Source organism: Alosa pseudoharengus, unplaced genomic scaffold (genome assembly GCF_046254945.1).
Source record: "Alosa pseudoharengus isolate Yale_2024_CS ecotype anadromous, Long Island Sound unplaced genomic scaffold, YU_APseudo_1.1 YU_APseudo_1.1_scf_1, whole genome shotgun sequence".
Lineage (NCBI taxonomy): Eukaryota > Metazoa > Chordata > Actinopteri > Clupeiformes > Clupeidae > Alosa > Alosa pseudoharengus.
Window position 1 is genome coordinate 21,444,796 of NW_027468564.1, and position 65,301 is coordinate 21,510,096.

The window sequence follows — 65,301 nt, forward strand, 5'->3', positions numbered from 1 at the left end:
ATGCGCCCTCCAATAGCAGCAGATGTAGAATAATCTGAAAAAGTAGTCTACAGGATAAGATGAGTTAACTAAAAGCTTTCCTGTACAGGTAGGTTTTCAGATCTTTTTTAAAAATATTTACTGAACTCGCCTGCTTGATGTACAGAGGCAGGGTGTTCCATAGTTTTGGGGCATAATGGATAAAAGCAGCTTCTCCACTTTGTTTGTGGAGCACTTTGGGTACGATTATGGGTATGTTTTCAGATCTTTTTAAAAAATATTTACTGAACTCGAATGAACATGAACATGCTTGATGTACAGAGGCAGGGTGTTCCATAGTTTGGGGGCATAATGGATAAAAGCAGCTTCTCCACTTTGCTTGTGGAGCACGGGAAATTAAAATATTAGAATTGGATGATCTAAGTTTCCTTTGTGGTTGATAAGATATTAAAAGCTCAGAGATATATGAAGGTGCTATGCCATTCAGAGTTCAGCCAACACAGGGGTGATGTGTTCTCTCTTCTTGGTCTTAGTTAAAAGTCTAGCCGCAGAGTTCTGTATGAGTGCCAATTTCTTTAGATGTTTTTTGGGAAGACCAGTGAAAAGTGCATTGCAATAGTCTAACCTGCTAGTGATAAAGGCATGAATTAGTTTTTCTGCATCTTGTTGAGTTAAAAAGGGCCGCACTTTGGCAATGTTTCTCAGGTGGAAATAGGCTGTCTGAGTAACTTTACTGATATGGGGCTTAAAACTTAACTCTGCATCTAAGATGACACCGAGGCTAGTTACTTTTGGTTTGACCTGGTGCGCCAAGTTCCCCAGATTACTAAGAACAATGTCTCGCTTTAGTTTTGGTCCAACTAAAAGTACCTCTGTTTTGTCATCATTTAGTTTCAAAAATGTTTTGCTCATCCACTGATTAATGGAGGTTAGGCATGCAGTGAGGGAGCAAAGGCCATCTGGGTTAGTTGGCTCCACAGAAATATACAATTGGGTATCATTTGCGTAGCTATGGAAGTTAACATTATGCTGACTTATGACGTTTCCCAACGGAAGCATATATAGGGAAAATAGCAGGGGACCAAGGCAGCTCCCCTGGGCCACACCAAAAGGCAAGTCATGTTTTTCAGACACATGATCTCCTAGACTGATATAAAAATCTCTACCAGTAATGTAGGTTTGAAACCAGTTTAGAGCATTATCAGAGAGACCCACCCACTTCGCAAGGCGGTGAATTAGGATGCTATGATCAATGGTGTCAAATGCCGCACTCAAATCCAGAAGAATAAGGATTGAGACTTTGTTTGAGTCAGTAGCCAGTCTAAGATCATTGACTATTTTTACTAGAGCTGTTTCTGTGCTGTGATTTGATCTAAAACCTGATTGGAATTGTTCAAGGATACTGTTTTCGTTGAGGAAGGTATTTAACTGATTACAAACTACTTTTTCAAGTACTTTGCTCAGGAAAGGTAGATTTGATATAGGCCTGTATTTACTCAGATTGGTATGGTCAAGATTCGACTTTTTAAGTAAAGGTTTCACAACAGCGGTTTTAAAAGCAGTTGGAAATATACCTGTTTCTAATGAGGTATTTATTACCTTGAGAATAAAGGGAGCTAAGCTATCATATACATTTTTGAGGAATCTAGTAGGGATTCGATCCAAAACACATGTTGAGGAGCCGGTTTGAGTTATAATTTTACCAAGCTCAGATTGAGTAATAGTGCTAAAGAACCTTAACTTTGGGGGGCTATTTTTGGGTGTACTATCAAACATATTACTTGTGTTACCAATAGCCTCCCTTATAGAAATGACTTTGTTTTTGAAGTCTGCAAATTCTTCGCATCTTAGAGAGGATGCCTGACTGAGTGTATCAAAAGGTGTTTGATGCAATAGCCTATCAATGGTGGAGAGCAACCAATTACCTTAGAGAAGTGGTTCCTCTCTGTTATAGCTCTGTTATAATTTGCTATTTTTTCTTTTAGAATGGCACGGTGAACCTGTAACTTAGTTTTTCTCCATGTTCTCTCAGCTTTTCTACATGATCTTTTTAGATCATGGATATTTTCGTTCATCCAAAGTTTGCTACAGGGCCTTTTTTTAGTCTTTAAGGGTGCTACTCTGTCAAGCAGAGTGGCTAATTCATGATTAAGAGCCTCTACCATTTGATCAATGGGATGATGTAAAATATCTAAATTTATGGAGTCTATAAGAGCTATGACCTGCTGTTCTGCTCTAATGTCCAAGAGCCGCAATTTGATTGCAATTTCGGGATGAATTTTTGGAGTATGTAGTACTATATTAAAAGATACACAATAATAATCAGACATATTTATATAATTTACTGATAAGTCTGACTTCTATCCCTCTAGAAATGACTAGATCGAGGGTGTTGCCAAGGTTGTGGGTGGGTCCTGTAACATGCTGCTTTAGCTCTAAACTGTCTAACACATTAAGGAACTTACTGGCTTTAGCATCAGTTGTCTTATTGACATGAATTTTAAAGTCGCCATTTACAATTATCCGATCATAGCTAGTGATGATGAGCGACATAAGTTCAGAAAACTGGTCGAGAAAGCCAGTCCATAGTTTAGGAGGGCGGTATAAGGTTAATAGAAGTACAGCTGGGTCAGCCTTCAGAGTGAGGGCAATATACTCAAAGGAAGCGAATTCGCCAAAGTTGACTCTAGTGCAGCTATATTTGTTTGAGAGAATGGAGGCAATTCCACCACCTCGTTTGCCTTGTCTAATTGAGTGGAAGAAATTATAATTTGGAGGACAGGTTTCAACAAGAACAGCTTCGCTGTCTGAAGTCAGCCAGGTTTCAACAAGAAACAGAAAATCCAATTTTTTTTTTACTAATATAATCATTGATTGCAAAGGTTTTGGTAGTAAGTGCACCTTTATTTAGTAAGCCCTTGTAAGCTGAAAATGCCTCTGGCTTTTGAGGAATATGCTGAGGTATGGAAAGAATATTTGTTAGGTTTCTAGTTTTAAATTTGTCTTTTCTTTTTACTATACGTTGGGTAGAAATCAACGTTGGAATAGAACTATAAGCATAAGTCATGCTATTGCATGAAGCAGCTTGATCTATGGTAGTAGTATTGTATGTTACCCTGCAGAAAACATTCTCAGACCCATTCACATGTATAATGCCATTCGAATCAATACCTGGGGGGCGTGAATCTGTAATATTTTCTACAGAATGTCAAAGCCTCAGTGTGGACGCTATGTTGTCAGAGAGTAGCCTGGCTCCATGTTGGTTTGGGTGGAGACCATCACGCTTCAGCATACTGGGCCTCTCCCAGAACAAGCCCCAGTTGTTGACATAGGGGATGCTTAGGGAAGCGCAGTAGCGTTTGAGCCAGGTGTGGAGATCGAACAGTCTGGACCATCTCTCAGCACCTTTTCTGTAGGTAGGGAGAGGCCCAGAGATGACAAAGCGTTTTTCTGTGCCCATCAGGGTGGTGATGAGAGTTTTGTAGTTTTCCTGCAGTGCTACTGACTGCTTATCTCTGATGTCGTTTGTGCCCACGTGTACAATGATGTTGTTGACCTTGGTGTGGCAGGATGCTTGGGAGTTTCTGCTGGATGTCAAGGACCTTGGCACCAGGGAAGCAGTAGACCTTGGAGGGACCGCTACATGATGGGGGAATGCAGAGGTCTCTAACCATGGAACTGCCGATGACCAGGGTGGAGGTTGATGAGGTCCGGGGAGGTGGGGGTCGGGGGGGTGCCGACTTTGAGGAGGGACCAGGATGGTTGTCTCAGGGCAGGAGGGGCTCCTCATCCTCGGTCAGAATGGTGTAGCGGTTTTCCAGTCGTATAGGTTGGGCTGGGCCTGAGTGCTGTCCGGACCGTCTGCCGTGCTTGTGATGCTTGCTTCTACGCCATGGCTCAGGCTGGTGTGGAGTGGAGCTGGCCAGCAGAGCAGGCTTGGTTCTCAGCAGAGGCCGGGGAGAGGCAACAGGGACAGAAGTTGCATTAGTGCATGGCATGGTTAAAGTATTGGAGGACAGAGTGAAATCAGGGCATCTGGCATTAGTGTGTGTAAGAGAGGTAACGTTACTTACGGAGAGAATGGTGTCGAGGAACTGTTCATCCTTCTCAATCTGATGGAGGGTCGCTATTCTGGCTTCAAGTTCCACTATCTTTTCGCTGAGAAGGACGCATGAGTCGCAGCCTGGTGCACAGCTGAGGGGAGGCATCGTGTCGCGGCGAGGGCTCGTCTGTGTCAGCTTTCTTTTAAACGTTTGTTTGCTAGTTTGCTAGTTGGCTAGCAACAACGATATCGTGCAGTTCCTTGATAACTCGAACACAGGTAGCGGGTGAGTAATCTGAGAAAATCTCACTTTTATATTGAGTCACTAGTTTTTAAAGGAGACGTTAGAAGGAATTTGATGCTTTCTTCTTCCAGATAGCGTTTTCTTGGCCCGGTATTATTTGCAGCCCTTGATGCTGGCTTAACGTTTCACGTGTTAACGTTTGACAGAAAAGTTTGGCGATCAAGGTTATATAGAGTCCGATAATCCAATGCCTCAAGCAACAACAGTTTATGCAACAGTTTGTTTACGAGATATAATCGGTAGCCAGTAAATCCGTAGAAAGTAGATGGTAACAAGGAGATTTAAGATAGATACGTTTGGAAGTTTAGGTAGTTACATACGGAGCATGCCGACCGGAAACCGGAAACGCTTTCTTGCCTTGCCTATGGATGGGTGTTCTATGGTGATAACTACAGCTCCATGGGTGTTCTATGGGGATACCCACAGCTCCATGGGTGTTTTCAACTTCCGTGAATTCGCCTGCCCCCATGGTGTTAATATGTGATAGTGTGTGTGTGTGTTAATAATGTGTGTGTATTAATTCGTGTTAATGTGTGTGTATGTGCGTTTGCAGGCCTGGTGTGTGCGTTAATACGTGTGTGTGTGTGTGTGTGTGTGTGTTAATACATGTTAATGTGTTTGCAGGTCTGGTGTGTGTGTGTTAATACGTGTTGATGTATGTGTGTGTGTGCAGGTCTGGTGTGTGCGTGTGTGTTAATATGTGTGTGTGTGTGTGTGTGTGTGTGTGTGTGTGTGTGTGTGTGTGTGTGTGTGTGTGCAGGTCTGGTGTGTGCTAATATGTGTGTGTGTGTGTGTGTGTGTGTGCAGGTCTGGTGTGTGTGTTAATATGTGTGTGTGTGTGTGTGTGTGTGTGTTAATATGTGTGTGTGTGTGTGTGTGTGTGCAGGTCTGGTGTGTGTGTTAATATGTGTGTGGGTGTGTGTTAATATGTGTGTGTGTGTGTGCAGGTCTGGTGTGTGCTAATATGTTTGTGTGTGTGTGTGTGTGTGTGTGCAGGTCTGGTGTGTGTGTTAATATGTGTGTGTGTGTGTGTGTGTTAATATGTGTGTGTGTTAATATGTGTGTGTGTGTGTGTGTTAATATGTGTGTGTGTGTGTGCAGGTCTGGTGTGTGTGTTAATATGTGTGTGTGTTAATATGTGTGTGTGTGTGTTAATATGTGTGTGTGTGTGTGTGTGTTAATATGTGTGTGTGCGTGTGTGTTAATATGTGTGTGTGTGTTAATATGTGTGTGTGCGTGTGTGTTAATATGTGTGTGTGTGTTAATATGTGTGTGTGCGTGTGTGTTAATATGTGTGTGTGTGTGTGTGTGCAGGTCTGGTGTGTGCGTTCCCCATGTTTGGCTCCTCCTTCTTCTACATCATCAGCAGCAGCAACGTTGCAGTCTCCGCCCCCTGCATCTTGGCTGTCAATCAAAACGGACTTCACTTCCTGCACAAGGACACGCATGTAAGTTACACACACACACACATGCGCACACACATACACACACATACACACACACACACACACACACACGCACGCACACACACACACACACGCAAGCACGCTCACATGCGCTGTTATAACCAGGCCTGGCCACAACATCAAATCACTTGGGCTTGTTTTAGGTTTATTAAATAATAAGGTAAGTTACAAAATAACAAATGGGAGATCCCATTTGAGACTCCAACAGAATAGGCAAACACAGGAAGACCAACAACAGGAACCAAAGTCTCCTCTGAAGTCAAGAGCTGGTGTGCTTTTAAGGGGCCGGCTCCGCCCACCCACAACAGGTCTCACCTGTACATAATTAGGCTCCGCCCACTCACAACAGGTCTCACCTGTACATAATTAGGCTCCGCCCACTCACAACAGGTCTCACCTGTACACAATTAGACTCCGCCCACCCACAACAGGTCTCACCTGTATAGGCCCCGCCCACCCACACCAGGTCTCACCTGTACACAATTAGACTCCGCCCACCCACAACAGGTCTCACCTGTACACAATTAGGCTCCGCCCACTCACAACAGGTCTCACCTGTACACAATTAGAACAAGGTAACAGAAGTAACAACAAAGGAAACAGCACCACCAAAGGTAGTGGAGGGACACAACATGCACACACACACACACACACACACACACACACACACACACACTCGCACGCACACACACACTTTCTCCTGAGACCTTTGAGGAATATTGTTTTTTGGTCTAGTTTAGCTGAATACCTTATTAACGATCGTATTACACGGCTCTTCATAATGTTATGATCATATTCTATGTTTGGTGAGGTTATTTTGACATGTTTTAAGATCTGACATGTTAACGTTTGTAGTGTGTCAATAAAGTATACAGCTAAACTAGACCAAATATTTCAGTGAATGGAGCATTCTATTAAGACAGCTCTCTTCTCTGATACGTTAGCGTTTGTAGCATGTTAGGCTCTCATTCCTTAAATGTTAGTGTTTGTAGTGTGTTAAGACAGCTCTCATTCCTTAAAGGAACACGCCACCGTTTTTATGAAATTGGGTTAAAAGAAGGGCAACTATCTTAACACACTACATATCTTAGAGTTTAAAGAATGGCAACTATCTTAACACACTACATACCTTAGCGTTTAAAGGAGGGCACCTATCTTAACACAGTACATACGTTAGCGTTTAAAGAAGGGCACCTATCTTAACACACTACATACCTTAGCGTTTAAAGGAGGGCACCTATCTTAACACAGTACATACGTTAGCGTTTAAAGAAGGGCACCTATCTTAACACACTATATACGTTAGCGTTTAAAGGAGGGCAACTATCTTAACACACTATATACGTTAGCGTTTAAAAGAAGGGCACCTATCTTAACACACTACATACCTTAGCGTTTAAAGAAGGGCACCTATAAGAAGGGCACCTATCTTAACACACTACATACGTTAGCGTTTAAAGAAGGGCAGCTATCTTAACACACTACATACGTTAGCGTTTAAAGAAGGGCAGCTATCTTAACACAGTACATACGTTAGCGTTTAAAGAAGGGCACCTATCTTAACACACTACATACCTTAGCGTTTAAAGAAGGGCACCTATCTTAACACACTACATACCTTAGCGTTTAAAGAAGGGCAGCTATCTTAAAAGAGAATTCTGTTTTCTCGAGGTCACTGAGTACTGTTGATGCGAAAAGAATCAGAAAAAATCTACTGAGTACAAGTTGCTATCTACTACGTCCCCCTCCCTCCCTCCCTCCCTCTCTCTCTCCCTCTCCTTCTCCCCTCCCTCTCTCTCCCTCTCTCTCTTCCTCTCTCTCTCTCTACTACGTCCTCCTCCCTCTCTCTGTTGTTCAGGAGCTGCTGGTGCGGTTTCCTCTGAAGCAGGTCCAGGGAACGCACACTCAGCGACCGGTCAGCAGTGGTCACAGCTACCCGTACGTGGACCTGTTACTGGGAGACCTCAGCAACCAGAGAGTTACACAGCTGCAGCTGGAACAGGTACACACACACACACACACACACGCACACACACGCACACACACATGCACACACACACACACACACACACACACACACACACACACACACACACACCTCTTACTGAGAGACCTCGGCAACCAGAGAGTTACACAGCTGCAGCTGGAACAGGTATACACACACACACACACACACACACATATACACGCACTCACACACACACACACACACACACACACACACACACACACACATGCACACACACACACACACACACACACACACACACACGCACACACACCGCTTACTGGGAGACCTCAGCAACCAGAGAGTTACACAGCTGCAGTTAGTGCAGGTACACACACACACACGCACACACACACACATGCACACACACACACACACACACACACACACACACACATATACATACACATATACATGCACACACACACATATGCATGCACACATATACAAGCACACACACACACACACACACACACACACATGCTCATCAAGGCATCAGTCAGTAATATGTGCATCAAGGATGCAAAATACACACACTCACCTGTCTTTTGTGTGTGCGTGTGCGTGTGAGCGTGTGTGTCTGTGTCTGTGTGTGTGTGTGTGTGTGTGTGTGTGTGTCTAGGGCCTGGAGCTGTGTCGTGTCATCGCCATGCATGTGGAGAACCTGCTGTCCGTCCGGGAAAAAAGACTGACCCTTCCACCCAGCGAGATCACCATGCTCTAACACACGAACACACACACACACACACACACACACTTACACTTACACACGCACACACACACGCACACACACACACACATACACTTACACACATACACGCATGCAAGCACACACACACACACACACACACACACACACACACACACACACACACACACGCACACACACTAAACCTTTTTGTCTTTTTTATTGTGGCCATAATGATTATGAAATTGAGTTGAGTTTGAACACAGACATGTACATTTCTTTATGAGCTCAGGTTTGTACAGGGAACTAGAGGGAAACGTTTGTGTCTGTGTGTGTGTGTGTGCGCGCGTTTGTACAGGTTTGTACACCAGGGCACTAGAGGGAATTGTTTGTGTGTGTAAGTGTGATTGTGTGTGTGTGATTGTGTGTGTGTGAATGAGTTTATTTCTCATAATGTAAATAAAAATGAAATTATATGAATAAAGTCAATATAAATTAAATGAAGTGTGTGTTTATGTGTATGTGGAACACAGAGAAAGACACGCTCTCACAGAGAAAGACACGCTCTCACAGGAGCACAGAGAAAGACACGCTCTCACAGAGAAAGACACGCTCTCACAGAGAAAGACACGCTCTCACAGGAGCACAGAGAAAGACACGCTCTCACAGAGAAAGACACGCTCTCACAGAGAAACACACACTCTCACAGAGAAAGACACGCTCTCACAGAGAAACACACGCTCTCACAGAGAAAGACACGCTCTCACAGAGAAACACACACTCTCACAGAGAAACACACGCTCTCACAGGAGCACCGAGAAAGACACGCTCTCACAGGAGCACAGAGAAAGACACACTCTCACAGGAGCACAGAGAAAGACACGCTCTCACAGGAGCACAGAGAAAGACATGCTCTCACAGAGAAAGACACGCTCTCACAGGAGCACAGAGAAAGACACACTCTCACAGAGAAAGACACGCTCTCACAGGAGCACAGAGAAAGACACGCTCTCACAGAGAAAGACACGCTCTCACAGGAGCACAGAGAAAAAGCTCCAGGGTCGGCTGCATTTGTCCAAAGTGTTCACAAAAGGACTTGAATGAAAGCTCAGATTGTCCTCTTTAAAATTATACAAAACATAAAATCAGAAATGCAAAATATGTATTTAACAAAGGTCAATAGCAAGACAGCCACCTGCGTCAAAAATGTGTTTTTTCAATGGGGGAGGGTAACTTTAACAGCTGATAACACCAATTTAGCTGTGACTCCATAAGGGTTATCATACAAAAATGCAAACTACAGACATGTATCTTCAAAAAGTATAAGCAACCTTTGCCACCTCATGGAGACACTGGACTCAAAGATGGACTCAGTCCAGTTGGCCTATCGTACTGCTAAAGGAACTGATGATGCAGCACTATTCATTAGTGAAGTCATTCATAAACATTTAAATCACTTCATTCAAAAGCCCTCATTCTATAGCCAGACTTTAGTCTGCTGGCTTTATATTCTTTAGTCTGCTGGCTTTATATTCTCTTTTGATCCCGTGAGGGAAATTTGGTCTCTGCATTTATCCCAATTTGTGAATTAGTGAAACACACTCAGCACACAGTGAACACAGAAGGCCAGATGTACGTACATTTGTGAACGTAGCGTTATCAGAGTCATGGACACACTGCAGATTGAAGTCTGTCAGACCCAAGTTTCCATCGTATTTATCAATCGTTCAATCCTTGGTGTAAACTCCGCCTTTCTCTGCCTTTCTCCGCCCATAAACACAATTTACGAACGTCCACAACTGAATGGCAGCGCCTACATACAAACGCAGTTCAATGAAGTTAACTGATGACAACATTAAAAAGAATCAAACGTTTAGTGATCATGAAATAATACCATACATGATAAGATGTAAACCAGCAGGGAGATATTGAAGATCAGTAGTTCTACTCAAACTACTTGTGCACATAGGCTATGGAAGATTGGTCAAATCTAGCAAGTAGGAAAGTTTAAGTGAATGACGTGAAAGTGAAAGTAAGACATTCAAAAGGCCAACGAAAGTTAAGGTTGCTTTTGGTAGTACAAATACTTTCACCACAAAAACTGGTGCTCTAAATAGCGATTCTGTTGTCTTTGAAAGGTTCTCTTATTGACACATTGAACTGCAATTTGGATTAACACCTGCTTTTACAAGGCGGAAGTATTTAGGCGCAGAATAGACGTGCGCTTTCAGGAGCAGTCTTTGTACATACCGCGGAATACATAATTAGGCACTCTTTACTCTTCCCCTCCCATCTTTTTACACTAAACTCCCACTTTCCCCTGGATCCTCCCATGAATGCATATGCATGACATGACAAATGCAATCTGCCACTTTCAGCTCCCGCGACAGGCAGTTTGCGCTTTTACATCATTGCGACCTGTTTGTACATACCTCGCAATTATTTTACACGCACATTGCGAAACATACGCCCATTTCTCCCCCCTTAAAACTTCCACTTGGTTTTGATTGCCCTCAACATTAAAGCCCCCTCGACAAGGCAAGTGGAGGGTAAGATCTTTCCCTATGAATTGGGACACCACTATATGCAAATTAGCGTAGCGAACGTGCTCACCTACGTCACGCGCAGTGCCGACGTGTCTACCGGTAGTAGCTACTATTTTCATTCAGGAACATACCCGTTCCAGCGGTCATTGTTGTGTGGGCTGTGCTGGTTTATCTACGTCTGGTTAATCAGCGAAGATATTTGTGTTCAAATGTACGCCAGAACACACACCTTAAATATTGACGAAACTACCCAGATCAGATATATAACGTTATTTGATAGGCAGACTCTCTCAAAGCACTCAGCAGATATCATGAACATCGTCAGATAGCTTCGTGAGATATTTTCTAACATTAGTGTTCAAAACTCAACAGTCCATCAGATGTGCATTAAACTAACATATTCCAACATATTTCGAAGTTTTAATATGCTTATTTGCGAAAATACCGTGAAAATACACCACTAACCACTCGTGAGTTGCACAGTTTTGAAAACGAACGTTAAGGGTTGTTTTAGGACATGTTTGAGTAACCTACTACAGAATGCCCATTGCCAGCCACCCTGAGAAGTCAAAGGTGATTCAAAACGAGTCAGAAAAGTCGAGACAGGACCAATCGTCAAAATGTCGGTGTCCACCACTCTGGTTCATCCAAAACAAACCAGAAAAGGGCCTTAAAGTGCTAAAAACCGGAATTTTCCTTTAAGAAACACTGTGCTATGTTACAGTTGATTCCACTGTTCCGAAGTTTGCTTGTTGTCAGTTTAATCATCGATGCTGTTTACATTTTCTTTCCATTTTTCTTACCAGATCTGCTTCATAGGAGCACCAATGCACAGAATTAATAGCCCTCTGCCAGCCAATCAGAAAATAGTATTTCTTGTCTCTTGGGGAAACGTTTTCAATAATATGCCCAGTAGATTATTTTTAAAAAGTTGGTATACCAATTATTGTGTGGATATTTTTGTATTTTCAAATTACTAATTACTTGTATTTTAATTAAATAGATTTTTTTTTTTTTTTTTAATTTTAATGTTTTTTTGCCACTGTATAAAGAGCAATAAGTGTGTACCAACACAGTTGATATATGTACTATGTAGTGAATTAGTAGACCTGGGGCCTGTACTACGAAGCGGGATTACTGGCTTATCTGGGTAACTTCGAGAGTAACTTGATCACGTGTGGCGTAACTTCCCGATTAACCCGTACTACGAAAGGTGGATAGGTTTTAACCGAGGAATGCTGCCATGGCAATTTACGCTGCATCTCAAACCTGCTCCGACCAGGTTATGTTCTTGGTTAACCCGAGGTTTCTGTTAACCACACCCTTTATAAGTACCACCCCTCCACTAACAATTTCTCCCGAGACATGTCGGCGTACCTGGATGATCCATACGACATTGGAGCGCAAATCGTGAGGGACTCTCTTCGCAGGACGAGGGGTTTTAGAGACCGCCAGAAAATATATATAGCCTACCCGGACGATATTCTCTATGAAGATATAGATTGTCAGCCGAGGGAATTCGTTATCTTTGTCAGATGATCTAGGAAGACGTCTCATAGCATAGCAATGCCCGTACGTGGACATTCATGTATTCCATTGGTGATGCTGAACATCTGAGCAAGAATAGCCTACTGTATGTCCGAAAATAAATCGGACATATAGGCCTACAGTATGCTGAACATCTGAGCAAGAATAAATCGGACATATAGTAGGCCTAATAAATTTAAATCACAATTTTTACAAACGTATTGAATTGAATGTCATATTACTGTACCCTGCACATAAAGGCTACACATTTCCACAGCACCAGAATCCGACCGAATGCCTCCCTCAACCCCCTCCATAATCGGCCTTCCACTATTATTTGCGATGGCCAACTCCTCTGCTACTGTAAAACACACTGGTGCCTTACAGTAGTGTTCAAAGACACCTTTTTCTTGTTAACTGTAAAACAGAAGCCAAGTGAAGGCTATAAGCATAGGCCTACATGTTTTCATAATTAAGAAATATTAATGCAAGCTATGACTATATAAACCACTATTCTGAATAATGTGTTTGTGTTTTTTATTTTCACCTGCTGCCATGTGCGTTTGGCAATGGTGTTGCATCTGAAATGTTCACAGGATTAGGCATAGGCCTACACTAAATCAGTCAATGGGGCTACTTAAACATTCAATTATCCTTATTACTGTAATTTATATGCCCACTTCTAAATTGGGTTGCATCTGTAGGCATTTCTATGAACTCAAAATAAATAAGCAATTTAATTATTTAAACTCATTAAATACATTCCGCAAGCTATTAATCCTCCGTATTTGAAGAACATGTGGACATAAAACTTTACTTTTGGGCATTTAGGCTACCCGATCTGCAATACGTTTCCAACAGCCTTGCCTTGCTTTGTTCACTGCCGACGTATTTGATTTTTGTCGTAGAGTGGGTTTTAATTCCTCATAACTTGTCATAATAATTGTGCATTCCTCATCTGTAAAATAAGGTGAACGCGTCATCACTGAAAGTGGTGATTTGCGCTGCAACCCGCCCCTTTTATGTGAACGCGCACAAACTCCAATGAGGTTAACCCCGGCTCAACAAATCAACTTCATAATCAGCGTCGTAGTACCGATTAACACCACTAAAGATAACCAGGTTTTGTCAACCCCGGTTTAACAAAGTAACCCTGGGTTACATCTGGGTAGGTTAAGCTCCCTTCGTAGTACAGGCCCCTGTTCTAAGACATCAAAGACACAACATACATGTCATATGTACATGTAAGTAATTAACTGGTACACTTAATAGGTTTATTCCACTGTATCAAAGAGTAACAAGGTTGTAGCAGCACAGCTGCAGAAGATAAGAAAGATAAGAAAACTAAGAAAACTAAATACTAAATAAACTATATAAATTAAATTTAAAAAGTCCAATGTGCTTGAGGGTGATCAAGCATAAGACGCTTGTAGTGAAATATCAAATCTACCATGACCACATTTACCCCATCCAGCAGGTCTCAGGTCAGCTCTTTGCTTCTGATGAAAATTTAGGCAAAATGGCAAAGTTTTGTAAAAGCACTCAGTATTACAATGTAACAACTATATGTAGGTACCCACAAATACATAATGCAAGTACAATGATAGTACCTGATAGTACATGTTGTTACACAGGTTGTACCACTGTACCTAATTAGGTAAGTACACTGTAACAGCGACACATTAAAATAAAGTGTTACCGTGCCATCCACAGTGACAGTGTGTGTGTGTGTGTGTAGACCTAGACAGTGTGTGTGTGTGTGTGTGTGTGTAGACCTAGACTGTGTGTGTGTGTAGACCTAAACAGTGTGTGTGTGTGTGTGTGTGTGTAGACCAAGACAGTGTCTGTGTGTGTGTGTGTGTAGACCAAGACAGTGTGTGTGTGTGTAGACCTAGACAGTGTGTGTGTGTGTGTGTGTGTGTAGACCTAGACAGTGTGTGTGTGTGTGTGTGTGTATTGCTGTGTGTGGTGTTACATGTTATTAATGACACTCCTCAACAATGTCAGCACAGAATAGCCAAAGGTCCAGTCCCAGACACATACAGCACCAACACCATGTTACTGTTGAAAGTCCAACATCCCTGTGCACAGTCCTTCTTTTCTCCAGCTGCTGATGATGTGCAGCAGAACTATTGAAACCTCAAATGACTACACATCACACACTGGAGGATGTCTTTTTGCTGATTTGATTTGTGTGAACAACGCGTTGTACTCTTTTTTGAGGTGACCATGTTACTGTTTCTTTAAAGAAATCAACTCAAGTTGAAGGATGGACTTTAGTTCTGATGTGTTATCTAAACTGTAAAACATTTTATGACACGTTGCCACAAGAACACACTGTTCACTTGAAAACACTTATTAACCAGTCCAGTTGGTTGTATTTGGCAGTTAAAAGATCGCCTGGTAAGTGCATTGAATTGTTTTTAAAATATAAATGGTTATAGTTTGAGGGTGAAAATGAAAGAAAATGATGAATATATAATTGATTTGATAAGTTTATTGAATCAATGCTCTAAACAAAAGGGTTGAATGTTGTCCTTGTGCTGACTTCCTGCCTGTTCCGTGTCATGTGACCCTGTACTGGAACACGTCTTTCCTCGTGTCGCTTTGACTCCAAACATGCACTGCAAAAAATGAAATCTAACCAAGTGTTAATAATCTTCTATTAAGATCAAATAATCTATTTGGTATTGTTTTTAGTATGGAAAGACTTACCTAGTGCTCTCCCGTAAGATCATTTTGACTTAATTTAAGAAGACCTTGACTTATTTTAAGGAGTCTTATCAAGACAAATTTACTCAACGCACTGGCAGACAAATTTGCTTGTTTTTAGGACAAATTTGCTTAACGCACTGGCAGACAAATTTGCTTGTTTTCAGGATGAGATGTCTTAAAATAAGTCAAACTTTTCTTAAATTAAGTCAAATGATTTCATGAGAAAGTGCTAGGTAAGTCTCTTTATACTGAAAACAATACCAACTAGTTTTTTTTATCTTGATATAAGATTAATAACACTTGGTTAGATTTTGTTAGATAAGCAGTTTTTGCAGTGTGGTGTTTGGAATCTAACAGACTTTCATGGCTTGTTGGTACCAAGTAATAAATGACAGAAGTAGAGAAGAGGGTTATTCATGTGTCTCCTGTGGAGAAAGAGACCTCTATGGTTAAGCCTGTCCCCTAAAGTATGGCTGTTCATGGTGCACATGCTGTGCTGAGGTCAGTGCTGTGTGTCTGTGGGAGTTTATCTGGTAGCAGCAGAGGAGAGGAGGGCTGACTCCAGATCAGCATGGTGACTCATACTGTGCTGAGGTCAGTGCTGTGTGTCTGTGGGAGTTTATCTGGTAGCAGCAGAGGAGAGGAGGGCTGACTCCAGATCAAGCTTCAGGGTGTAGCATTATCAGATGTGCACTCAGGCTGCTCGCTGTGGAGTGATATTTCATTTGTGCCTTAGCCTACATATTCTGCAGATTACGACATCGTTAGCCTACATATTCTGCAGATTACGACATCGTTAGGCTACATATTCTACAGATTACGACATCGTTAGGCTACATATTCTACAGATTACGACATCGTTAGCCTACATATTCTACAGATCACGACATCGTTAGCCTACATATTCTACAGATCACGACATCGTTAGCCTACATATTCTGCAGATTACGACATTGTTAGGCAACTTGTTATTTTTCTGTTTTCTGATGGAAATCCAGCTATATTGTGTGTGTGTGTGTGTGTGTGTGTGTGTGTGTGTGTGTGTGTGTGTGACTAATTGACATTGACACATATAACAAAAATCTATACATTCATATCCACAAGTAGAGTTATGAGTAAAAAAGTGGAATGCCACAGGAAAAAAGTATTGAACACGCTAAGAAAAAGCCAAGGCAAGGAATGGCAAGAAATGAGCTAGAATCTATACGTAGTTAGAGAGTAATTATCCCTCTTATCTGTGCAAATTAATATAAACTGGGTTAGTACATAGTGTGAGAGTGTGTGTATGTGATTAATAGCCTGACTATCTGAAAATCTATACTCAAGTAAAAGTGCAATTCCTCCCTTCAAAAATTACTTGAGTAAAAGTAAATATTCCCAGCTGAGAAATCTACTCAAGTAAAGGTAAAACAGTACTTTTTTAATAAATTGCTCAAGTCACAAGTTACTTTTTTTGTACATTGTTATATTTTTGATGGCCCTTTAAAGTGTACAAAATACAAAAAAATACAAAAGTATCATTTACGCCTGTTTGCTTTTCTCCTCTTCTGTAGGCTAATCATATAGGCAAACATATTTTAACAGCCTAATTCAAATATATTTTATTTAATATACTTTAATATTATTTTATATTTGACATACTCGTGTAGGCTATCTTGTCATAGCCACAATTACCATTAAGTGGCTACGGGTTGAAAAACACTTCCAATCCATTGCCAGCTGATTCTTCTGCTTTGCATTGCTAGAAGTCGGCTAGGTTATAACTTCACCATACAGAAAATGTTACCTAAAAACAATGGCTATATTATGGGTAGATATATTTAGGCTATAATAGCCTAGGCATATGGGTAGACCTATATTTAAGCTACATATAGCCTAGGCATATGGGTAGACCTACAGTATATTTAGGCTATAATAGCCTAGGCATATCCACTAGGCATATCCACTCGGGCAGAGCGACAGAACAGGCTATCTGTTTTCTCAGCCGACCGTCTCATGTCATGTCCTGCAACATTGAGGCTACATAAATGAATGCTAGGCTTTTTTCTAACTTGTATGCTCGATTTCCAGTGCATTTGCTTTGCTTGTAAATTAAGTTGTACGCTTACGTTCCTTGTCCAATGTGATTGTTGAACGATGCTGGCCAGAAATGAATATAGGCGAAAGTTTCAGTGTCATATCATACCTTTCGTTTTGTTGCTACTGGCAGTCTCACGAAAAGATGCAGCAGCTGGCAGGACGTCATTGCATTAACTGAGCTGTTAGATTAAAAAATAAGCCCCGAAAGGCAGTAGGTTACACTGATTCTACAACAGCTAAGGGGCATTGTTAGGCACAATGCTCTAGCGGATAATCAGTGTAACATACGGATTTGAGTGGCTTAATGCTTTTCTAAAACTGTTACTATAAATACCTGGTAGAGTTTCATAAAGTAAAGGCACAGTAGCTAGAAATGTAACGATTTGACCATAGATAATCATTCTTCCGCCAAGAAATATATTTCCTCTATCTGAATGGTTGCCAAGCATCGTCGAGACGCAGCTACTTTAACTTTTGTATCAAGTTGTGGTAGCGCAGTAATATAGAACGCAATGCGGTCAAGGTGTATGTTTATGCTGCATTTTACAACCGCATCGAACACGATTCAGCCAATCACAACCAAGGACCAGAGTTATCAGTTTTAGAAATATAAAGCATCTACTTGCGTGTAGTAGGCTACATAGGCCAGTCATTACTTTTATAATTGTGGGGAAACGTAGCAATGCTTTCTAAAGCCCTGTTTCTTTTCTCCCATGCCACTGTGCACCGAGGGAGAGGTGAGGTTTTCGCCCTCAAGATACTGTCTCCTCCGATAATAAACTCGTAAATCCACTTGTGCCACTTGTGTTGACTTTATAACAGCAGAATAAATGGTTGGGCATCGAGCACATGGTTTGAAAGAGTTGTACTGAAGATTCTTGATTGATACTGGGTGTGTTTTGAGGCGTAACATTGCAGTTTAAAAAATAAACACTAACCAACAAAGTGGAGACAATCCAAACCGAGCAGTGGCAACGACAAAAACTTGATGTTAATTGTAACAAATCCGGGAGTTGATACAGTGCGTACACGAGCACCACCACCGTACACTGTATGCAGTTGTGTGGAGGATGTAGTCTACACATAGTCCTGTAGTGGTGGAGTATGCAGTTGTGTGGAGGATGTAGTCTACACATAGTCCTGTAGTGGTGGTGGAGTATGCAGTTGTGTGGAGGATGTAGTCTACACATAGTCCTGTAGTGGTGGAGTATGCAGTTGTGTGGAGGATGTAGTCTACACATAGTCCTGTAGTGGTGGAGTATGCAGTTGTGGAGGATGTAGTCTACACATAGTCCTGTAGTGGTGGTCCAGTATGCAGTTGTGTGGAGGATGTAGCCTACACATAGTCCTGTAGTGGTGGAGTATGCAGTTGTGTGGAGGATGTAGTCTACACATAGTCCTGTAGTGGTGGTTGAGTATGTAGTTGTGGAGGATGTAGCCTACACATAGTCCTACTGTAGCTTCAGTAAAGTTAGACAGAAATTGGCAGCGTTGTTAGGCTACATTGCTGTGACATAGCCAGGGCCGCGTTTGTGTATTGGGCAAAGGGGTTGCTGCCCTGGGCCCTGGCCACTAGGGGGCCCCGGCGCGGGACATTTAAAAAAGAAAACAAATGTCTTATCGTCACCTGTCTTTGCCCATATCAATGCATGCCATCACAGACAACAATGGCTTCACATGAGACGCTTAGGAAATATGAAAGCGGAGCTCGAATAAAGAGAGAGCTTCAGCCAGACGTTCTCAGTAAGGCGCGCCAAAACTGTATGCACTGTGTGTATCATCAGGCTACTCAACAATGAGAGAGAATTTCCCCTGTGTGTGTGTATTCACACCAAATTGGCCTAGGCTACCATAACTTCCCAACAATCATCTTGCGCAACATGTTCCATGACACAGTATCGTGATATCAGTGTTGCGATTTCGGTTTCGAATCGCATATCGTTACAGCCCTACTATACAGATTGTACGTTGTAGCGTGACTTTACAAATGTGAAGATGTGATAATAATTAACAATGAGAATCATAATTTGCTATTAAAATATTTTTTGTCATATTACTGCTTAAATCCAGCTTGCTCTAAAACAAATAAAAATGTGCAAATGCTGCAAGATAGTGATAGACAACCAGTGTGAAACAAGTTAGACTTATAATGTTTAAAAACTTAGAAGCTTAGAATTGAAGTGTGTTTTCTTAATTAAAAGCATAAATTGTTTTTTTCTAGAATAATCTGTTATGATTTTGCTTAAACTTAAAGAGTGTTTTTTCTTAAATATATATAAGAAAGTTTGCTTATAAAACTTAAAATGTTTTGCTACATAAAATGTGTTTGCTTAGATATGAAAAGGTTGTGTTAGAATTAAAGTGTGTTACTGTATGCTAAATGAGATGTGCTTTGAACAAAATGTAAAGACAGAATGTAAGAACATAATGTACCAGCTGTAAGAAACTGTTTGTCAGCAAAACAAAAAGCTGACTGGCAACCAAACAAAAACCAAAAAGCAGAACCAATATTTCATGGCAAGACACAATACCAAATTTGGACATGTTCTATCTGACCGAGAAGGGTATAAAAAGAGAACGGCCCCTTGTTCAGGGCTTTTTGATCTTCTTTTTTCTTTGGATCGAGCATTTTGCTTTTAGACTTAGACAGTTTTCTTTCTTTGTATTTTTTATTTTTTATTTAATAAAAGTCAAAATCCTAACCTTTGATTAGGGGTTTGTAAAAAGGCCGTCTAGCGTTTTCTCGTATTTTTCTGCCTCTCCTGTGTTGCTGAGAACCCCGGATGCCTTGCAATAGGGCCTCCTGCTCCAAAGATTTGACATCGCTCCGGGTAAGTAAGGCGTCCGTTTGAGGGCTACTTTCTAAGACACTGTATATGGGCAAAAATATACTGCACACGCACTGACACACACAGGAGTAGAGAACTCAGCCAGGCATTTAGGAAGGAAAGTCCTATGCTCCAGGGCAAACAAAAAACCAAATAGGCTTTGTTAGCAAATTTATTTGTTGTGAAAAATTGTTTGTGAAACTAAGGTCTAGGACCCGTTGTGGTCTAAACGCACATCACACACCCAAGCGAGGATACGGAAATCTAAAATCATAAAAAGGAGCTTTGATTTAATTTTGACAAGAATCCCCAAATAATAGGGTAGTTGATTTTCTCTCAAATCTGGACGGCCAGATGAACGTCCGTAGTGAGTTTCTGACCTCTCTCAGATTTTGATGACAAACAACTCTGAATTTCTTCCTCTTTTAGTGAAGTTAACCACATATTGAAGTACGAACCAAGGGAATAGGGAACAGCGACTAAGAGATAGAAAGTGACTCTGAAGTAGTCCACCTTCCTTAGCCCCCAAACCCCAAATTAGGGAATTTGATTCAGATAGAGAAAACCTCTCAACAAAGTCAACCCTATCGTACATCCTAAACCCGTTGAAAAGGGGCCCTCGCATGAGACACATACACTGAAAGATACTTCCTCTTTTACCCTGTGATATTATCACAGTCCGAAGACAATTACACACAGGAGTAGCGATCTCTACTGTGTTAAAGGGAATCAATCCCTTTAGACACCAGAGTAGTCACAAAACGCATACCTCCTCTTTTACCCTGTGAAATCCTCACAGTCCGAAGACGAGCGCACCCACACCTACAGGAGTAGCGATCTCTACTGTGTTACGGGAGCCCCGTAGACACCAGAGTGGACACAAAACGCAACAACGTGAAAAACGTTGTCATTTTTGGATTCCAAAGTTTTCAAATGGTGTATGACATTACTATGCTACATAGCAATATGGTACATACAATTGCCTACATTCTGTAAAGCGCCATGATACATGTGTAATGTTTTGGTGCTATATAAGCACAATAAATTGAAATTGAAATTGAATTGATTTAGAATGTTGGGGGGAAGTGGGGGAGGGGGATAACCGTCCGGCTGACGGGACACTGTGCACTATGTGGTTTTAATCAGGGGCGTCATTAGGATGTCTCAACATGAGTGGTTTCAGTTTCTTTCACGCAGACGCACACACACACTGAATGAACACTCATACCACGACCACTTAATCGTATGCTTCTATGTTTGATGACGCCAAATTAGCAAGTATTTCCTGATTGGGGAAAAGTTTGCTTTCTTTTTTTCTATCGACCCGTGATTCCATGAACCATTCTGCCTATCAGAGAAGTGACAAAACCACTGGACATAGAGGAGGGAGGCAAAACCCCGGTAGGCTCATTCTTGCCTGCTTTAGCTGCGGTGTCTCACCCTCGGACTGTTTAGCTACCTAGCTTGTCAGGGTGCAGCGTTATCAGATGTGCACTCAGGGTCATTCTTGCTTTAGCTGCAGTTTCTCGCCCTCGGACTGTTTACCTACCTAGCTTGTCAGGGTGTAGCGTTATCAGATGTGCACTCAGGCTGCTCGCTGTAGAGTGATATTTCATTTGGGCCTTAGCCTTCATATTCTAAAAATTATGACATCGTTAGGCTACTTGTTATTTTTCCGTTTTCTGATGGAAATCCAAAAACGTTCCACACATCACTTAAATGGTCAGGAGTGGTGATCTTCGTGGTCCACACATCACTTCTTAAATGGTCAGGAGTGGTGATCTCTGTGGTCCACACATCACTTAAATGGTCAGGAGTGGTGATCTTCGTGGTCCACACATCACTTCTTAAATGGTCAGGAGTGGTGATCTCTGTGGTCCACACATCACTTAAATGGTCAGGAGTGGTGATCTTCGTGGTCCACACATCACTTCTTAAATGGTCAGGAGTGGTGATCTTCATGGTCCACACATCACTTCTTAAAAGCTCAGGAGTGGTGATCTTCATGGGTACATCGCTTTCTGCCATTTCTAAATTGCATCAAATGAGACAATAGCATTTCGATTTCACATATTCGCTAAATTTAGTTTGTGTGTGTGTGTGTGTGTGTGTGTGTGTGTGTGTGTGTGTGACTGTGTGTGTGAAGAGAGGCAGGAATGTTCTCCTGATGGAAGTTCTCCTCTTCTTCTCTAGGATGGAGGGTGCTAGCTCTAACAGGAGGCCTCCCTCCCCTACACCCACCCGTGTGTACATAGAGTGACTGGTCCATGGATCAAATAATCAACTTTAGAGGAGGAGACTCTTCTACTGGACAGTAAGATCTTCAGGCTATAGAATGTCATATGTGTGTGTGTGTTTAATGTAATGAGTTCATGTGTTTAATGTAATGATTTCATGTTCACACACACACACACACAAGGAACATACAGAGTAGACAAACATAAGCACACAGAAATAAGCACACATCACCTGCATATTAATCTGACCAGTGTGTGTGTTTGTGTTTGTGTGTGTACACATCACCTGTACTGCATATTAATCTGACCAGTGTGTGTGTTTGTGTTTGTGTGTGTACACATCACCTGTACTGCATATTAATCTGCTCATTTGGACTAGATGTGCTGGCCTCCCCCTATACCCAGACCCCCCCCACACAGACTTTGTTAAAGACAACAGGTTGTGTGTGTGTGTGTGTGTGTGTGTGTGTGGTGATGAGGTTAAAGACAACAGGTTGTGTGTGTGTGTGGTGATGAGGTTAAAGACAACAGGTTGTGTGTGTGTGTGTGGTGATGAGGTTAAAGACAACAGGTTGTGTGTGTGTGTGTGTGTGTGTGTATGTGTGTGTATGTGTGCGTGTGTGTGTGTGTGTGTGTGTGTGTTGAAAGTAATTGTAGGTGAATAATTACTTAAAATTAATCTTAGACTGGCGAACTCAGGAATCAAGTTTATTCTATTACAGGCAAAGAGGGTACAAAAAAAAAGGTCTATGTAGGCCTAGCCCAGGCCTAAAAGGCCTAGGTTGGCCTAGAGCCAACTACTCTCTTCCGCTCTACATCCTTAGTCTGACAATCCAAAATCTGATCTCATTTCAGTTTAGTTACTTTTAAATGTTTTAAACAAAGAACAAAATGGCGCCAAGAACAAGCCCACTTGATTGGTTCTACAGTTGGTATCAGACACACCTACTCACACCCACTTCACACCTATGAATTCTTGTCAGAATAGCATGAGGAGAGATATCATATATATCAGAAATATCACTTATAGAATGTTCCAAATATTCTCACAATCAAATCATTACAATCCTGGTACTGAGACTATCAGAATGATACCAGACATGAATACATTTACATTTCATGATACATGGATACATTATATCAAGGTAGCATCCTTTGTCTTGTGTAAGTGATAGGCCTTGAACCAGCACATTAGCATTCCATTGGGGGAGGGGATAGTGTCTTTGTTTAAAACCAAGATGGGTTACATGGCTAACTAAAAGTAGTCTTGAAGTTAAATTATTATCCATTTTAACCATACATTTTATTGCTATCAATTCCCCCTTTTCAAGTCTGAATGACTTGAAGTTTAAAATAAGATTCCATAACATGAGCCTTCTTGAACAATTTTACACATTTTTTTTTTTTTTTTATAAAGTCCATAATCAGTCCATAATCAATGTAAGTGGGTGCGTGAGCAAGGAAAGCAGCTTTCAGCATACACCCCTTCTTGTGTTTCTCTTCCATTGAAGAAGGGTCCTCTTATGAAACTTGAATGTGTCTGCATTGTTTCAGTGTAAGTGTATGCGAGTGCAAAGGGTGTGCATGGCAGGCCGCGTTCGGCGTGCACCCTTGTGTCAGTCCAAACAGTCCATGAACAATGGGCCATGAGTGTCTTTGATGATGCGGAGTGCGAGGCTGCTTTCGGCACCCCCTTTCGTTGCTTTCAGTCAGTCCAGTTTTGTTGCTTCCAGAGTCATGGCAGTTGCTTCTGCCACAGGTTCCGTTGGACCTGTGGTTCCTGAGTCTCGTCCAGTCTCGTCTCATGACTGGCCTGGCCCCCACCGCTGCTGCTGGCTGTACCTGAGCCCAGGGCAGAGTTGTCTGGTCCATCAATCTCGTCCAGTGGCATGGCCTGGTCTCCACGGCTGCTGCTCTGGCGTGGTAGCTGAGCCTGGTTGGTGGAGCCATTCGCCATCTTGAAAGGATCTTCTGATATGTTTGCTTAGTGGTAGTCGAAGACAAAGGCATGTCACACCTCCCTTTGTCCCTTCTGGCATGAAAGAGATTCTTGAGAGTGGATTCACAACAACTTTGAGAGACATTAGCATGAGTGTAAACAGAGTCAAACAGTGTCTCGTGAATGCAGATTCACAAGTCAACAACAGTATGCTAATGTATTCAGTTTCTCAATTGGAGACAGTCACACCTACAGCATGGGTCTTCTAACATAGCAGGGCTATTTATCTCCAAACAGAGACTACACATTTGCATCTATTGGCAAAAGGCCAATATAAAGAAAATAAATAAACTTTGGTTAAGTTTAGATGTTTAAAAGAAAAATAATCCACAGACTCACGTGGGTAGGGTACCCCTGCATGTCTTTTAAAGAGATTGTGCATTAGAAGTGAGGGTCAGTAAAACAAAACAGTAGACATTTAAAAAATGACCATTTGAGCAATAAAACCAGTAAACTTAGATGGTATTTCAAGTCAATACCATCTATCTCCCCCTTTTTATAGTTTCTTAACTATAACAGATTGTGATCCCAATATGAATGAAGAAAAGAAAATACACCACTAAAAACAAATAAAAAGTAATTTCAAACATAAAGAAACTCAAGTTGTGGGTATGAATTCAATTGAACATTTGCCCACATCAAACAAGGCGTAAACATGTAGCAAACATTTCCCATTGGCATACAAGCAAAAATAAAAAAAATATGTCTTAACATGTTAAACCCCAAAATGTGTCCCTTAAAAGATAAATTAAATGAAAGAAAGAAAATGGCTGAAATCAACAATGGTTTCCCATTATCACTCCTCTTAGGTTCATATCTCCCCAGTGAAGTTCCTTTTGTGTCCATGGGGGAGAAGCTGGGGGGTTGGTTATAGAATACAGTGATGCTAGGAACAAAGGCAGTGAGATAAGATAGCAAAAGGTGTGAAAACTTTTGACCCAAGAAAACAAAGAAGGACTTGAAACAAAAAATGGAAACAAACACATATAACGAAATAAACAAATTTCACACACACAGGGCCGGCCCACACGCGCATTCATTCATACTGGACACACAGACACACACAGCTCCATGGAGCTGGAGGACAACTTTAAACGGGCTGCAGGAAGAATTTCCTGCTTAAAAGAACAAAAGAAGTTTAGTCAAGCCTTTTCAGTTAGCTCATATTAGCTCACAAAGACATCTAGACGCCCCTAGCGGCAGCTAGTTAGCTCAGGCGTACTTAAAAGAGGCCTAACCATGCTCTCTTGAGCCTATGCTGTTTGAGCTTATGTTGTTTGCACACTTGAAAAAGATTACGACATGAATCCTGGATTCATCATCTGAGTGTAGATGTAGCCTAAAACAAAACACCACATCTACTCAAAAACAAAACAAGACTAGTGTTAGCTTAACACTTTGGATTCTAGCCGCTCATACGCTCTTGGTGATAAAAACAAAAAACAGCAGCGCCAAGTTCTGTCTAATATTCTGTTTTGGTAATGAAGGAATAAAAATGTTCTGTAAACAAAGAGGGGCATAAGCTACGTAGCTTCTTAGGACCTGACGTCCCTAAAACCGCGGAAAATAGATCGCTCACTATACCACAGTGATTAATATTGAGTTGCCTAGCACACTCGCGAATCTATTTACTCTTTATATCCAATAAAGAGGCTCTCTTCTGGATTGGGCTTCATAGAAGCTATTGTAATCCAGCACAAATAGGGCCATTTACAAAATATGGATTAATTCGTCTTGTGCGACGTTTTGCCAAAATCGGGGAAGCACAAATTTATGTCCACTATTAAATTACGGTTTTGCCAAAATATTGCCAAAATCGGGGAAGCACAATTTTGTGTCCACTATTAAGTTACGGTTTTGCCAAAATGTCTACTCACTCAGAATGCCTTTTCCGATATCTTAACGCCCGTTCCAAACTGTGGTTAGCAGGAACCGCCCGGGTTTACAGATCCACCTTCGTTCATCACCAAAGAAGAAATGCAGATAAAAAGCGTCCTTACCTGGGAGCTGACACCAAAGCGATGAGAAAAAGAAAAAAAAAAAAAAAACTGCGGCATCTTAGAATCAGCGACAAAAGTATATTATCTCGGTGGAACCTCCATGAAAGTAATTGTAGGTGAATAATTACTTAAAATTAATCTTAGACTGGCGAACTCAGGAATCAAGTTTATTCTATTACAGGCAAAGAGGGTACAAAAAAAAAGGTCTATGTAGGCCTAGCCCAGGCCTAAAAGGCCTAGGTTGGCCTAGAGCCAACTACTCTCTTCCGCTCTACATCCTTAGTCTGACAATCCAAAATCTGATCTCATTTCAGTTTAGTTACTTTTAAATGTTTTAAACAAAGAACAAAATGGCGCCAAGAACAAGCCCACTTGATTGGTTCTACAGTTGGTATCAGACACACCTACTCACACCCACTTCACACCTATGAATTCTTGTCAGAATAGCATGAGGAGAGATATCATATATATCAGAAATATCACTTATAGAATGTTCCAAATATTCTCACAATCAAATCATTACAATCCTGGTACTGAGACTATCAGAATGATACCAGACATGAATACATTTACATTTCATGATACATGGATACATTATATCAAGGTAGCATCCTTTGTCTTGTGTAAGTGATAGGCCTTGAACCAGCACATTAGCATTCCATTGGGGGAGGGGATAGTGTCTTTGTTTAAAACCAAGATGGGTTACATGGCTAACTAAAAGTAGTCTTGAAGTTAAATTATTATCCATTTTAACCATACATTTTATTGCTATCAGTGTGTGGTTAATGTAATGAGTTCATGTGGTGATGGAGGTTGTTCTCTGCTTGTTCTCTAGAGTAAGATCTGCTCCTGAGGAGGGGGGTGCTGCCTCTAACACCAGCCTCTCTGAGGAACAACACACCTGCCATGGAGCTATCAGGTGAGGTGTGTGTGTCTGTGTACGTGTATGGCACACTGGCTCATGGTAGTACAGTACATGTGTGTGTGTGCATGTGTGTTTTTGAATGGTCTTTAATCTTATGTGTGTGTGTATGCATGTGTGTTTCTTGTGTGTGTGTGTGTGTGTTTGTTTAAATGGTCTTTAATCTTCTTTTCACACACAGATATCAGCAGATCCACAGATCCCACCTTCAGAAGAAATTTAAGTGTCTGATTGAGGGAATCGCACAGCAGGGAGACACCAGACTCCTCCATGAGATCTACACAGACCTCTACATCACCGAGGGGGGAAGAGGAGAGGTCAATGATGAACATGAGGTCAGACAGATAGAGAGGGCATCCTGGAGAGAAGTAGCACAAGACACACCAATCAAATGCAGTGACGTCTTTATACACTTCCTGGAAGAGGAAAGATGCAGAAAAGAACGCTTCCTGGAAGATGAGGCAAAAACGAAGGGCACAGTCTTTGAGCCCAGACAATACGAACCCCTCAGAACAGTGCTGACAAAGGGAGTGGCTGGCATTGGAAAAACAGTCTCTGTGCAGAAGTTCATTCTGGACTGGGCTGAAGAAACAGCCAATCAGGATGTCCGCTTCATATTTCCTCTTCCTTTCCGGGAGCTGAACCTGATGAAGGAGAAGAAACTCAGTCTGGTGGATCTTATTCAGCACTTTTTCCCAGAAATCAAAGATCCCAGAGTCTTCTCCAGTTCAGAGCACAGAGTCATGTTCATCTTTGATGGTCTGGATGAGTGTCGACTTCCTCTAGATTTCCACTCCAACCCGAAGTGTTGTGATGTGACAGAGCCAGCCTCAGTGGACGTGCTGCTGACAAATCTCATCGAGGGGAATCTGCTTCCTTCTGCTCTCCTCTGGATCACCACCCGACCAGCAGCAGCCAATCAGATCCCTCCTGAGTGTGTAGCCCAGGTGACAGAAATAAGGGGATTCAATGACCCACAGAAAGATGAGTACTTCAGCAAGAGAATCAGGGATAAGAACCTGGCCAGCAGAACCATCACACACCTGAAGTCATCCAGGAGCCTCTTCATCATGTGCCACATTCCAGTCTTTTGCTGGATTTCAGCCACCGTTGTAGAGAAAACATCAAAAGATTCAGACAAAGTAGAAATGCCAAGGACTCTGACTCAAATGTACACTCACTTCCTGGTCATTCAGACAGGCATGAAACATGTCAAGTTCCCAGAGAGAAAAGAGACAGATGAAGAGGTGATTTTCAAACTGGGGAAACTGGCTTTCCAACAGCTGGAGAAAGGCAATCTGATCTTCTATGAGGAAGACCTGAGAGAGTGTGGCATTGACGTCACAGAAGCATCAGTGTACTCAGGAGTGTGTACTCAGATCTTCAGAGAGGAGGCTGCGCTGTACCAGGGGAAGGTGTTCAGCTTTGTGCATCTGAGCATCCAGGAGTTTCTTGCAGCTCTGTATGTGTTCCTCTGCTTCAGCAACAGACAGAGAAACATGCCTGACCAACAGCAAAGCTCTCAGCTCTCTGCTCTGTTCAGAGCTGCAACACTTCATGACCTACACAAGACTGCAGTGGACCTGGCCTTACAGAGTAAGAATGGACACCTGGACCTTTTCCTCCGCTTCCTTCTGGGCCTCTCACTGGAGTCCAATCAGAATCTCTTAAAGCACCTACTACCACAGAGCAGTAGCCAATCAAATAGCTCAGAGCAAACAGTCCAGTATGTCACACAGAAGATCAGAGATCAGAGTAGCTCAGACAGAAGGATCAACCTGTTCTACTGTCTGAATGAGCTGAATCACCATGCTGTAGTGGAACACAAAAAGAGTTCAGTAGATCTGCATGTAGAGATGCTCTTACCAGGACAGTGGGAGACTAAGACATTTGAGTTTAAGATGTCAGAGGAGCAGCTGGCTGAGTTTGACCTGCAGAAGTACATAAAGACACCAGAGGAAGACCAGACTGAACTCCTCAGTCCAGATGAAGTTCTTCAGAAGGTGCTGCCAGTGATCACAACATGCACATCAGCTGAGTAAGTAACACTGTGTGCACGTGTGTGTGTGTGTGTGTGTGTGTGTGTGTGCGTGTGTGGTAGTAGTGGTGTGGAGTGGAGATTCAAATAGTGTGTTTCTCCCAGGCTGAGTAAAGGCCCTGCTAAGGTGTAACACAGTGTGTGTGTGTATGTGTGTGTGTGTGTGTGTGTGATAGTAGTGGGGTGGTGATGGTGGCTCGGTAAAGGCCCTGCTAAGATGTAGGGAAAGACACCTGGAGCTAACTAACAGAAAACTGCATAGCATGTCCACTCGTTGCTAGAATGTAGGGTCATTTGGTATTGCAGCATAGCATGTCCACTCGTTGCTAGAGTGTAGGGTCATTTGGTATTGCATAGCATGTCCACTCGTTGCTAGAGTTTAGGTCCATGTGGTATTGCAGCATAGCATGTCCACTCGTTGCTAGAGTGTAGGGCAGGGGTCGGCAAATAGTGGCCCGCGGGCCAATTTTGGCCCGCCATCTATTCTATCTGGCCCGCGAGATGACGTTAATTTGCTGTTGAATGATTTTTTTTTTTAACCCTATGTTTTTAAAAAGAAAAAAAGGGCTACAGCAATCCCATCAATTTCAAAACATTTATTGAGGTCTAGATGATAGTCCTACTAAAGTGACAAAACAACAGGTGGAACATCCTTGCAGTTATCCATGACGCACAGGTTGGAACGGTATTGGCACGCGAGTGCGCGTAATCTTGTGCAAAAAAAAAAAAAAAAAAGTGTCCTGTCTCCCTCTTCCAGTGGGCAAGGTCAAAAATAGCCTATGTTTCGTTAAATTAATAGGCTTGGCATTAATAAATGCAGGCAGGCTCAACACATACCTCTGCTTCCATTCTTCTTTGTAGGTCCTGCATTCTGAATCAATTTTTCTTTTCAAGGCTTTTGACAATGACATTTTGCATCGATAACTAGCATATAGCAATGTTCAGCTAATCATTTACACGTCATCCAAAAGAATAATATTTGTATACATTAGTTACGGCAAGTTGCTAGGCAAGTCGCCTGTTTCATGAGAGACGACAGGAGATGCAGCAGGCGGCATAAAAACAGCGCACATAAGCAAATAAATGTTTTTAATGGAATTAAATTAAATGCATTTTAAAAGTTAGATGATGTTTATTTTAATATAATATAATAATTCATAATTTAAATAGTAGGCCTATAACCCCCCCCCCCCCCCCCCTAGAGTGTAGGGTCATGTGGTATTGCAGCATAGCATGTCCACTCGTTGCTAGAATGTAGGGTCATGTGGTATTGCAGCATAGCATGTCCACTCGTTGCTAGAATGTAGGGTCATGTGGTATTGCAGCATAGCATGTCCACTCGTTGCTAGAGTGTAGGGTCATGTGGTATTGCAGCATAGCATGTCCACTCGTTGCTAGAATGTAGGGTCATGTGGTATTGCAGCATAGCATGTCCACTCGTTGCTAGAGTGTATGTGGTATTGCCAGTGTTGGGTATCGTTACTTTTGAAAGTAGTTAGTTACGTTACTACGTTACTATCAATTAAAAGTAATCCGTTACGTTACTACGTTACCTATAAATAAAAGTAATGCGTTAGAGTACTCGTGCGTTACCAACAATTAAAACGCGTTTGGGGTGCGTCTCCGCCTGCAGCAGCAACACACATCCTCCTTTAGATGCACCGACAGTGCTGACTGTTTATGAATCAATCATGAACCTAACTGTAGGATAATGACAGGAAAGACAGTCAGCATATTGCACGTTTTATTTAACAGGCATTCATCCTTTGAGAATTAGAACAGCTTCCATGAATAGCATATACCGGCAATAGGCAGAGTAATAGCCAACCTGGTCTCATTAGGGAAACGTTCCCCTGGGAACGTTTTTGCAAACCCAGCCAAACGTTCCAACAGACACGTTTCTGAGGTGCAAACTAGCCAAGCAACCCAGCGGGGGTGCTAAAGAGAGACGTTTAGACGTTGTTTACTAGTTAGGTCTGGTCAAACTAAATTGTAGCTTACACAAGCTCAGCAGTATTCTTTGGTTAGCAAACCAAAGTTTTGGATTAATAGTGCCTATATCTCGCTACGTTTCACAAAATATAAGGGCACAAACCCTGAACTGCCGTCTATGATTAGCTGCCACATCTTGGTGGGGTTTTTTTTTCGCGAGCACCCCAGGGGATTTTAGCTCAGTTGTCAACACACTCGACTTCCGCTCCGAGGGGCAGCTGTTCACAGGTTCGAATCCGGCTGTGTGCTGAGTCTGGTCTTCGTCGCAAGCCCAGTCTGCGTAGCCTGGTCCTCTGGTCTTCGTGCGTTGGGTTGAATTGCACGGCTCGGCCCTGCACACAGCCGGATTCGAACCTGCGAACAGCTGAGTTTTAAGAAACTTAAATACATGCATGCTTACCATTTTGTGTTTATTGATTGAAAATAAAAAATCATAATCACAAAAAAAAAAAAAAGAAATCATTAAGGCTACATTGACAAACTCTTAACCGTGAGCTGCCTGTATATTCTCTGATTCTGATATTTACAGATATCTAGGCGATGTAAGCACAGCTCAGTTTTAAGAAATGCTTAAAGCCGAAAGACCATGTTGAATTTTGCTTCAATTTATTTCAAAACCGGATTACTCTGGGACAGCTAACTATACACGGAAATGCATTACACCTTTGTGTTTGGTAAGGTCTGTTTATTCTGATATATGGTTTGTCATGTGTTGCGTGAAGAGTGTAGGCCTACGAGATTCCACCAAGACGAATGGATGTGGAGATGTGCGCAGAGAATAATTGTTAAATCGCTTGAAGTTATTTTTCTCACGAACTGTTTATCACAGCAAATAGTGGCTAGCTAGCACCGTTTAAAAGCTGAGAAAAGGCTCTTTCATGTGACACATGTGTGATGAGTAGCCTACTTCTCAAGGAGTTCAACAGAGAAGAATGGGTGAATTTGGACGCACTTCATATGCCTTGTAGTGAAGTGAAGCTGAAGCGCGGAGACTGCGGCTCACTGGTAGTTATTATAGGTAACTTCAAATCAGCGCGATTTACCCTTATAGGCTACTGCACATTACAAGATCTGTACGAGATGATCCGCAGCACTGAAGTGAGAAATGATTTAACTATTTGTGTAGTGCACATACTACTTGAGGCCTCTGACAGAGGAAGCATAGCATGTCCCCTGGTGTAGGGCCATGTGGTATTGCATAGCATGTCCCCATGTGGTATTGCATAGCATGTCCACTCGTTGCTAGGATGTAGGGCCATGTGGTATTGCATAGCATGTCCACTCGTTGCTAGGATGTAGGGCCATGTGGTATTGCATAGCATGTCCACTCGTTGCTAGGATGTAGGGCCATGTGGTATTGCATAGCATGTCCACTCGTTGCTAGGATGTAGGGCCATGTGGTATTGCATAGCATGTCCACTCGTTGCTAGGATGTAGGGCCATGTGGTATTGCATAGCATGTCCACTCGTTGCTAGGATGTAGGGCCATGTGGTATTGCATAGCATGTCCCCTCGTTGCTAGGATGTAGGGCCATGTGGTATTGCATAGCATGTCCAATCGTTGCTAGAATGTAGGGCCATGTGGTATTGCATAGCATGTCCCCTGGTGTAGGGCCATGTGGTATTGCATAGCATGTCCAATCGTTGCTAGGATGTAGGGCCATGTGGTATTGCATAGCATGTCCACTCGTTGCTAGGATGTAGGGCCATGTGGTATTGCATAGCATGTCCCCTGGTGTAGGGCCATGTGGTATTGCATAGCATGTCCCCTGGTGTAGGGCCATGTGGTATTGCATAGCATGTCCAATCGTTGCTAGAATGTAGGGCCATGTGGTATTGCATAGCATGTCCAATCGTTGCTAGGATGTAGGGCCATGTGGTATTGCATAGCATGTCCAATCGTTGCTAGGATGTAGGGCCATGTGGTATTGCATAGCATGTCCACTCGTTGCTAGGATGTAGGGCCATGTGGTATTGCATAGCATGTCCAATCGTTGCTAGGATGTAGGGCCATGTGGTATTGCATAGCATGTCCACTCGTTGCTAGGATGTAGGGCCATGTGGTATTGCATAGCATGTCCACTCGTTGCTAGGATGTAGGGCCATGTGGTATTGCATAGCATGTCCAATCGTTGCTAGAATGTAGGGCCATGTGGTATTGCATAGCATGTCCAATCGTTGCTAGAATGTAGGGCCATGTGGTATTGCATAGCATGTCCAATCGTTGCTAGAATGTAGGGTCATTTGGTATTGTCTATGGGATGGGATGAATTCCTCCATAATGAGAATTTCAACTACATTGTTATATTGTGATGCATTGGAGTAGGAACAAGCAGGGGGGACCAAAATGACAATTGGGGGGAAGGGGTCAATGTGTGTGTGTGTGTGTGTGGGACAGTGTTGCCAACTCTCGCGAGACAAATAAGCAACTCTCACCTCAAAAAGAAGCCCAAAAGAAGCCCAATGCTGCTTTAACCTGTCACAGCCTTAACAGCGCCTATTTGTATAATGAGTGAAGCAATTACTTTCCAAAGCCACAACTATCATTTATTTCACATTGTATTAAAACATTTGCCCCCCAAAAATTAGGCTAAATTAAACTCATTGCAAATTAAACTCATTGCAAACAACATAGGCTACACATTCGCACACGTGTGTGTGTGAGAGAGAGGTGTGTATTCCTTCCTGTGTGGTTTATTACGAATATGAATCAAACCGTAACAATAAAAAAAAAATCAACAATAAAAAAGTGGACCAATAGGCCTAGCCCACATGGCAATTATTACCCTGGCCTTTATTTGTTCGAATAAACGATGCCCCTGGCTATTATCAGAGGCCCGGCTATAGAATATAATCTCGGCCATAATTTGAGGATTTACTGTATGGCCATAGGATCTGCTGAGTATTCAGGGTATAACCTACATTGAAGACAGGTATTTTCTACTCCTGCATTTGTGAAAATAATTCCGTTCACACTGATGATGAAAACAGCCATAGACCTGAACTCATTGATCAGACAGGTGACCAAATTCCAAACCAACAAGGGAACAGCGTGAAGCAATGCAAAACGCCGCAAAAGCCTTGGACAGCTGTAGCGATAGTCTGGAAAAAGAATAATAGTTTTAGATGTGCAAACTGTTACAAGGGAAGTATATAGGCCTAGGCCTACGCAAATTTTCATTCAGCTTTGCGCAAGAAAGGCTGGTGAAACACGGAGTTCTCAGGTCTCGCCTGTTTTCTCGCATTGTCCTGACCCTTGTTCTGACTTAGACCTACCCTTAAATTGATTATTGTGACTTAATTTGAGCAAAGTAAGAGTCTGCAAATGGCACCCTCAAATATCATGCTAGAAAAGTTCCATCAGCGCTGGCGCTCGTTTGGCATGGTTGATGCGCGCAAAGGTTTGGCCCGACCGGCATTTCAGAATGTCATTTCAAGACAGCTCGTTTACCTGGAAAAGTCGGAATACTATGACGTCTTTTGCCGGGATGGAGAACAACTCCAGTCCACGCAGAGCAGAACAAGGATGTGCCTACATATATGTGTTATAAGAACTCTTATTAGCCCGCGCTGCCATTCTTAGACTGACCGGCTGTGCGCAATTTACAGCCAATTGCATGGGCAGCCCCTTTGACAGCACGTCAGTCCATAATTCTTTGAATTCGCCTTACTGTCGCTTAATGTCACGATGTAGGCAAACGACCATGCATGGAAATAAATAGGTTAGACAGTCCAACAGGTTGTTCAAATGAAAATTTTAGGCTATGGTATATGGGCGATTGATTAGGATAGGCCTATGCGCAAATTGGAATAGCTGTTAATTTAACCTATGAAGCGTTTTACCAATAAAAAATAAAACATCCAGAAACAAATTTTCTATTAACTCTGCGCTCATGATGAGTATGATAGAAATTTCATACAAACTAAATTGGAGTCGTTTAAGCAAAGTTATTGCAGAGTTAAGGACATCATTGGCAGTGAAGCACAACACGATGATGAAACGTCTCGAAAATCGCCTCTGATTATCACACACATCACAGTCTACCCTGATAGCATAGGCCATATCAAAGTCCTTTTAGGCAAGTCCCTCCACTCGGCGGCCATTTGACAACGCTTTTTGGGCACTCGTCGGGCATCCATTTCGGCAGAAATGCGCGTGCGCAAGGCTTCACGACACCAATCTTGCTCCAGCGGCGAGATCACAACACATGATTGGCACGATGTCTTCACAACACACCATATGATTGGCTCAATGTATTCACATGTCGACGTTTTGCCGAGGAAGGGGTGGGATATGTGTAGACAACGGCCATATTGGCGTGACAAACTAGCCCCATGCATTTCTATGGAGTATTTTTTGAGTGCTGTGTCTCCACATTAGAAAGTCTCTGGCCATATAGGCAAAATCTTAGGTGAATGAGGGATATAGTCTACAGGCTGCATTGTCTCACTGGATTCGCTCACACAGGCTCAGACGAAACATGCGTCGTCCTCTCCCGACCCATCAGTTCGTGCGTTGTAGGCCTATGTGCAATCTGGAAGTCAGGGAGAGGACCAAGCAAACAGCTTCGAAAACCTCACAAACAAACTATGCCTGGAATTAATGTTCCAGTCAATTGAAATGTAAAAAAACCGAGTCGCGTATTATTTTTATTTTTAAGCAACCACGTTTTCAAAAGCAAGCCCAAAAAACCGCAACCCGCGACTCCACATTTTTCCAAGTGACTTTCTGTAAAAACAAGCCCAAAGTCGCGTATTATAAGCGGACTTGGCAACTATGGTGTGGGAGTGTGTGTGTGTGAGAGTGTGTGTGTGTGTAAATATAAGCTGTACTTCCTGAGGTGTGTGTCTGGAATGCCAGTAATCCAATCCAATCCACTTTATTTATATAGCACAGTTTAAACAAACTAAAATAAATAAAATAAAAACTAACTAAAATAAATGTAAAAAATAAAAGTAAAAAGAGATAAAAACTAAAATAAACCACTGAAATCCAATAAATAAAATAAAATAAAATATAAATATAAATATAATATATATATAAGCCCACATAACACATCAACACACTACCTGCCCACATAACACATCAACACACTACCTGCCCACATAACACATCTACACACTACCTGCCCACATAACACATCAACACACTACCTGCCCACATAACACATCAACACACTACCTGCCCACATAACACCTCAACACACTACCTGCCCACATAACACCTCAACACACTACCTGCCCACATAACACCTCAACACACTACCTGCCCACATAACACATCAACACACTACCTGCCCACATAACACATCAACACACTACCTGCCCACATAACACATCAACACACTACCTGCCCACATAACACATCAACACACTACCTGGGGTTAAAAGCCAGAGAAAAGAGGTGAGTTTTAAGATGGGACTTAAAAAGAGACAGTATAGTATAGTATATATACTTTTTTGATCCCATGAGGGAAATTTGGTCTCTGCATTTAACCCAATCGGTGAATTAGTGAAACACACTCAGCACACAGTGAACACACAGTGAGGTGAAGCACACACTAATCCCGGCACAGTGAGCTGCCTGCTTCAACAGCGGCGCTCGGGGAGCAGTGAGGGGTTAGGTGCCTTGCTCAAGGGCACTTCAGCTGCGGCCCACTGGTCGGGGCTCGAACCGGCAACCCTCCGGTTACAAGTCCAGAGTGCTAACCAGTGGGCCACGGCTGCCCCAAATCACAGTGAAGGGGCCTGTCTGTGAAAGGGCAGATTGTTCCATAGTTTTGGAGCTGCAACGGCAAAAGCTTGTTCCCCTCTAGATTTTAGCCTGGCTCTGGGCTCTGTCAGGAGCAGCTGGTCAGCTGACCTGAGAGAGCGGCTGGAAGTGTATGGGTGGAGCAGCTCAGAAAGGTAAGGTGGGGAAAGGCCATGCAAGGAGCAAGCAAAGCAAATAAAAGAGTTTTAAAATGAATTCTAAAATGGACAGGCAACCAGTGGAGCGAAGCTAAAATAGGTGAAATGTGCTCAAACTTTCGTGTGCTAGTTAAAAGACGGGCAGCAGCATTTTGTACCAGTTGCAGACGAGCAACGGAGGACCCGCTAACCCCCATATAAAGTGCATTGCAGTAATCCAGCCGGGTTGTCACAAAGGCGTGGATTGCTGTTTCAAAGTGCTGTTTTTGAAGGACTGGTTTAATTTTTGCCAGCTGCCTGAACTGGAAAAAGCTTGATTTTACCACAGATTTAATCTGGCTGTCAAATTTAAGGTCAGAGTCCACTTTTACCCCCAAATTTGTCATGATTGGCTTGTGGTACTGTGCTAACAAACCCAGATCAACCAGGGGGGTCACAGAAGTACCACCAAAGACCATGACTTCAGTCTTTTTTTCATTAAAATTTAAAAAGTTAAGAGACATCCAGGCTTTAACCCTCTAGGCGCCACTGTCGAGTTTACTCGACAAGATGAGGTACTGAATAAAACGGCCGATTTAGTCAAATAGGGTGTCATATTTCGTTCAACCTCCACTCCACTAAATGGCAGACATGTCATACGTCATCCCCGAGTCCGAAAAAGGTCATGCTTTAAACAAAACTTTTGAGCTACAGCGCATTGAATCAGTGCGTGCAATACCGGAGCTAGTGTGCGTGTGAGCCACTTTGTCAGAGCGATATTGTCAACGTCAGCGAGTATTTGCATTAGATTATCGTCTAATGGCATCAAAAAAGTTTACCTGAAATGAAGTGTTGGATCTTCTATTCGCGGACCCTGATTCTGAAGGGGAATATCTGCCTTCAGAAAATGACGGTGATTTGTTTAGTGAGGCTTCAGATGCGTCCCTGCCTTGCAATGATGCAGCTGGACAAAGTGAGAGTTTACTCCATAGTTTAGCTTACACCAAGCACAAACGTTGAATCGTTTGCCCAATGTCACTGGTGGGAATAATGTTTCACGGGTTCGGAGTGTTCATCGGGAAGTTAGCAGGGTGTTAGTGGTGTGGCGAACGAGGCTGGAGGTAGCCTAATGTCCATAGCGCTAGCTTCTGTCTTCTGAACGTGTGCCTCTCCACAATCGCGGCGACAGTAACGTGGTGGAGCCTTTTTCTAATGCCACTGGGTATGTTAGACGAGGTCGAAGTGATCATAGGACAGTTAGGGGGGAACGTAGAGGCAGTGTGGGGAGTCGCAATGAGAATGGCAGTAGGCCTAGTCCGAGCTGCGCAAATTCTCTCCACTCGGCGCGCGCGAGGCAGATCTGGCCATGCTGCTCGCATGGTGGAGGTGGTGACACGGGGCAGGAGAGCCATTAGGTCATGCATAGTCTATCACAAGATGATGGGAATGCCGGCCCTGTATGGATAGGGATAGGGAGTCATTATCTCTACAGCAAAAGGCCTGTTACATAAAAAAAAAATGTCAGCCATTTATTAGTAATGATTTACACTGTTGATTTGCTATCTATTTCCCTGATCATTTAGGACATACACTGTGTTCCTTTTTGTGTGTTCATGTCCTTGTGATGTGTGTGTCTTTGTCAGCTAAGAAAAAAAACAAAAAAACATCAACAAAAACAACAAAAAGAAAACAAATACTAACATTGTCTCTTTTCTTGTCTCGTCATCTCACTCCTGATCTGTGCCTTGCCGTGGCAAATGAGCTTTTGAACGAAACAGGTCTTGTCTACTTGTGTTTGTGTGTCATCTGAATAATATATATGTGACCCATACATGGAATCAGAGTGCCTACTGTATGTAGTAAATGGAAAATCTCTACAGCAAAAGGCCAGTCTACCGCTACATGCATTTGGTTTGTTTCTGCCATTTATTAGTAATGATTTACACAGTTTGTTCACTACTTACTATTTACCTGAGCATTCAGTATTGTGCAATATAGCATACAGAAGGTGAGGGACATTTTGGGGGGAAAGAAGTGGTGCATTTTATCATTCAAACATGCGACTTTTCATGAAAATTCTATAATCCAGGATGGCCGCCACCATATGATGTCATACTATGCAAATTAGATATAAACATTTAATCTCTACATAAACTTTGGGTCATCCTTAATATTTCTCTAATTTACAGAAAGTCTCTATCTCTAATCACTTTTAAGATATAGCCTTTTGAAATGAAGATGTCAAAATTGATTGTTTCGGAAAAAAACCTCTGGCGCCTAATGGGTTAATGTCATGTAGGCACTCAAGCAATGGCTTAATACTGTAAGCATCTGACTTTTTAAGAGCGACATAAATCTGTTTGTCATCCGCATAGCAATAAAAAGAAATGCCGTGTTTCCTGAGAATTGAACCAAGGGGGAGAATATAGAGAGAAAATAAAAGAGGGCCAAGCACAGAGCCTTGTGGTACCCCATATGAGAGGAGGACAGTGGAGGACACAGAGTCACCAACACTAACACAGAAGGTTCGATATGACAGGTAGGACCTGAACCATTCCAGAGCTGTGCCTCTGATACCCACCCACTGCTCCAAACGGGCAATTTCATGGTCCACTGTATCAAAAGCAACAGTCAGATCAAGCAGTACAAGGACAACGCAGTGAGTCAGTAGCTAAAAAGATGTCATTAAAAACTCTTAAAAGCGCTGATTCTGTGCTGTGCAATGTTTTAAAGCTAGATTGGAAGATCTCAATAATATTTTGCTCATTTAAAAAGTCCATGAGCTGGGAATACACAATCTTTTCTAAGATTTTAGACAGAAATGGCAATTTGAATATCGGCCTGAAGTTTGCCAAAACAGTAGAATCCAGCCCAGGTTTTTTTAACAACAGTTGCACAACGACATGTTTAAAATTACCTGGAACCACTCCAGAGGTCAGACTGCTATTAATAACTGCAGTAACAGTCTGAAAAACCTCCTTAAGAAGTCGGGGAGGACATTATCAACTGGCAAGCCTGAGGGACACTGAAGGGTCAATGGCAGGTGGTGAAATAAGCGCTCTGGCTGGAAGAACGTTTTCACACACAGCCGGGGAGGCCTCAACTCCAACAGTCTGTGGTGCATTTAAAACAGAGTTGATAACTTTAAACAAAACACGAGCTTTGTGAGAGTTTCCGACTTGGTTTTATGCCATCTAGTAACTGCCGTCAGTAAGCAGTGTAAAAAGTGAGGGATGAGTGTGTGTTGGAGAGACTGGGTTAGGTAGAGTGTGTGGGTATGTGTGTGGGGGGTGTATTTATTTGTGTGTGGAAGAAGGTTTAGTTGTGGTAGAGCATGTGTGTGAGGGAGAGTGTGTATGAATCTGACAACGTAGGGAAAGATACACAGAACTAACTAATGTTTAGGGAGACAGAGGTGATTCAGCAGCTGCTAACATTTATAAGTGACCTGGGTGAAGAGTTGGATGTGTACTGTGTAGGAAAGTAAAGAGATGCATTTATAAGTGACCTGGGTGAAGAGTTGGATGTGTACTGTGTAGGAAAGTAAAGAGATGCATTTATAAGTGACCTGGGTGAAGAGTTGGATGTGTACTGTGTAGGAAAGAGATGCATTTATAAGTGACCTGGGTGAAGAGTTGGATGTGTACTGTGTAGGAAAGTAAAGAGATGCATTTATAAGTGACCTGGGTGAAGAGTTGGATGTGTACTGTGTAGTAAAGAGATGCATTTATAAGTGACCTGGGTGAAGAGTTGGATGTGTACTGTGTAGGAAAGTAAAGAGATGCATTTATAAGTGACCTGGGTGAAGAGTTGGATGTGTACTGTGTAGGAAAGAGATGCATTTATAAGTGACCTGGGTGAAGAGTTGGATGTGTACTGTGTAGGAAAGAGATGCATTTATAAGTGACCTGGGTGAAGAGTTGGATGTGTACTGTGTAGGAAAGTAAAGAGATGCATTTATAAGTGACCTGGGTGAAGAGTTGGATGTGTACTGTGTAGGAAAGAGATGCATTTATAAGTGACCTGGGTGAAGAGTTGGATGTGTACTGTGTAGAAAGAGATGCATTTATAAGTGACCTGGGTGAAGAGTTGGATGTGTACTGTGTAGGAAAGTAAAGAGATGCATTTATAAGTGACCTGGGTGAAGAGTTGGATGTGTACTGTGTAGGAAAGTAAAGAGATGCATTTATAAGTGACCTGGGTGAAGAGTTGGATGTGTACTGTGTAGGAAAGAGATGCATTTATAAGTGACCTGGGTGAAGAGTTGGATGTGTACTGTGTAGGAAAGTAAAGAGATGCATTTATAAGTGACCTGGGTGAAGAGTTGGATGTGTACTGTGTAGGAAAGAGATGCATTTATAAGTGACCTGGGTGAAGAGTTGGATGTGTACTGTGTAGGAAAGTAAAGAGATGCATTTATAAGTGACCTGGGTGAAGAGTTGGATGTGTACTGTGTAGGAAAGAGATGCATTTATAAGTGACCTGGGTGAAGAGTTGGATGTGTACTGTGTAGGAAAGTAAAGAGATGCATTTATAAGTGACCTGGGTGAAGAGTTGGATGTGTACTGTGTAGGAAAGTAAAGAAATGCATTTATAAGTGACCTGGGTGAAGAGTTGGATGTGTACTGTGTAGGAAAGAGATGCATTTATAAGTGACCTGGGTGAAGAGTTGGATGTGTACTGTGTAGGAAAGTAAAGAGATGCATTTATAAGTAGAGTTGGATGTCTCGAGACCGGTCTTGGTCTCGAGACCGGTCTCGAGACCACTTTTACATGGTCTCGGTCTTGTCACAGTCTCGACCGTCTTTGGTCTTGGTCTTGTCTTGGTCTCGGATCCCTCGGTCTTGTCTTGGTCTCATTGTCTTGGTCTTGCGGTCTCGGGTCGACATAGTGGTCGGGAGATTTGCAACAAATATGTCCATGATACAAAACATAACATTCAATAATGCAACATTAAATTATTTCGCCTTTCACGCCCTTCAAATGCAACCTTTCAAATGCATCCAATCAATGACATACATGTATTTTGTTGTGATTAAGAAACTGGCGCTCATCCAATCTAAAGACGCAAGTGTAGCCAGCGCGAAACGTTAGGTTTACGTCGTAGCTGTCAGTCTCAGTCAGACCTAGTAATAATAATGTCAGTGAATTCCGCCATCATTAAATTTGCATTCACGGAACATAAAGAAATTTGCAGTCCAGGGGCAAGAAAGAAGCATTCTGCAAAATGCAAGTTTTGCAAAGTCTCTCTCTATCATCATTGTCATGCAATTGCTATAGCCTACATAGTTTATCTCACCTAGTCTACGAAAACATTTACAGTGAGTGAGCTCACAGTCACACACATTCATGACATGCTCTGTCTCTGCATTGTTCTGTCTGTAGTTGAAATAATACCTTCTTAAATTCAATTTAAACTGGGACTGAACCTCTTACCCCAGCAGGGTTCTCAAGTCTCACGCAATGGGCGTGAGACACACGCAATTCAACAAGTTCACACGCTCACACACCACACCTTGCATTTCTCACGCAGAAATATTAGGGATGTCAAGGCATCTGCATAATTATTAGAGGAGGCGCAGGGATACGAGAGGATTTCTCGCAAGGTTCAGAACTAGCGCACCACTCACCAGCAAAATCAAAAAAAGAAATAGCCACCGACATCCAATCAAAAAATAGTAGGCTATTCGTTGTGTAAAATTCCAAAATAGCACATCCCCTCCCTACAACCACGTTATGCTTGTGTGGGGTTACACGTTTAAGATTTCAAAACTGCACCAACATTTTTTTTATTCAGAAATTCAACTGTCTGTCATTTGGTAAACCAGCCTACTTATGGTACTTTACAGGTGTAAATCAAGCCTTTTCACGAACATTTGGCCTAGCCTACTTTATGGCAAAATTATTTCTTATCTATAAACTAAACTAAACTGTCGGTCATTAAGAAAACCTAATGATTGTGTCGTTATAGCTTTGTGTAAGCCAGACATCAGCAACGTTCATTTTACACGACCAATCACTCTCGTGGCTGCCTGCACTTTCCCTGTCGTCACGGCTGCAACTTTCGCACTCGTTTGTGCTTTTTAGCGCCGTGTTCATCAGGTCCCGGGACACCTATCTGATCCTCCAAGGACCATGTCAACAATGAATGAAAATTAGCTTATTATTAACGAGTGTTACTAACTCTTACTGTTTCTCTGTACAAGCCAATAAGGTAAAATTGTGTACCTGACAACACCAACATCACGTGACACCTCTGATGAAGGCTACAGAGGCAAGGTAGCCGAAACTTGTCAGGTACACAATTTTACCTTATTGGCTTGTACAGAGAAACAGTAAGAGTTAGTAACACAGTAAGCCTAATGAACCTCTTCAATATATTAACGAGTGTTATCAATTTGAGCGAGTATGCTACACATAGGCCTACATTTATTTCTAAACATACAGGACTGCTGCAGACAATGACCTGCCAACCACCATAATGTATAATGAACTTGCTGTCCTCGGTTTCGGCATGCACATGCTTAGTCTAATGATTCAGTGACAATATAGGCTACTCAAGTGAATAAATCAATTAGCCTAATAAATAAAATATTTGTCTCACTCAGTACATATAGGCCTACATCTCGTAAATTGGTGAGCCATAGAATATCCCAGCGTCACGATTATTATATTTCAAGATTCCAATCTATCCCACCTAAATATGAAAAGTTATTTCTACTGACATGCTTCCTGGTGACATAAAAAAACAAATGGTTTCCCTTGATAAGGCTGACATAAGAGACATAGGCTATGCATTATACTTTCCCAGACAAAAACAAGATATAGGATGTATAGATTACAATGACAAATTCAAGGTCTCAAAGGGTTAATGCTTCTTTCCAATTTTTTTTTTATAATTAGTGAGTGAGTGCACCCCCCCCCCCCCCCCCCCCCCCCCCCCCCCAATCTCACTCCAAGCTGAGCTCAAAACTTGAGAACCCTGCCCCAGTATGCTGCTCTTATTCAATTGATGCAAGTTATGGTGTAACACCAGAGACTTTCTAATGTGGAGACACAGCACTCAAAAAATCCTCCATAGAAATGCATGGGGCTAGTTTGCAACGCCAATATGGCCGTTGTCTACACATATCCCACCCCTTCCTCGGCAAAATGTCGACATGTGTATACATTGAGCGAATCATGTGGTGTGAGTTGACTACTTTGAGCCAATTATGTGCTGTGTTGTGCAGACATTGTGCCAATCATGTATTGTGAACTCGACACTGGAGCACGGTTGGTGTGGTGAAACCTTGCGCACGCGCATTTCTGCTGAATAGGATGCCCGATGAGTACCTAAAAAGCGTTGCAATATGGCCGCCGAGTGGAGGGACATGCCTAAAAGGACTTTGGTAACACTAGCTCGCTAGCTGTTTTTTTTTTGTTTTTTTTTGGTCTCGGTCTTGGTCTCGGTCTCGTCTCGACTTGGTCTTGGTCTTGACTCAGTCTGTCTTGGCCTTGGTCTCGTCTTGGTCTCGGTCTTGATACCCTCTGGTCTTGGTAGTGTCTTGGTCTCGGTTTAGGCGGTCTTGACTACAAGTCTATTTATAAGTGACCTGGGTGAAGAGTTGGATGTGTACTGTGTAGGAAAGAGATGCATTTATAAGTGACCTGGGTGAAGAGTTGGATGTTTACTGTGTAGGAAAGTAAAGAGATGCATTTATAAGTGACCTGGGTGAAGAGTTGGATGTGTACTGTGTAGGAAAGAGATGCATTTATAAGTGACCTGGGTGAAGAGTTGGATGTGTACTGTGTAGGAAAGTAAAGAGATGCATTTATAAGTGACCTGGGTGAAGAGTTGGATGTGTACTGTGTAGGAAAGAGATGCATTTATAAGTGACCTGGGTGAAGAGTTGGATGTGTACTGTGTAGGAAAGTAAAGAGATGCATTTATAAGTGACCTGGGTGAAGAGTTGAATGTGTACTGTGTAGGAAAGTAAAGAGATGCATTTATAAGTGACCTGGGTGAAGAGTTGGATGTGTACTGTGTAGGAAAGAGATGCATTTATAAGTGACCTGGGTGAAGAGTTGGATGTGTACTGTGTAGTAAAGAGATGCATTTATAAGTGACCTGGGTGAAGAGTTGGATGTGTACTGTGTAGGAAAGTAAAGAGATGCATTTATAAGTGACCTGGGTGAAGAGTTGGATGTGTACTGTGTAGGAAAGAGATGCATTTATGAGTTGGATGTGTACTGTGTAGGAAAGTAAAGAGATGCATTTATAAGTGACCTGGGTGAAGAGTTGGATGTGTACTGTGTAGGAAAGTAAAGAGATGCATTTATAAGTGACCTGGGTGAAGAGTTGGATGTGTACTGTGTAGGAAAGTAAAGAGATGCATTTATAAGTGACCTGGGTTAAGAGTTGGATGTGTACTGTGTAGGAAAGAGATGCATTTATAAGTGACCTGGGTGAAGAGTTGGATGTGTACTGTGTAGGAAAGTAAAGAGATGCATTTATAAGTGACCTGGGTGAAGAGTTGGATGTGTACTGTGTAGTAAAGAGATGCATTTATAAGTGACCTGGGTGAAGAGTTGGATGTGTACTGTGTAGGAAAGAGATGCATTTATAAGTGACCTGGGTGAAGAGTTGGATGTGTACTGTGTAGGAAAGAGATGCATTTATAAGTGACCTGGGTGAAGAGTTGGATGTGTACTGTGTAGGAAAGTAAAGAGATGCATTTATAAGTGACCTGGGTGAAGAGTTGGATGTGTACTGTGTAGGAAAGAGATGCATTTATAAGTGACCTGGGTGAAGAGTTGGATGTGTACTGTGTAGGAAAGTAAAGAGATGCATTTATAAGTGACCTGGGTGAAGAGTTGGATGTGTACTGTGTAGGAAAGAGATGCATTTATAAGTGACCTGGGTGAAGAGTTGGATGTGTACTGTGTAGGAAAGTAAAGAGATGCATTTATAAGTGACCTGGGTGAAGAGTTGGATGTGTACTGTGTAGGAAAGAGATGCATTTATAAGTGACCTGGGTGAAGAGTTGGATGTGTACTGTGTAGGAAAGTAAAGAGATGCATTTATAAGTGACCTGGGTGAAGAGTTGAATGTGTACTGTGTAGGAAAGTAAAGAGATGCATTTATAAGTGACCTGGGTGAAGAGTTGGATGTGTACTGTGTAGGAAAGAGATGCATTTATAAGTGACCTGGGTGAAGAGTTGGATGTGTACTGTGTAGTAAAGAGATGCATTTATAAGTGACCTGGGTGAAGAGTTGGATGTGTACTGTGTAGGAAAGTAAAGAGATGCATTTATAAGTGACCTGGGTGAAGAGTTGGATGTGTACTGTGTAGGAAAGAGATGCATTTATGAGTTGGATGTGTACTGTGTAGGAAAGTAAAGAGATGCATTTATAAGTGACCTGGGTGAAGAGTTGGATGTGTACTGTGTAGGAAAGTAAAGAGATGCATTTATAAGTGACCTGGGTGAAGAGTTGGATGTGTACTGTGTAGGAAAGTAAAGAGATGCATTTATAAGTGACCTGGGTTAAGAGTTGGATGTGTACTGTGTAGGAAAGAGATGCATTTATAAGTGACCTGGGTGAAGAGTTGGATGTGTACTGTGTAGGAAAGTAAAGAGATGCATTTATAAGTGACCTGGGTGAAGAGTTGGATGTGTACTGTGTAGTAAAGAGATGCATTTATAAGTGACCTGGGTGAAGAGTTGGATGTGTACTGTGTAGGAAAGAGATGCATTTATAAGTGACCTGGGTGAAGAGTTGGATGTGTACTGTGTAGGAAAGAGATGCATTTATAAGTGACCTGGGTGAAGAGTTGGATGTGTACTGTGTAGGAAAGTAAAGAGATGCATTTATAAGTGACCTGGGTGAAGAGTTGGATGTGTACTGTGTAGGAAAGAGATGCATTTATAAGTGACCTGGGTGAAGAGTTGGATGTGTACTGTGTAGGAAAGTAAAGAGATGCATTTATAAGTGACCTGGGTGAAGAGTTGGATGTGTACTGTGTAGGAAAGAGATGCATTTATAAGTGACCTGGGTGAAGAGTTGGATGTGTACTGTGTAGGAAAGTAAAGAGATGCATTTATAAGTGACCTGGGTGAAGAGTTGGATGTGTACTGTGTAGGAAAGTAAAGAGATGCATTTATAAGTGACCTGGGTGAAGAGTTGGATGTGTACTGTGTAGGAAAGTAAAGAGATGCATTTATAAGTGACCTGGGTTAAGAGTTGGATGTGTACTGTGTAGGAAAGAGATGCATTTATAAGTGACCTGGGTGAAGAGTTGGATGTGTACTGTGTAGGAAAGTAAAGAGATGCATTTATAAGTGACCTGGGTGAAGAGTTGGATGTGTACTGTGTAGGAAAGTAAAGAGATGCATTTATAAGTGACCTGGGTGAAGAGTTGGATGTGTACTGTGTAGGAAAGAGATGCATTTATAAGTGACCTGGGTGAAGAGTTGGATGTGTACTGTGTAGGAAAGTAAAGAGATGCATTTATAAGTGACCTGGGTGAAGAGTTGGATGTGTACTGTGTAGGAAAGAGATGCATTTATAAGTGACCTGGGTGAAGAGTTGGATGTGTACTGTGTAGGAAAGTAAAGAGATGCATTTATAAGTGACCTGGGTGAAGAGTTGGATGTGTACTGTGTAGGAAAGAGATGCATTTATAAGTGACCTGGGTGAAGAGTTGGATGTGTACTGTGTAGGAAAATAAAGAGATGCATTTATAAGTGACCTGGGTGAAGAGTTGGATGTGTACTGTGTAGGAAAGAGATGCATTTATAAGTGACCTGGGTGAAGAGTTGGATGTGTACTGTGTAGGAAAGTAAAGAGATGCATTTATAAGTGACCTGGGTGAAGAGTTGGATGTGTACTGTGTAGGAAAGTAAAGAGATGCATTTATAAGTGACCTGGGTGAAGAGTTGGATGTGTACTGTGTAGGAAAGAGATGCATTTATAAGTGACCTGGGTGAAGAGTTGGATGTGTACTGTGTAGGAAAGAGATGCATTTATAAGTGACCTGGGTGAAGAGTTGGATGTGTACTGTGTAGGAAAGTAAAGAGATGCATTTATAAGTGACCTGGGTGAAGAGTTGGATGTGTACTGTGTAGGAAAGTAAAGAGATGCATTTATAAGTGACCTGGGTGAAGAGTTGGATGTGTACTGTGTAGGAAAGAGATGCATTTATAAGTGACCTGGGTGAAGAGTTGGATGTGTACTGTGTAGGAAAGAGATGCATTTATAAGTGACCTGGGTGAAGAGTTGGATGTGTACTGTGTAGGAAAGTAAAGAGATGCATTTATAAGTGACCTGGGTGAAGAGTTGGATGTGTACTGTGTAGTAAAGAGATGCATTTATAAGTGACCTGGGTGAAGAGTTGGATGTGTACTGTGTAGGAAAGTAAAGAGATGCATTTATAAGTGACCTGGGTGAAGAGTTGGATGTGTACTGTGTAGGAAAGAGATGCATTTATAAGTGACCTGGGTGAAGAGTTGGATGTGTACTGTGTAGGAAAGTAAAGAGATGCATTTATAAGTGACCTGGGTGAAGAGTTGGATGTGTACTGTGTAGGAAAGTAAAGAGATGCATTTATAAGTGACCTGGGTGAAGAGTTGGATGTGTACTGTGTAGGAAAGAGATGCATTTATAAGTGACCTGGGTGAAGAGTTGGATGTGTACTGTGTAGGAAAGTAAAGAGATGCATTTATAAGTGACCTGGGTGAAGAGTTGGATGTGTACTGTGTAGGAAAGTAAAGAGATGCATTTATAAGTGACCTGGGTGAAGAGTTGGATGTGTACTGTGTAGGAAAGAGATGCATTTATAAGTGACCTGGGTGAAGAGTTGGATGTGTACTGTGTAGGAAAGAGATGCATTTATAAGTGACCTGGGTGAAGAGTTGGATGTGTACTGTGTAGGAAAGTAAAGAGATGCATTTATAAGTGACCTGGGTGAAGAGTTGGATGTGTACCGTGTAGGAAAGTAAAGAGATGCATTTATAAGTGACCTGGGTGAAGAGTTGGATGTGTACTGTGTAGGAAAGAGATGCATTTATAAGTGACCTGGGTGAAGAGTTGGATGTGTACTGTGTAGGAAAGTAAAGAGATGCATTTATAAGTGACCTGGGTGAAGAGTTGGATGTGTACTGTGTAGTAAAGAGATGCATTTATAAGTGACCTGGGTGAAGAGTTGGATGTGTACTGTGTAGGAAAGTAAAGAGATGCATTTATAAGTGACCTGGGTGAAGAGTTGGATGTGTACTGTGTAGGAAAGAGATGCATTTATAAGTGACCTGGGTGAAGAGTTGGATGTGTACTGTGTAGGAAAGTAAAGAGATGCATTTATAAGTGACCTGGGTGAAGAGTTGGATGTGTACTGTGTAGGAAAGAGATGCATTTATAAGTGACCTGGGTGAAGAGTTGGATGTGTACTGTGTAGGAAAGAGATGAATTTATAAGTGACCTGGGTGAAGAGTTGGATGTGTACTGTGTAGGAAAGTAAAGAGATGCATTTATAAGTGACCTGGGTGAAGAGTTGGATGTGTACCGTGTAGGAAAGTAAAGAGATGCATTTATAAGTGACCTGGGTGAAGAGTTGGATGTGTACTGTGTAGGAAAGAGATGCATTTATAAGTTACCTGGGTGAAGAGTTGGATGTGTACTGTGTAGGAAAGTAAAGAGATGCATTTATAAGTGACCTGGGTGAAGAGTTGTAGGAAAGAGATGCATTTATAAGTGACCTGGGTGAAGAGTTGGATGTGTACTGTGTAGGAAAGTAAAGAGGTGCATTTATAAGGGACCTGGGTGAAGAGTTGGATGTGTACTGTGTTGGAAAGTACATAGATGGGTCTGTGTTGGTAACAGTCGTCAACTTGTAGAGCATTGAGCCCCAATTTAAGTACAGAATCAAAAACAGAATGATTTCTTAGCACATTCTTGAACTACCTGCCTTTTAGAGAATTAACATTCAACTGGCCATGTAGTTTGTTTGAGACTTGAGTGGTTGGCTGATTCTCATCACTAGTACCAGACATGTGGACTCGAGTTACATGACTTGGACTCGAGTCAGACTCGAGTCATGATTTTAATGACTTCAGACTTGACTTGAAAATTCTGCATGACATGCGACTCGACTTGGACTTGAATACTATTCACTTGAGACTTGACTCGGACTTTGCCTCTTTGACTTGTGATGACTTGACATGTCTCGAATCAAAAACTAAATGTCCTGATCGTGGACCAGTCACCCCAGAGACGCTTTCCCTCCGCGACTAAAAAAAAATAAAAAATAAAAATAGCGGAGACAATCGGCCAGAGCACAGTTCAGTGCTGCCACTACCCCCACACGCGTTACGCACTGTGTGTAGGGCACCAAGAGACAGAGGAAGGACCAACATTTAGCCAATAAATAGTAGCTTCACGGCAAACTGATTTGTACTCTTGTTAGAGAACGTTTAATGTTAAAATGCACCAACAGCATATTACATAAAGATGATACTTTTCGAGACCTCTCCATGAAGATCAAACTTGAACTTATGCTAGCCTACTGCATTTAATTGAGAACGCATCTAAGCACGCACGAGAGGGAGAGAAAACAAGTAGGTTCCATTGTCATTGGCTTGGCTGGCTTGTCATTGTTGATGATGATTGATATTTTCTTTTAAAGGAAAATTCCTGTTTTTAGCACTTTAAGGGCCCTATCATGACATTCTAAAGTGCATCGTCACTCGTCAAAAGTCTATTCAAATTTAGTAGGATGTCCAGTTCACATTGGGAGGGGTTTCATTCTCAAAAGTGGAGCACATGGCGTAACAAGGTGTTCCTAGGTCTTTTAATCAGTCATATGGGTGTGTTTGGGGCGTAACATCATTTTAAACCAATGAGAATGACATCTGTCATTCCCTTTAACGGCGCAACGCGCAATATGTCAAATAAATGCATCGGTATTTTGGCATTCAACGGCGCATTTGAGGAGGCTGCTTGTGAGACCGTATGGAATAGTCATTCTTAAACCATGCTTTACTAAAACCTAGCATAGCCTTCACACATTTGCACTCGTCTATTATTTGAACTCATTGGCAAAGTGAAACTAACTTCACCAAGGAGTCAGTCAACGACAAGACAGTTATATGCAGTTACTTTCACTATTGACTGACAATGGGTTACCATCGAAAACATTGGCTGGAAAAAGCAACACTTACCCTAATGTTGCTCAAATGACTGAATAAAACAACATTTATCCTGCAGAGGAGTTGCTTATATCTCGTGACAGTGCGTCTTCAGCTGTGCTCCATACGTGTCTCTCGCCTCTCCCCTAATCACTTTTAACCGTCATTACCAATTTGCAAATGATGGTGAATAACTACTCATCATGAGATGTACAGTATTTCGTAATATCTTTATTCTAATTATGTTTCCCATTGTAATCGTGCAATTTGTAATGCTTTGCATGGACGTGCGCTGGTGTGCGTTCATGAATGATAGAAGGATGGTGCGTGCACCTGCCAATATGACTGTTGACATGCGCTCTTAAAATAGCATATGAACAACTCACCATTGACTTCTGACCAGGTTTAGGTGGTGTATGATAGCGATTTTTAGACAATGCGCCAGGGCCCTCCCTAGGTTGTTAATTGCCACACCCCTGGGCGCAATGCTTAAAAAATAAACGTGCAAAATACCGAATTCAACGTCCCGCTGGTGAATAACGAGTATTACGCCATGCGCTGGTGGCCCAAAATACAGCCCTAAGGCCCTTTTCTGGTTTGTTTTGGATGAACCAGAGTGGTGGACACCGAAATTTTGACGATTGGTCCTGTCTCGACTTTTCTTCCTCGTTTTGAATCGCCTTTTCACTTCTCAGGGTGGCTGGCAGTGGGCATACTGTAGTAGGCTACTCAAACATGTCCTAAAACAACCCTTAACGTTCGTTTTCAAAACTGTGCAACTCACCGAGTGGTTAGTGGTGTTCGTTGACTATTAAAAGCAAATATATCGGCGCAATGTATGATTCGTATTTGAACCTGAAGCATACACTGCAAAAAATGAATTCTAACCAAGTGTTATTAATCTTATATTAAGATTAAAAAATCTATTTGGTATTGTTTTTAGTATGAAAAGACTTACCTAGCGCCCTCTCAAAAGAACATTTTGACTTAATTTAAGAAGACTTTGACTTATTTTAAGGAGTCTTATCAAGACAAATTTGCTCAACGCACTGGCAGACAAATTTGCTTGTTTTTAGGACAAATTTGCTTAACGCACTGGCAGACAAATTTGCTTGTTTTCAGGATGAGATGTCTTAAAATAAGTCAATCTTTTTTTAAATTAAGTCAAATGTTTTCACAAGAAAGCGCTAGGTAAGTCTCTTTATACTGAAAACAATACCAGCTAGTTTTTTTATCTTGATATAAGATTAATAACACTTGGTTAGATTTTGTTAGATAAGCAGTTTTTGCAGTGTAGACGGTGGCGCAGCATGCAATGAGTCTTCCAACAGAAATCAATGGGATTTTACAAAATGCCAAATAAAAGACGACAGAAACTGTATTTCGCTACGCTACTTGTTTTGGAACATCACTGCATAGCGCAGTGAAATGCCATCAGTCAAATTATTACCCATCCTTACAGTGGGTAGCAATTTGGAAAAACAATATATATATTTGCAGCTGTGCTGAGTGTCATGTAGCTATACGTTTTGTATAGATTACTCAGGTATGCACATGTGTATATTACACAGGTATGCGCATGTCGTAAAAGATTGCAAGACAGAAACATTGAACATGTTTTAATCTGTATTCATAAAAAAAATACTGTGGATTAGATGTAAGTGCTAAAATTATGATCGATAGTCTAATAATGTTATTATTAAGTGAAGAGTTCCTGATGACTTGTTTAGGACTTGAAAAAGATTGTAACGTCGTTACAAGCCGTTGCAAAGCATTCACATGTCTGGTCACAGTTGCAAGGTTTTAGAATGTTGCATCAAGTTGCTGCTCATCTCGTTGCGAATCTTGGGTGTGATTTGGGCTTAAGTATGGCGCAGACTGCGCACGTTATGATTAGATGGCATTAAAAGACTGCGGTGGGGAAAAGCTAGAGTTCCAAATTGTATAACTTTTTTTCCAATATGAACTATGCCTATACTGTATGTCCGACTTTGCCATCGTTCAATTCATCCCTTGTGTTGGCAACAAAACCAGAAGGTTCGCGAACGTTATTCTTTATTCTAAATGCCATGGCAATAAAGAGAAAGTCAGAAAAGGAATTTACCTTAGACTAGGCTATATCAGAGCCCGTCTACGGACATTCTCTGGCTATATAACCTACTGAAATAGGTTAATGATGTAAAGTCAAGTGCGCTTCTATGGGACTGGTGTGTGCGCGCACAGTTTTTATTGATGACTCAGAGTGGCAAGTGCTGCGCATAGTTGCAGTGGAATGTGGCTGCCCAGGGCATTATAAAACTTCTCACTCTTAGACCTACTCATACACGGCGGTGAAATGGCGTATTTAACTGTCTAAATTCGAATCATATGCTGGGGGAGAAATTGTCGGACATCCATGATTATTTTGTTTTCAGCACCCCTGGTCAAAAATATGTTCCCGCGCGCCTGGAAGTAGGCTATTATTTGAATGTAGACTGTTGTCAAATTTGGGAAAACGGGAGAAACAGTATGGTTCATGCTCTCTCATGCTGTTTCATTCGTGCCGAAAAGGAGGGAGAATGAAACATTAATCACGTTCCACTTTTGCATAAATAATTCCTGAACTGTTTTGGTCAGGGCTGATAATGCAACTGTATTTGACAAAGGACCGATATAGGCTATTTGCTAGTGACAAAATATGAGCTTTCAGTGTGATACGATCTCTTTATAGATTATGTTTAATTAAAATGTGTTTAATCTGTTCTGGCTATCCCCGCTATTTGGATCTAACTGTATCTCACTCAATGAACAACATCTCAACACTAAATGAATGATGATCCGTAATTGTCATCAGATAGCCTAGTCATATAGGTAGACATTCAGTGTGTTTACCTATTAAAATAATTAATTCGATAATATTTTCCATCTATGCAGAGGAAAAGTGTTGTGTAAAGGGAATTAAAGGCCTGTCTCATATAGACGCCTGTCTCTAATACTAGCCGGTGCAGTTTGGCGATTTGGGAAAACAAAAGCCCGGGCTATTATTTGGAGTTTTACGGTAGTTTGAAAACAAAAGCCCGGGCTATTTGGAGCTTTACGGTATGCTCGCACCTTCGTGTTTTGGTTAGAAGGCGGGCTGCAGCATTCTGAACAAGAACAAGTTGTGTGTGTGTGTGTGTGTGTGTGTGTGTGTGGTGATGAGATTAAAGACAGCAGGTATTGTGTGTGTGTGTGTGTGTGTTTGTGTGTGTGTCTGTATGAGTGTGTGTGAGTGTGTGTGCGTGTGTGTGTGTGTGTGTGTGTGTGTGGTGATGAGGTTAAAGAGAGCAAATAGTGAGTGTGGGTGTGTGTGTGTGTGAGGAGAGTGAGTGAGTGAGAGAGGCAGGGGAGTGTGTGTGTGTGTGAGTGTGTGTGTTCTTATGTGTGTGTGAGTAGAGGATTGGTGATTAATATTCAGATGTTTAACTCTGTTTCAGGCTGGATAGATGTGATCTGACCGATAAGAGCTGTTCCTATCTGGCCTCTGCACTGAAGACATCACGCTCATCAAATCTCAGAGTGCTGCACCTGGGTAGCAATGAGCTGCTGGATTCAGGAGTGGAACTTTTATGTTCTGCTCTTTGTCATCAAAACTGCACACTGGAGAAACTACAGTAAGCATCACTTCATATAGTGAGTTTGTGTGTGTGTGTGTGTGTGTGTGTGTGTGTTACGTCCCTAGTTGTTTGTGTGTTCCTGCTGTTTATCTGTGTATTTTTCAGACACTCCAGCAGGGGGCTTAGCCCATTAAAGCCCAAATTTTCCCAGACATGCAAATATGCAAATCATGTGTTATTAGCAACCCTAATCAATAATTTTTTTTTTTTTAAAATGTAGAAAAGTAGATAAAAAGGTGAGTTTTATTACCGGTCACAATTGTGACCTGTCATTGTTTATTTACCAGGAATTTCGGCTTGTGTGTGTGCGTATATATATATGCACACTAACTCTCACACCCCATGCAGATACACACACAGACCTACACTAACTCTCACAACTACATGCAGACACACACGCACGCACAGACATACACATTCAGAGTTCTATTTTAACAAGCCGAAGCTCCTGGTAAATAAACAACAGACAGACACAAACACAAACACAGACATACACACTCACACACACACACAGATATACACACACACACACACACAAATACACACACACACACACAGATATACACTCACACACACACAGATATACACACTCAGACACACACACACACACACACGTGTGTGTGTGTGTGTGTGTGTGTGTGTGTGTGTGTGTGTGTATGTATCTGCAGGTGGGTGTGTGAGAGCAGCAGGCAAAGTGCATGTCGCGTGCAATGTGAAGTCCCTTTGAGTGTGTATGTCTGTGTGTGTGTGAGTGAGTGTGTATGTCTGTGTGTGTGTCTGAGTGTATATATCTGTGTGTGTGAGTGTATATCTGTGTGTGTGTGTATTTGTGTGTGTGTATCTGTGTCTGTGAGTGTGTATATCTGTGTGTGTGAGTGTGTATGTCTGTGTTTGTGTCTGTGTCTGTATCTGTGTGTGTGAGTGTGTATCTGTGTGTGTGTATGTGTGTATTTGTGTGTGTGTGAGTGTGTATGTCTGTGTGTATGTGTGTGTGTGTGTATATTTGTGTGTGTGAGTGTGTATGTGAGTGTGTGTGTGTGTCTGTGTGTGTGAATATGTGCATGTGTGTGTGTGTGAGAATATGTGTGTGTGTGTGTGTGTGAATATGTGTTTGTGTGTGTGTATGTCTGTGAGTCTGTGTGTCTGTGTGTGTGAATATGTGAATATGCGTATGTGTGTGAGTGTATGTCTGTGTGTATGTGTGAGTGTGTATATCTGTGTGTATGTGTGTGTGAGTACGTATGTGTGTGTGTATCTGTGTGTGAGTGTGTGTATGTGTGTGTCTATGTCTCTGTATGTGTGTATGTATGAGTATGTGTATGTGTGTGTGTTTGTAGGTGTAGAAGTATGTGTGCATCTAGATACAACATTCTATCCCACCGGTCACTATTGTGACCGTTAACATGTTTACTCATTCTGCAAACACACCAAAGACATTTGAATAATTATAAATGTATATATCATAACTAGACACCTTAAAGACCATGTGTACAAAAAATATTTGTCCTATGTTTATTTTAACATACTTTAAAAACCTTTTATTTGGGAGCTGTGAGGCCGTCATCCTCTTCTCAAGGTGCAAACAGCTCTGGTCATGTGACAATTACTCAAAGCATTTGACACTGCACACATTTCATTGAAACACTCTGTTGTTTCAATATTTACTGAAAGAGTATTAAGATATTCCCCAGTTACAGTTTTAGAGGCTTATAAGTACTGTAACGTCGGCGCAAAAGACAGTGTTCGCGTTCTCCCACGCAGGGGATCCTGGGATACGAGAGCGAACTATTGGGGGGTTTATGTCGTTATTCTCCTTAGTTTTGAGTGTAATGTTAGCGTCTTTATTGTGACATGTTTCCCTTTTAGTTCTCCCTCGTGTGTGATCCTTTTTGTGTGGGGGACTGGACCTTCCCTGTATGTGTAGTGTGTGTGCGTGCTTGACCTGCCCTGTTTGCATTGTGTTCTGTGTCTTAGTCTGTCTGTGTCCTAGCTCTCGTTCTCAGTGAATAAACCTTTTGATTGGACAACTGTGTGGTTCGCTATCAAATCGTTACAGTACTTTTTTCACATTGTGACCGATGGGGTGAAATGGGTTAATTGCTGGACCAGCCCTATAAAAGGTGCTGGTTGACGTCACTCCAGCAGGGGGCGTAATTGCTGGACCAGCCCTATAAAAGGTGCTGGTTGACGTCACACCAGGGGCTCGTTTATTGGTTCTTCGCAGACGCTTCATGCTCCGCTTCCACTCTCTACGTCCAGGACTCCAGTCCCTCTCAGAATCTGGAAATTGGGCGGCTTCATCTTTGGCCTTCTGTCTTTGTTTTTGCGGCCTTCTGCCTTTGCTTGATTTTGATATGAATGTTCATTTTTGCTTAGTTTAATTGCAATTTTTGCATGTATATGTATATGTTCTAGTTTAATTGTAATAAATGATTGATTCTTTTCAAATGTATCCACCGTTGTCTGCCGTGTTTTGTCCTTATTTTATATAGTTCCCTGACTCCTAGCAGGGGACATAACAGCGTGTGTGTGTGGTGATGAGGTTAAAGACAGCAGGTGGTGTGTGTGTGTGTGTGTGTGTGTGTGGTGATGAGGTTAAAGACAGCAGGTAGTGTGTGTGTGTGTGTGTGTGTTTGTGTGTGGTGATGAGGTTAAAGACAGCAGGTGGTGTGTGTGTGTGTGTGTGTGTGTGTGGTGATGAGGTTAAAGACAGCAGGTAGTGTGTGTGTGTGTGTGTGTTTGTGTGTGGTGATGAGGTTAAAGACAGCAGGTGGTGTGTGTGTGTGTGTGTGTGTGTGTGTGGTGATGAGGTTAAAGACAGCAGGTAGTGTGTGTCTGTATGTGTGTGTGTGTGTCTGTCTGTGTGGTGGTGGTGATGAGGTTAAAGACAGCAGGTTGTGTGTGTGTGTTTGTGTGTGTTGGTGATGAGGTTAAAGACAGCAGGTAGTGTGTGTGTGTGTGTGTGTGTGTGTGTGTGTGTGTGGTGATGAGGTTAAAGACAGCAAATAGTGTGTGTGTAAGTGTGTGGTAGGTCATGCATCTAAGGGTTAAAGAGAGCAGGTAGTGTGTGTGTGTAAGTGTCTGTGTGTGTGTTTGGTGGTCATTAGGTGAAACAGAGCAGGTAGTGTGTGTGTGTTTGTATGTGTGTGTGTTTGTGTGTGTGTGTGTGTGAGAAGAGGATTGGTGATTAATATTCAGATGTTTAACTCTGTTTCAGGCTGATTAACTGTGATCTGACCGATAAGAGCTGTTCCTATCTGGCCTCTGCACTGAAGACATCACACTCATCAAATCTCAGAGTGCTGGACCTGAGTAGCAATAATCTGCTGGACTCAGGAGTGGAACTTTTATGTTCTGCTCTTTGTCATCAAAACTGCACACTGGAGGAACTACAGTAAGCATCACTTCATGTAGTGAGTTTGTGTTTGTGTGTGTGTGTGTGTGTGTGTGTGTTTGTATGTGTGTGTGTGTGTGTGTGTGTGTGTGTGTCTGTGGTGGGGGTGAGATAGTGAGTAAGAGAAGGAGGGAGGAGTATGTGTGTGAGTGTGTGTGTGTGAGTGTCTGTGTGTGGTGGAGATGAGGTTAAAGACAACAGGTAGTGTGTGTGTGTATGTGTGTGTGTGTCTGTGTGGTGGTGGTGATGAGGTTAAAGACAACAGGTAGTGTGTGTGTGTGTGTGTGTGTCTGTGTGGTGGTGGTGATGAGGTAGTGTGTGTGTATGTGTGTGTGTGTGTCTGTGTGGTGGTGGTGATGAGGTAGTGTGTGTGTATGTGTGTGTGTGTGTGTCTGTGTGGTGGTGGTGATGAGGTAGTGTGTGTGTATGTGTGTGTGTGTGTGTCTGTGTGGTGGTGGTGATGAGGTAGTGTGTGTGTATGTGTGTGTGTGTGTCTGTGTGGTGGTGGTGATGAGGTAGTGTGTGTGTGTATGTGTGTGTGTGTGTGTCTGTGTGGTGGTGGTGATGAGGTAGTGTGTGTGTATGTGTGTGTGTGTGTGTCTGTGTGGTGGTGGTGATGAGGTAGTGTGTGTGAGTGTGTGTGTATGTGTGGTGGTGGTGATGAGGTAGTGTGTGTGTGTATGTGTGTGTGTGTGTGTCTGTGTGGTGGTGGTGATGAGGTAGTGTGTGTGTATGTGTGTGTGTGTGTGTCTGTGTGGTGGTGGTGATGAGGTAGTGTGTGTGAGTGTGTGTGTATGTGTGTGTCTGTGTGGTGGTGGTGATGAGGTTGTTTAGGTTTTTCCTGTACCCCCCTTTTTTCTTCCTTTCGTTTTCAACCACCTGGAGAATGCGGGTACAGGGTCAGACTCGCGGCCCGAATCGAAGAAAGTCCAAGAATGTTGCCGTTGAAAGTTTGTTGGAATTTATTGCAAATAAGCATAATGTACAAAATAAAGTTGCAAATTGTTTTAAATGTCCTTAAATATGTATTTGGAGCCGAGTTCAGCTTTCTCGCATAGGTCAAGCTCCGGTAACGCAGATCCAGGCTGAGATCAAAGACTGTATCTGCTGGCACGCCTTCTCCTAGTTATGCACTACACGCCCCAATTTATAGGGTAGCACCCTCTCCACCTGTAGAAGGAGCACTCACCAATGCAACGAAAAAGACAACTATAAGTAAATTATGAAACCAAAAATAAACTCAAATGCGGCTCCTACACACCGGCCCCTAATTGTTCTCTATAGAATCAATTTAAAATAATTACAAAAAAGGAGCCAGATATCAATAATCTCGTAATGCCTTTAGAAAAATATGAAAATATTTAGGAAAAATACGTAAATATTACGTTCCTTATTGGTGACCATATGTATATACGTAAACATTACGTTCCTTATTGGTGACCTTTAGGAGGCACCGGACACTCTTCAGTCTCCAGAATTCGGCACAGCTTGGTAATGGGCCTCTCAAGGACTGAAGTCTGTGTCTGGAGCTTCACGGACCGGACCAGCCCCTTTCGATCAGGCTTGGTCTCAAGCACTCTTCCTAATGGCCATGATCCTCTAGGAGCACTGGGGTCAGCCACCAGGACAAGGTCTCCAACATTCAGGTTCTTCTTCACTGCAGTCCATTTTTGCCGTTCCTGGAGTAGAAGAAGGTATTCTTTGGTCCATCTATGCCAGAAGAGATCAGCCATGTACTGGACCTGTTTCCAGCGGCGTCTGGCATAAAGGTCTGATTTCAGGAAGGTTCCAGGAGGCAGAGTGGTCTGGGTTTTCAGCAGGTGGTTTGGGGTCAGCGGCTCTAGGTCGTATGGATCTGAGGACACCGTTTGTCTCGTTCAGTGTCATCAGAGCCTTCTTGAGCTCCACCTGAGCACCCACCAGGGTCGTATGGATCTGAGGACACTGTGGAGAGAGGACGGTTGTTTAGGATAGCCTCTACCTCACAGAATAGAGTTTGAAGACCCTCATCATCGATGGACTGTTGATGGAGTGTGGCGTTCAGCATGTGACGAACAGATCTTATAAGCCTTTCCCAGACTCCGCCATGATGTGATGCGGCTGGTAGGTTGAAAGTCCACTCGATTCCATCAGGAAGCAGGGCATCTTGGATCTTCCAAGGTGTTTAGTTTGATCAGGCATGGCAGATTTATGCAGCCGGCCACCTACTCTTAAGATGCCTTCATCTAGCACAGGATCGAGCCTACAGATCCTGCTGCTCCTTTTCACTTGAGGTGGGGTCATTTGCAGTGTTGTAAATTCAGCTGGGAATGATTGTGTCTGGACATAAGAGATAACTGATCTTTCTGCCTGTGAGAGATTTTCCACTGTGAGTAGCTGTCCACCGGGTTTGGTTCTGAAAACCTCAAGTTTTGGGTAATGACTTGATACGAAGGAAAGTCCTTTTTGTTTTTTGACCCTCAGCATCAAGGCATTTTTCAGCTTGAGGTACCATGCCACCGCTTTAAGTAGCTTCATCCAATTTGAAAAGTATGAAATAAGCTGGTCTGTGGGTGTTTCAGTGTTCACCACTGTTGTAAACACAGTAGTGCTTCTCCTGACCTCTGGATCGTCCTGTAACACTGAGCCCAATTCCTCCACCACTGGCCAACTTTCCTCAGGCTTCCACAGGAACTCTGGTCCCTGCATCCACCTCATCTGCTCCATGAATTTGCCTGCACTCAATTTTCTTGAGGAATCATCAGCTGGATTGTCCTTGCTTCTTATGTATCTCCACTGAAACAGCTCTGAGTTGTCCCGAATCAGCGAGACCCTGTTTGCGACATAAGTGTTAAATCTTGCAGTGTCACTTCTAATGTACTTAAGTACGGTTTGGCTGTCAGTCCAGAAAACTGAGGGCTTTAAGGTTCTCTCCTTAGCATTTTGTCCACCTTTACCAACAATGCTGCAGCGGCCAGCTCCAGCTGTGGTACTGTGATGTTCTTTAAAGAAGGACTCTGGACTTTCCTAGGAGAAAAGTGACATGTGCAATGTCCTGCTCATTAGCTTGTCTCATGTAATAATAAGCTTTATTTGTATAGCACCTTTCATACACAGAATGCAGCTCAAAGTGCTTTACATTTGAAGCATGTAACACAATAATAGTCAGTCAGTCATTATCAATCACTTTTCTTCATTGCTGGGGCCGTTTATGATCCACTCAGCAACATATCAAAAATCTAGAAAATAACATGTCATAAGATTGGCAGCCTTAACCCTCTTACCCCCCACAAGCACGCCATATGGCAACTGTGGCAAGGAAAAACTCCCATATTCCAGGAAGAAACCTTGAGCAGAACCTGACTTAATAGGGGGAGCCCATCTGCTTCTGGCTGGCTGCGCCCTCCAATGGCAGCAGATGTAGAATAATCTGAAAAAGTAGTCTACAGGATAAGATGAGTTAACTAAAAGCTTTCCTATACAGGTATGTTTTCAGATCTTTTTTAAAAATATTTACTGAACTCGCCTGCTTGATGTACAGAGGCAGGGTGTTCCATAGTTTGGGGGCATAATGGATAAAAGCAGCTTCTCCACTTTGTTTGTGGAGCACTTTGGGTATGATTAAAAGATTAGAATTGGATGATCTAAGTTTCCTTTGTTCTCTCTTCTTGGTCTTACTTAAAAGTCTAGACGCAGAGTTCTGTATGAGTGCCAATTTCTTTAGATGTTTTTTGGGAAGACCAGTGAAAAGTGCATTGCAGTAGTCTAACCTGCTAGTGATAAAGGCGTGAATTAGTTTTTCTGCATCTTGTTGAGTTAAAAAGGGCCGCACTTTGGCAATGTTTCTCAGGTGGAAATAGGCTGTCTGAGTAACTTTACTGATATGGGGCTTAAAACTTAACTCTGCATCTAAGATGACACCGAGGCTTGTTAGTTTTGGTTTGACCTGATGCGCCAAGTTCCCCAGATTACTAAGAACAATGTCTCGCTTTAGTTTTGGTCCCACCAAAAGTAGCTCTGTTTTGTCATCATTTAGTTTCAAAAAATGTTTGCTCATCCACTGATTAATGGAGTTTAGGCATGCAGTGAGGGAGCAAAGGCCATCTGGGTTAGTTGGCTCTACAGAAATATATAATTGGGTATCATCTGCGTAGCTGTGGAAGTTTACATTATGCTGACTTATGACATTTCCCAATGGAAGCATATATAGGGAAAATAGCAGGGGACCAAGGCAGCTCCCCTGGGCCACACCAAAAGGCAAGTCATGTTTTTCAGACACATGATCTCCTAGACTGATATAAAAATCTCTGCCAGTAATGTAGGTTTGAAACCAGTTTAGAGCATTATCAGAGAGACCCACCCACTTCGCAAGGCGGTGAATTAGGATGCTATGATCAATGGTGTCAAATGCCGCACTCAAATCCAGAAGAATAAGGATTGAGACTTTGTTTGAGTCAGTAGCCAGTCTAAGATCATTGACTATTTTTACTAGAGCCGTTTCTGTGCTGTGATTTGATCTAAAACCTGATTGGAATTTTTCAAGGATACTGTTTTCATTGAGGAAGGTATTTAACTGATTACAAACGACTTTTTCAAGTACTATGTAGCTCACTGAGCCATAGCCACTCTCACTGGCGTCAGCAAAGTGGTGTAGTGCTGCACATGTTGTTGTTCCATAGCCTTTTGGTTTCAGACAACGTGCTGAAGCTTTTTATTCTTTCTAAACTGTTTGTCCATCCCTCCCACCTGTCTACTACAGCTTGGGGCAAAGGTTCATCCCATCCAAAGCCTCTCTGGCAGAGCTCCTGTAGCAACTGCTTGGCTGGGAGAATGAGAGGAGCAAGAAACCTGTGGGGATCAAAAATGGAACTTACAACAGAAAGTATGCCTCTGCGGGTATGTGGCTTCTGGCTTAAATTGATGGTAAACTGGAAATGGTCAATGGTCCATGCACCACTGCAGTCCCAGGGCTCTTTCAATGGGTAGGCTGTCTTTGTCAAGATCCAGTGTTTTGATTTCCTTTGCCCGTTGTTCTTTTGGAATGGATGCTAGAACAGCTCGGCTATTGCTGACCCATTGAGTCAGCTGGAATCCACCTTTGTAGCATAGTGCAGTGAGGTCTTTTACTAGCTGGATGGCTTCAGATTCTTTGGCCACTGACTTAACACAATCATTACATTACATTACATTACATTACATTACATTTGGCTGACGCATTTTTAGCCAAAGCGACTTACAACATGGTAAACAGTTTAAGTTTTAGAGCAGTTCTCAACAATTTTAGGACAATTTAAAAAACATTAAAGTACAGTAGGAATAAGTGCATCAGTGAGTGCTGTTTTTAACAGTTACGTGTCAGTTTAAGACGGCTGGTGAGTGCTAGGATCAGCAAGACTTGTTGTAAGTGTTGCTATGAGAGGAGATGTTCTCTAAAGAGCTGGGTCTTCAGGAGTCCAGGAATCCACATAAAAGTTGTGCTGTAATGTTTCAGCTATGTGAGGGAGAAAACAGCTTTCATTGTCATCAGCAGTTTTTCGTAATGCAAAACTTGCACAACTTGGGGAGGACACAGCACCGAATATGTGCACAATGGTATTCCTTTGGGGTTTGACTGGTGTCACCTTGTGGCCACCACAGGAAGCGCAAGTAGTCCACACCTGATTTCTCTACTCTAACCTGATGGAACATTGACTTAACGTCCGCCATAATTCCAATGGATTCTTTGCGGAATCTCCAAATGACTCCAACAAGAGAATTGGTCAGGTCAGGACCCTGCAGTAGCTCTGTGTTGAGGGATACACCTTGGTAAGTTTTTTTCTTTTGGGGGTGGTAATGGCTCCTACAGAGGTTAAAGACAGCAGGTTGTGTGTGTGTGTGTGTTTGTGTGTGTGTGTTTGTGTGTGTGTGGTGATGAGGTTAAAGACAGCAGGTTGTGTGTGTGTGTGTGTGTGTGTGTTTGTGTGTGTGGTGATGAGGTTAAAGACAGCAGGTTGTGTGTGTGTGTGTGTGTGTGTGTGTGGTGATGAGGTTAGAGACAGCAGGTACTGTGTGTGGGTGTATGTGTGTGTGTGTGTGTGTTTTGATGAGGTTAAAGACAGCAGGTAGTGTGTGTGTGTGTGTTTGTGTGTGTGGTGATGAGGTTAAAGACAGCAGGTAGTGTGTGTGTGGATGTGGGTGTGGGTTTGTGTGTGGGTGTGGTGATGAGGTTAAAGACAGCAGGTAGTGTGTGTGTGTGTGTGTGTGTGTGTGTGTGTGTGTGTGTGTGTGTGGTGATGAGGTTAAAGACAGCAGGTAGTGTGTGTGTGTGTGTGTGTGTGTGTGTGTGTGTGTGTGTGTGGTGATGAGGTTAAAGACAGCAAATAGTGTGTATGGGTGTGTGTAAGTGTGTGGTAGGTCATGCAATCTAAGGGTTAAAGACAGCAGGTAGTGTGTGTGTGTGTGTGTGTGTGGTGTTGATGAGGTGAAAGACAGCAGGTAGTGTATTTGTTTGTGTATATGTGTGTGTGTTTGTGTGTGTGTGTGTGTGTGAGTAGAGTATTGATGATTAATATTCAGATGTTTAACTCTGTTTCAGGCTGTTTAACTGTAATCTGACCGATAAGAGCTGTTCCTATCTGGCCTCTGCACTGAAGACATCACACTCATCAAATCTCAGAGTGCTGGACCTGGGTTACAATGATCTGCTGGACTCAGGAGTGGAACTTTTATGTTCTGCTCTTTGTCATCAAAACTGCACACTGGAGGAACTACAGTAAGCATCACTTCATGTAGTGGGTGTGTGTGTGTGTGTGTGTGTGTGTGTGTGTGAGTGCGCCACGACAGTATCGTTGCACTGTCAGTGAAGGAGCTCAGAGCTCTGTGACAATGCCAA

General features: G+C 42.3%; 2 protein-coding genes across 2 annotated transcripts in view; both read left to right on the forward strand.

Moving 5' to 3' along the window:
- myo15ab (myosin XVAb) overlaps nt 1-8,523 on the forward strand; it is a gene marked incomplete at its 5' end in the record, with an annotated part of 125,721 nt that extends 117,198 nt beyond the window's left edge. Inside the window, 3 exon segments of the mRNA XM_076279044.1 lie at nt 5,640-5,773; nt 7,650-7,793; nt 8,422-8,523. Coding sequence (XP_076135159.1) covers nt 5,640-5,773; nt 7,650-7,793; nt 8,422-8,523 — 380 coding nt within the window.
- A 19,147-nt stretch (nt 8,524-27,670) lies between these two features.
- On the forward strand, nt 27,671-58,455 carry LOC143117366 (protein NLRC3-like). The gene is made up of 4 exons (XM_076279058.1): nt 27,671-27,675; nt 27,852-29,378; nt 54,878-55,054; nt 58,275-58,455. Exons 1-4 carry the CDS (start codon nt 27,671-27,673, stop codon nt 58,453-58,455), a joined length of 1,890 nt encoding a protein of 629 aa, XP_076135173.1.
- The last annotated feature ends 6,846 nt before the right edge of the window (nt 58,456-65,301 follow it).

Excerpts from the sequence above, each read along its gene's own strand:
- LOC143117366 (XM_076279058.1), top strand. Across the intron at positions 29,379-54,877 it reads ACAACATGCACATCAGCTGA|GCTGGATAGATGTGATCTGA; the intron begins GTAAGTAACACT and ends ACTCTGTTTCAG. Across the intron at positions 55,055-58,274 it reads TGCACACTGGAGAAACTACA|GCTGATTAACTGTGATCTGA; the intron begins GTAAGCATCACT and ends ACTCTGTTTCAG.